The sequence below is a fragment of the Thermobia domestica genome, chromosome 18 (genome assembly GCF_964235325.1).
Source record: "Thermobia domestica chromosome 18, izTheDome1.hap1.1, whole genome shotgun sequence".
Lineage (NCBI taxonomy): Eukaryota > Metazoa > Arthropoda > Insecta > Zygentoma > Lepismatidae > Thermobia > Thermobia domestica.
This window is the reverse complement of record NC_137471.1, coordinates 28,317,530-28,389,618: the sequence shown is the minus strand read 5'-3', so window position 1 is coordinate 28,389,618 and position 72,089 is coordinate 28,317,530.

Genomic DNA, 72,089 nt, shown 5'->3' with positions numbered 1-72,089 from the left:
ATTAAGGGGAGGAATGATTAAGGCAAGTGAATAAATGACAGAATAATTGGTGGAATGAGAAGGTGTAAGGAAATGGGGCTGTATCCTGAGAAAACTCACAGACACGCTGTTGTCCACCACAAACTTACATAGAAGGGGATCGAACCAAGGACTCCCGCGCACAAGAGGTAAGCGATGTACCACTGAGCAATCGTGCATGAGAGAAGATACTAATGGTGTCTCTAAAAATGAGAGAGTTTTCATCATCTATACCAGCGTTTCCCAACCGTTTTCAACTTGCGGCACTCTATGGGTGTTACTTGGATTCTCGCGGCACACTTATAGATATTAATATTTGTAAATATAAAACACAGTGGTATTTCTTCTGTGATTATCGATCTACTTCTCACAAAGAAGAAAGTTCAATCATTGGGTTTTCCTCGTCGTAATTTATTATGCTTATTTTTTCTGCTAATTTAAAAATAGAAAACAATTGCAATGTAATATTGGACTCAGGTTTTTAAAAATACGCTTTCTTTTTTAAAAACTGTATCCAACCTTTTACTAAGAAGGAAGATCACTAAATAACGAACGAACAAACAAATCTCTTTTAGTTTTGAAACACAAATGTAGGTAATTTGTCGAAAGGATTGAATGATATTTTAAATTTTCAAATTACGAAATAGTCTGCAACAATAAAGAAGCAATAATGCTCATAACAATGATAACAAATACTTTTTTTCAACATTAGAAATGTACAGAACAGTAACCCCGTATGAAACTTAAAATTGTAGATTCATAGTAGAGGTTCATAGTAACGTGAAATACAAATATCCATTTTTCCCTGCGTTTTGCAATTTGATTGCTATAAAATTAATAATTTTGTTTCGAGTCCTTGCGGCACACCATCGGCCCATTCACGGCACACCGATTGGGAAACGCTGATCTATACAATGGTTCCCAACCTGGAAGCCGAGCATAAAGAAAGAGCAAGGGACGCGCAAAACTAATCACAAAAATAAACTATGAAATTATTAATTAAAAAAGCACCACTTGTAATGAATATTTTAACACATTTCACGCTGCATGTGTGGCATATTGTATTTGCGTTTCTCTTTGTTATGGATAGAAGAGGGGTGTAAAGTATGCAGTGTTTAGAAAGGGGAGCGAAAGGTAAGTAAGGTTGGGAACCAATGAGTTGGGAACCAACCTATTCAAACCAGAGTTGCCAACTTTTCTTAAGAAAAAACCGGGACGGGACAATCAGCGTTAGATCCCCCCCTTCCCCCGGAGACGACTACAAGTACGGTGAGTCGTTGAAAACAATGTAAATAATCAGTTGAATAACACGAACCTGAATGAATGCGGCACCTTATTTTATTTTTTAAAAAAAATCCTACTCAGTGCTCATTACTAGGTATAAGCAATATATGCAACAAATTCAAACCAAAACAACTGCAATTTATTTAATATAAAGCAGGTTTAGAGAGAAAACTATATAGAATTTGTGTACTTGATTCTATGCATAAAACTGTGAAAAAGAATAAGTTATCCCTTTGTAAAAATGGCCCAGTAAAATATTAATTAACTTTGAAAATCGATAAATCGGGACAATATGTGTCCCGATGAGCGTCCAGTTGGGACGCGGGACAAATAAGTCAGAAATCGGTACAGTCCCGACAGAATCGGGACGGTTGGCAACCCTGATGCAAACAGAAATGACTAATATGACAGATATAGCATTTAACTTCTTGACAGCTCCAGTGATTTTGATGATTTTTACTACATGAGTGGACCATGTTCTACCTCAGGATTCTACTGAATTTTCAGTGACAGTGGAGGAGTGAGAAGGTGACATGTAAAAGCATGTTTGAAGGCTAAATCCTCTTAGACTGCTGCACCAATTTTGTTTATTTTTGGTAAATATATAGATCTTGGCCTAACTTTTTTTTACCACATTTTCGGCAAGAAGAAAGGAGAATGGGTGAGAAGGTGATATGTAGAATTAATCTAAGTAAATCGTTATTAGTGCTCAATCCATGCTTTTCGTTGGTCGCTGAGATGAATAGTGATACTCTTGACCTAACGGCATAAGAGGTGAGAGATGGATGTGAGAAGAGGGAAAGTGTAAAAATAATCGAATGCGACCAATATTATAATTCAATTGATACAACTTGTCCCTTGTGACAGCTACTTTCTTCTGTTTTTTCCTTCGTGCACGGGGTAAACATTCCACCCTCTCCGCACGTTGCCAGTTTGAATATAATCAAATACACATTGTTTTAGTCGAATGTTAACTTGAGTAGTGGACCTGCTGGTTATTGAGAGCATTCTTTTTAGTTCTCTTTTATGTCATTTAATTTTATAAAACTGTGATTTATTTGAAGTGAATAATTTCGTGTTTCGTGTAGTTTCAATACCCGACGCAAAAGCTGGCAACGCAGCATTGAGCACCACGTGCGCGCAGCGAGCTGTCACAAGGGACAAGTAGTATCAATTGCAGTGTAGTGTCTATAATCCATAGTTTCGAGGTCAGTGGATGAGTCTGGCTTAATGGCGCTCAAGGTGGACTGCAATTTTGCCGCCTGCAAAATTCATGAGCTACCTCCACCCCTCTCCGCTCACGATCTTAATCCAGGGGCGTCATTTAGGGGGGGCAGGAGGGGGCAATTCCCCCCCCAAGAGTTTGAGGAATACATATACTTTAATAGATTGCCTACTAATATACTAGTACAAAACGTGCAAGTCTTATGTCGGTGGTGCTCTTGCCCCCCCCCAAGCGAAGTCTGAAATGACGCCCCTGTCTTAATCCTACGGCAGCGGTTCTCAATCTAATTCCTATCACGACCCCAATTTTATCACGTCCTTTTACCAGCGATCCCCTTATAATTTCTGTTTTGTAATAAGCTTGTGTGGAACTTATTACAAAAGGTTTAATATACCAATCCGGATGTCTCACGGGACATTGCCACACTAGTGAAATCACATCATGCTCTGGTATCTTATTAGCTTTCAATTTTAATTGTTCCGGTATTTCAATATGCAGGTTTTGTTGCATTTGTATTTTTCTGGTATTTCAATATGAAGTTCTCATTAGTTTCACATCGTACCTCTTACATTTAAATTGATTTTTAAACAACTCTGCATCTTTTGAAAATGTTTAGTAAGACTTATCTTTGTTGTTCTTAACAGTATGTATAAAAATAAGCCTATCAGAACAAAATTGAAAATAACCTTTAAAAATACTTTCCGGTTTTAGATTTTAATTACAGTAGAGGGTCGATTATCCGAACGTCGGTCAACCGAACGACCGCTTACCGAACTGTGTACTCGCTCGCACCTGTTACTCTCCCACCCTACCGTCCATCATCCCCCTCACTCCCAAACCAAGTTTCCCACAGTAGTCGCCGCACTGAGCCACCGCTGGTGCAACATTGCTTCTAATGGGGCCTTCATAAGGCGCTGCTGACCGGCCAAGCCGCCAGTCGCTGTATTTCAACAATCAGCACACTTCTGTCGGTTTGGCACTGGCTGTAGAAGTACATTACAGTACAGTTCGATTATCCGAACAAACCAGTTTTCCGAACACCCATGTCCCCCAATTACTTCGGATAATCGACGCTCTACTGTATATTTTCTCTCCCGCTTATCTTCGCGACCCTCAATTCCAGAAACCCTGTTCTACGCAAAATCGTTTATCAGTTAAGGCAAAAGTGCGTTTATCGATGTAATTAAATGCATTTATGCAATTGCTCTTTGGCACCCCAAAGTTCTTTAACGCTGTACTTACAAACAAGGAATTTAAGGCACTTACAAACGAATTTTACGCGCTTTCGAGCAGCATGCTTTCCAAATTTCACCCCATTTTTTGGCGCCCCTTTTCAGATTTCCGTCCCCGTCTTCAACGCCACTGTTTGGAGTCGCTGGGGATGAATAGTGACACTATGAATGCAGTTTAAATCAAAGATCACCCTCATTATGTATCCTAAGTGGAAAGGAGTTAACATGCTTTCTATGAACCTATTCTACGTAGTGCGACCAACGAGCTTTTCAGTAGGGATGGCCATTTCCGGAAAAAAGAGTTTTCCGGTTTTCGGAAATCACATTTTCCGTCTTTCGCTTTTCCGGAAAATTTTCCGTTTCCGTTTTTCCAGAAAATTTTCCGTCTTCCGTTTTTCCAGAAAATTTTCCGTCTTCCGCTTTTTTGGAAAATTTTCCGTTTCCGTTTTTTGGAAAATTTTCCGTCTTCCGTTTTCAATTTTCCGGTTTCCGGAAAAAATATTTTCCGTTTTCCGTTTTTCCAGAAAATGTGGCCATCCCTACTTTCCAGCTGTATTATAAACAAATGTTTCGCTAATAATACTACAATCCGGCGTACTTTTTTCTCGTAACACATCAAGAATGGTTAGCTTAATCTTACAGATGAGTTTGATAATTTTCTCAAAAACAGCACAAATGATAATGTTCAGATATTTTTTAATACGAGTCTTAAGCCACATATATTTGTGTACTTTATAATAATATAGCGAAACAAAATGTTTGGAAACATTAGTTCTAAACAGGTGAAATTATAAATAACTTTATAGGCTACTTAAGATTACTTCACTGGCATCAAAGAACGACCATCGCATACCATTTCGTTACCTGTTACGTGTTAGATTTTTCCAGAAAGCTTGTCGTTAATTTTTAACGAACGTTGAAAGTAAGGCTTTTAAGTTTGCAGCGCAAATGCTGCCGCCCACTCCGCTAATGGAACTAATAGCAACTTTAATAATCATCGCTCCCTCCTCAATATTGATTTCCCGCTACAAACTCTGATTGTCGGCCGTCTGCACGTTGATTAATCTTAATAAAAACACTAGATCCATACTTAACCTAATTCAAAGAGTTATCCAAAATTTCAGGAAAGGATTGGAAATATTTTTTCTTCTTCTGTTCTTTAAGGATGGAAGTTTAGTTTATTTTTTAGTTTATTCGAAGGAGGAATCGTAAGTCTTGCAATATTCTAATACACAACATACTAGTGCAATGAAAGGAATTTGTTACAGTGCAATGAAAGGAAGTTAATATTTATTACAGTGCAATGAAAGGAACTATAGCCCTTTCCGGCACCTGGTTTTTTGGGCTATTTTTTAGGCTTTCAGTCAAGCAACTACTGCATCGTCACTATTTATCCTAGGATCATGGTTCACACCTCATTCTCTTCAGAATGGAGCTGGCTTTCAAATGATACCACTTGCATGCTCATACCATATACCAGGAGAGGGAAAAGTGATGTCAAAGGGAAAATTTCGAGGGAATTTTTTTCACACTTTGGGCCCCTCTGGAACGCCCCTGTGTGAACGTAGAGATTTCAAAAAAATCTGATAAATAGTACTAGGTATACTGAATGTGTGTGCCAAATTTCAAGTATCTATCTTGAATACTAAGGGCGGGAGAAATTTTATCAAGAATCCCCACAATGCCCCAAATTACCGTAAAACATCATGATCTCAGGTAAAAAATTTCCTGAGACATCCCTAATTACCCTAGGGTCATGTTTCGCCCATCATTCTCTTCGGCTTAGAACTGCCTTTCAGGCGGTATGACTCACGTGTCTCCATCATGTATCTAAGGCGGGAAAATGAGGAAAAATGGGATTTTTTTGGGTCTAAATATCCTTTTCTCAAATTTTAGCCCCCCTGCACCCCCTGTTTTAACGCAGAGATCTGAAAAAATCTGGTAAATACTACTCGGTGGGCTGAATGTTTATGCACAATTCCAATTTTACAGGTGCAAAAGTAAGCCCGCCAAAAAAAAAATATACCGACAATGACCCATATTCCCGTATACAGAGGGAAATTTTTAAACATTCCCTGAGACATCCCTAATTACCCTAGGGTCATGTTTCGCCCATCATTCTCTTCAGAATAGAACTGCCTTTCAGGCAATACCATTCACTTGTCCCCATCATGTATCTAAGGCGGAAAAATCCCGTGAAAGGGATTTTTTGGTAAAAATTTCCCTTTTCAAGGTTTAGCCCCTCTGTAACCTCCTGTTTTAACGCAGAAATCTGAAAAAAATCTGGTAGATACTACTTGGTGGACTGAATGTTTGTGCACAATTTCAATCTTCTACGTGCAAAAATAAGCCCGCAAAAAATAATACCGAAAATGTCCAAAATTCCCCTATACAGAAGTATATTTTGGTAAAAATTCCCTGACACTTCCCTAATTACCTTAGGGCCATGTGTCGCATATCATTCCCTTCAGAATAGAACTGCCTTTCAGGCGGTACCATTCACTTGTCTCCATCATGTATCTAAGGCGGGAAAATGAGGAAAAACGGGATTTTTGGGTAAAAATATCCCTTTTGTCAAATTTTTGACCCTCTGGATCCCCCCTGTTTTAACGCAGAAATCTGAAAAAAAAAATCTGGTAAATACTACTCGGTGGACTGCATGTTTGTGCAAAATTTCATTCTTCTACGTGAAAAAATAAGCCCGCCAAAAATACTTTACATACCCCCCCCCCCAAAAAAAAGTATTACACGAAAATATAAATTTTAGACTTATGACGTCATCACCTTCTATGTCTCGACGCAGGAAGGTGTGAAACCATACGTAATGTCTTCTACAACAAAAAAAAAAAAAAAAACCGGACGAAAAAGCTCAAATAGGAGAGTTATAACGCAATGTACCACGAAACACCCCGTATGGTACAAATTGTACCATAAGATCCCCAAAGGGATAGTTATTACAGTGCAATGAAAGGAAGTTAATATTTATATTACAGTGCAATGAAAAGAAGTTAATATTTATGTTACAGTGCAATGAAAGGAAGTATAGTTATTACAGTGCAATGAAAGGAAGTTAATATTTATATTACAGTGCAATGAAAAGAAGTTAATATTTATGTTACAGTGCAATGAAAGGAAGTATAGTTATTACAGTGCAATGAAAGGAAGTTAATATTTATCACAGTGCAATGAAAGGAAGTTAATATTACAGTGCAATGCAAGGAATTTATTACAGTGCAATGAAAGGAAGTTAATATTCAAAGAATAGCCTGTCGTATTAGGCTGTCTGTAGCTACTTTTCTGCTAGTTTCTCAATTTCACGTCGATAACTATGTCTCTTCCTTTGAGACCAAGAAGTCAGTTACTGCTGTTTCTACCTCATGCTGTTTGGTGAAGCATCGTGATTACAGAAAGTGCACTACGGACAGAAACAGGTAGTATTCCGAAGGAGCAAGTTCAGGACTATATGCAGGGTGCAGCATCAGTTCCATGGCATCGAAGTTCCTGAACTCTTGTTGCCTTTTGTCGATCCGAGTGCGACGGGACACGGTGGCTCAGTGGTACAGCGCTTACGGTACCTCTGATGCTTGAGATTCCAGGGTTCGATCTGCGGCAAAATAAGCTTGTAGTAGACAAAATTGTATCCGTGGGTTTTTTCCACGATGTTCCTCCCATGTTCTAATTCCAGCAATTTTTCTACCAACGTTTACTTGCCTTAATCATCTGTTTCCCTTAACCGTAATCGAGGGACGTTAAACTGAAAGATTTAACCTTTTCAAACTGAGTGTAGTTGTGCGTTATCCTGCTGCAGCAGAGCGTGTTATCGGTTCAGCAATGCAGTATATTTTATTATTATTATTATTATTATTATTATTAGTAGTAGTAGTAGTAGTAGTAGTAGTAGTAGTAGTAGTAGTAGTAGTAGAAGTAGTAGTAGTAGTAGTAGTAGTAGTAGTAGTAGTAGTAGTAGTAGTAGTAGTAGTAGTAGTAGTAGTTCATATCTCGGAATCTCTGAAAGGCATTAAACTTGCTTTTTAGATTTTTCGTTTAAAATACTCACTTATGTGTTTCAGTGTTATTAGACGTTTGAACTAGAAAGAAAGGAAAAAGACAAGGATGAGATAATTAACTAACATATCCATAGAAGGCGTTCGAGTTTCTTGATAGATTTCATGTTGAAACCAGGAGTAAAAGTGCGGGGTAACGGGGGGATGCCGCTCCCTCACCTTCAATATACTGTATAAGCACGGCGTCCCTCCAGTTCCTAAAAAGTTGCAATGGGTAAAGATAGGCAGGGGGACGGCGGGACGTCATGTCGCTACTAGGGATGGCCACAAAGTTTCGGTTTCGCGAGGAACCGATTCCTGGATATCCGGTTTTCAGAACCGGTTCCGGAACCGGATCGAGACCTGGATCAGAAAACCCGGTTCCGGAACCGGTTCCAGACCTGGATCTGAAAACCCGGTTCCAGAAGCAGATCTTAAAAACTGGTTGCAGACCTGGATCCGAAAACCTGGTTCGAGAACCAGATCTTAGGAACCGGTTTCAGACCTGGATCCGAAAGCCCCAAAGACTCGTAAAGGAGGCAAAAAGTTCACCTTCAAAACAATGGAAAGAGGACCACGCGCTTGTGCTCTCCCCGGCCAAACCCGCTTGTGTCCCGGAAAATAATTTTCGTTCACCAGTGGGTGTTTAGCCAATGAGTTTGCCAGTTTGCCTATTTAGGCAATGAGTTTGAAAGTTACCCAGTTTGTTTAGCCAAATGAGACAAGTGGCCGCCGCCTGCCTGTCGCTTTCACCACTTCATCTAGCACACGGTTCACAGCCTGGCAGCAGCTTGGGTGGCTAGAAAGTTCCGATTTTCAGAACCGGTCTTGGCGAGCCGGTTTTCAGAACCGGTTTCAGACCTGGTTCCGGAACCGGATGTTCTAGCACTGGATCCATTCATATCCGGTAAACCGGTTCTGGCCATCCCTAGCCGCTACCTACCGTCCCTGTACTTTTACAGATCCAGTTTTAGTGTATACATGATAAGAATTTGTAGTTATTAATCTACAAATACATTTTCGTTATAAATGAAATATAACCTTTCAGTTTTACGTCCCACGATTATGCCGAATACACTAAAGGAGACGATGATGATGAGAAATGGATGTAATGTGGAATGAATAAAGTGGAAGAAAACAATAGAATCCCGGGAAAACCCACGAATACAGTGTTTGTCCAGCACAAAGCCCACTTGGCACGCGCTGGGATCGAACCAGTGACCCCACGCACCAGAGATAAACACCCCACCACTGAGCCAATACATCCCCACATTTTCGTTAAGTTGCAGTGAATGACATAAAACGTTTTATGTTTTGTAACTTTTTTCGATCATCCCTCGTACAAAAACCACACCTGTCCTGACAGGGACGTACGCAGGAATTTATTTCGGGAGGGGACTAAAGCGTTTCGGGGGGTTCAAATACAATTTGAGGCTAAATTGTATGAAAATTTCTAAAATTGCTCCTAAATTTAGACTACATTTACAAAAAAAAGTCGGGATTTCGGGGGGTCCGGACCCCCAGGACCCACCCACTGCGTACGCCCCTGTGTCCTGAGAGAATTTGAAATGGAGTACTTGAACCCTCCCTTGATGAAATTCTATACACGCCACTGAATTTAAGAAATAGGTGTGAGTATCTTTCATTTTATTTTTCGATTATGAAGTGTTCGTTATTTCTTCTAGAGTTGGTTGTAAATGAAACGTATGTTATATACTGTTGTTTAGGTTTTATGATACTAACCACCCTACGGATAAGACCAGGAACACACGAGAGAGAAAGAGAGAGAGAGAGATTTGTTTTTCCTGCATAGAAGGCAAAACTAGAAAGCATTCCTTTTTCCCCAGTTTACCGAGTGTTGTAGAAAACGAGTAGCAAAAGAGACTCGGCTCTGGTTAACTGGGGGAACATGAAGATGCATGGGAGAATATTTGCAAGTTCACACACGTTCATTCTGACGGTTTCTCTGCTGCTTCAGAGAGAGAGAGAGAGAGAGAGAGAGAGAGGAGTGCTTAGGGATAATGTAAACATGAAATACTGCTGCTTCGTGGTCAGGGTTTGTTGTGCTGTACAGTTTCTCCTTGGCAAGTTCTTGTGTTATTGCAGGACGTATAACATCAGTCGAAATAACCAGAAACTTTGCTACATTTTCTCTCTGTATGTGCTATGTAGAGTATTCAACTAATATTCGTATCGCTTCAAATACGAGGTGTGTTTAAGAAAAAGATGGGACATTTGCTGTTCTTACTTTATTGGTCATTATACAAACATTCAACTACTATCCGTTCCAAAGTACTACCCTTTACGTAGTGTTATACACGGTTATAATCGTTTCTTCAAATTTTGGAACGTCTGCTGATTTTTTTTTTTTTTTTTTTTTTTTTTTTTTTTTTTTTTTACATGGCCCGCAGTACTCTCGTAGTATTTCCCTGAATTTCTTGTATAGGCTGAAACGATGTCCTTTCAAAGTGATTTTAAGTTTGGGATAAAGCAAAGAGTCTTCCGGGGCAGTGGCGTAGCAATAGGGTAGGCAGGGTAGGCATTGCCTACAGGCGCAGGACATTTCGGTATATTAGGGGATGCCCCAAGTTTTTAATAAAATAGATGCAAATTATATATAAATGGAGCCCCAAGTTTTCGCGGTCTTCATTTCCGAACCTGGCAAGAATAAAAATTCCTGCTCACTTCGCTGGCATTTTATTACATTTGCGTATTGAATTATTGGCATTACTCTTCTTTATTTACTTGAGCTCCTCCGTGGCTAAGCGGTTAGCGTACGCGCCTTTGGCGTGGGAGACCCGGGTTCGATTCCCGGCGGGAGCTCATGTGGTTCGGATTCCACGTTAATCAGTAGGTCCACGTCTCATATAGCCTCGCTGCTGAACGGGACGTAAAACTCAAAATCAATCAATCAATCAATATTCTTTATTTACACTACCACTGCAAAAATGTCAGAATTTTACATGAGTATTTTTAATGAACAGGCCACTATAATCCAGTTTACTTTTAAAAGATACCACAACGATATGAAAAGAAAAACGGTCCATACCTCCCACTGATATTTTGATCGTTTTTGCGAGTACGCATAACTTACAGATGTTCATGTATGGGCCCTATTCGATGGGTGAGGGGGCGCCACTAGGGATTTTGCCTAGGTTCGCCAAAGGACATTGTTACGCCACTGCTTCCGGGCCCAAAGTTTGGATAATAGACTGCATGAGGGACAGCAAATTTCCGATGTTTTGGTAGGTAATTTGTAACAACAAGAGATGCAGATTTGATGGCAAGATCCTACGGTTATACAAATGTCTTTAGCAAATTCACGGACAGTTAAATGACAATTTTCACGAATTACAATGCGCAATACTCTTAACATGTTGGTTCCCTAGCAGCAGAGACAATTCGCTAACAGCTTGCTGCAAACTTTCATTGGAAGTCGGCAAGCTTGCATCCGATTCTGATTGGAAAGCGTACAACCATGCCGCAAGTTGGATTCCAGTAACGAAGTTAGGAGAGAGAGGGGTAGCACCAGTCAGGGCGATATAGCGTGAAAAACTTGTCGTAAATAGAAGCAGATGATGGTGCCTTACTGGCAGCTTTCAGATAAACTAATTTTGAGCGCGATGACATTGTAGGAGTGATAGGTATTAAATGAAGACGTGTTTCTTTTTTTCGCTGCGTTTGATGTAATATTAGGCAAAATATTCGACATTGTAAATACTATTTCCTTTGATAATTTTATTAAGTGACTTTGAGGTAGACACTATGCTTATATAGTTCTAAGACAATCTATAAATTAATGCATTCATTTGTTCGTATGTTGGTGTTGACCGTGTTTTACTCAAAACATGCGTTTTGGGTAGCCTCGGTCAAACGGATGGGGTAATGGCAGTCAGTGACCGGGGCTCCCCGATATTAAAATAAACGATAATAAATAAGTCTTGACAGTCAACCCCCAAACAAAATTATTCAAGTGTAATCTAACTCAGAGACCAGAGATGATGAAGTTAAACAAGGAACTTCCACTGGATCCAGGCGTATATATTTATTTGATTTTTTTTTTTTTTGGCAATACCAATAGATTTATATTTCAAATTTATTAAGGTGTTGATTAAAAAATATATGTAACTTGAATGAGTAAGTAGTCTTTCAAATCTTAATGGTGTTGAAGTTTTTTTTTTTTCATATGTAAAGCATGGGGAAATCCCTGACTGCCATTACCCAACCGTGTGGGAAATAACGGTCAATTGAGTATGTTCATATTTCAGTTTTTAGCTTGGCAATGAAATAAAGAGATGTATTTTGAAATTGGTCACAATAAACTAGACAGAATTACCTATAGGATCGACTTATCGCGGAAACTTTTCGTGCTTTAGGGGCTAGATTATAACGATTTTTTTGCTTAGGTGACCGTCATTCCCCCATTCTCCCCTACATGGGGGCAACCTTGTATTCAGTGTTCCATTCAAGCTTGACGCAATCGTTTTACGTTGGCGACAAGTCAATCGCCAATGATCGGCCAGTGATGCAAATGCTCTGCGAAGGATCCAAAGTATCGCTTGCAAATACAACAAAAGGCAGATTGTATGGAAGCACGCGTTGAAAGGGCGTGCGTAGAAAGCCAAAAGCCAAGCAAGCACCAACTGGCCGTAAGCTTTGTTGCTACTTGAATTGTCTGTTGACGTGGAAGGCCATCCGATAATTGGACCTACAGCAACAAAACTCCTGCCCTTCTTAGTTCATTTAAACCAATCATAGCAATCATTTCAGCTCATTAGGTGATCCTTGCGTGCTTGGTTAAGCGTTCAGAATGCTTCCGTGAAAGTTTCCCCCAGATTTCTCACAGACGCTTTGTCTCTCGAAATCCTTCATTGTTGCTTTTTCATTAATCCTAAAGCAGCCTATGTAAAACCTCACTGAATCGACAATTACTCGACAACTAACGCGTAGATTCGGACCCAGTAAAAGGCAATCTTTTACCAAGGTATGCCGTTAGCTGAGAACGGTAAGTGGAGTACACCATCTGCAGTTGGTGGACAGCTATTTAAAGAGTCCAGGCTTTTTTTGAACACACCTCGTACTTTAGAACAAAAGCACACGCAGTGTTGGTTCTTCAGGGAAGCCACATCGGTAAATTTTTAAGGTTTATTTCTATAAGTTACATTAGCTAAGGGAAGAAATGTACAGGGTGACACATTTCGAAGTTAAATATTGCGCAAACTTGATACCTTGGAGAAGGTTACGGGTGGGAGATTGAAAGAGAGTAGAACGCCATTTCATAGGAATACCATAGTAGTTACCAAGGGTGCCCATCCGGGGGGAAAGGTAGGGCGCTCGCCCCCCTAGAGGAAATTGTACTTCATAATATCGAAAATCCAATAGAATTTTTACATTAGTTACAGCAAAATTTGAAACTATTTTTGAAACGTCGCTTATACTTGCCCCCCTTGGAAACCACAACATGGGCGCCCTTAGTAGTTATCATCGCCATTTTTGGGTTGTTGAACAATTTGTTTTCTGTTTTCGTAGTTATTAAACTGTAGTGGTTGCTCAGACATTTGATTGTTACCTGACATTACGCTAAAGATCCATTGTAACTGTTGCAGTGTTCTTATGAAATCGCATCCTATCGACCTTCCATCCCCCAGCCGCAACCCAATCAAAGCAATCGTGCATGTGTCATATTCAACTTTAAAATGTGTTAGTCTGCTCCATACCACCCTGTATTAATTCCAGCACACAGATTTCCGAAGATATGTGAAGCTGTCTTCGGTCAGTTTCAAGCGATAAAGTAGGGGGCAGACTACTAAATACGAGGGCTGGAAAGAAAAAAGTGGCAACGAACCCTTTATTGGACAAACATGAAACTTCTACAGGCCTTCAATGTAATCCCCTGCAGCATGTTGCACCCGTTGCCAGATGTGGGGAAGTCGCAGGATACCAGCAGTGGTGCCCTCTTTGTTGATGTCTGCAAGAGAGCGCCCTATAGCTCGAAGTATGGCATCTCTGCTGCGGAAACGCATCCCTCGCAGTAGTTCTTTCAGCAAAAAGAACAGATGAAAGTCACATGGACTCATGTCCGGTGAATAGGGTGGGTGCTCTAGAACCTCTCACTTCCATCGTGCAAACAGGTCCCTCCCAACGCCTGCGTTGTGACAACGGGTGTTGTTATTGCAAAACCATGGGTGAATCCTTGATGAAGTTAGGTCGTTTCCTGCGGAATACAGGACGAGATGTTCCTCCAGAAAAATGCGATAGTACACTGCATTGACGGTCTGGTTCGGAGGAACTGCATGCCGTAAAATGACACCCTGTACATCGTATGCCATTATCAGCATTACCTTCACATTCCCAGGTTCCTGACGCAGCTTCTTGGGTCGGTGGGACGATGGGTGGCGCCATTCATTTGATTGGCGCTTCAGTTCTGGCTCATACGAGCGCGCGCCCATGTTTCGTCAAGTGCGATAATCCTGTCCAGGAACGTGCGACTTTCCCGTCTGTACTGTGCCAAAAGATCACCTGCGAGGACGTATCTCAGCCATTTCTGAACGTCTATAAGGTGGTGCGGTACCCACCGCGATGCAATGTTTCGGTACCCAAGGACATTATGCAACACATTCAACACTGTGGCATGGGATGTTCCTACCTCGTTCGCCAATTCCCTCGCAGTCCATATCCTGCCCATATGCAGCAACGATTCGATCAAATTAATGACTCGGTTATCGACCGCATGGCGTCTTCCACCTGGTTCCTGTTCCACACTGCCACGTCCTGCACGAAACGCTGCTACCCAACTGACACAGTCCGATACGGCAATGCGTCATTCCCGCATGCTTCACTTAGTCCGGAGTGACATTCCGTGGCGTGTTTACCACGCGCCACTTCGATCTTTATCCATGAACGATGTTCTAACTTGGAAAACATCACCTTTAGAGCGGTGTGCTTTGCCAACTTGCATTCAACACACTTCACAACGATCACTACCGCCACCACCCGCGTTGTATAGCTCCACCCACCCGCTACAAGTGTTGCCAACTGTAGCTGGCTCAAAATTGTGCGGGGATGGGACAGTGTTGCCACTTTTTTTCTTTCCAGCCCTCGTATTTTGCAAAAGTTAACAATTTTTCTTTTGCCCATTTTTTGTAAGTGAAAAGAAATAATGAAATGTAACTTACCCCAATAATAGATAGTGTTATTCTACACCTGAAAATACAAATCGGAATGGTTTTCAGTGTTGCCATCCATAGAAATTACGGTGTGACCAGACTTTGAATTACCCAAAAATCTAGGGTAAGGCAGCAACTAGAAAAAAAGAACTCAACGGTAATTAATAACTTATCAAGCTGTCTTTGTTCCTTGTCATCTAGTTTTTAAATAATGTGTGTATTTATTTTGTAATAACTTATTTATTTTGTAATAATTTGTGTAAGTTATTACAAAATAAATACAAATATTATTTAAATAGTAGATAACAAGGAACAAAGATAGCATTAGAAGTCATCAATTACCGTTGAGTTAATTTTTCTAGTTCCTGCCTTAACCTAGAGTTTTTGGGTAATTCAAATTCTGGTCACACTGTAATTTCTATGGATGGCAACACTGAAAATTGTTCCGATTCGAATTTTCGGCTGTAGAGTAATATTATCTATTATTGTGGTAAATTACATTTCATTATCTCTTTTCACTTACGAGAAATGGTCAAAAGAAAAATTGTTAGCTTTTGAAAAATATTTAGTAGCCTGCCCCCTTAACGATATTACTTTCCTCAGGAGCCGTCACGAAATTTCAGGCTTTCACAAGGCAATGTGTTGTGCAGCTCCCGTAGAGTTTGTCGCGAAATCTTTAGAGTTCAAAAAGAAATTTTATGGTACTCAGAAAGCTTATATAAGTCTAGAATTTACACAGCATATGAGAAAAAGATGATATGAAATCTTAAATTAAATGGACCAGTGTTATTACTTTTAAGATGAATGAAACGAATATGCTGAGAAAAATCAGTTCTACGGACAGTGGAATATTGTAGAAATATACGGAATCCATATGTTTACTACGGAAATCTGTACGGAGTATATGTTATCCATATGCTACATACTTTTTCCGCTTCCATGTTACATCATTCGGGATAGCTGACATCTAACAGTTTTCCATATATTACATACGTATACATATGTTACATGCGTCAGCTATGTGTTATAATATATGTCCATCTCTATACGGAAACCTGTACGGAACATATGTTAACCATATGCTACATACTTTTTCCGCTTAGATGTTACATCATGCGGGATAGCTGACATCTAACAGTTTTCCATATATTACATACGTATACATATGTTACATACAGAAGACTCATAAGAAACTTATACATGAACCAACAAGTAAGTGTTAGGATAGGGAAGAAATGACGGAAGAGAGTGCAATTGGAGGGGAGTTCGACAAGGATGCTGCCTCTCGCCAACACTATTTAATGTATATCTAGAAGATATAGTGAAAAAGAGCCTACATGATAATGATGATGATATTTCGGTAGGAGGTAGAATGATTAGATGCATAAGATTTGCAGACGATATGGCGCTTGTTGCAGAATCTGAAAAGAAAATCAATAAAATGTTAGAAAAAATGAGAAAGGGCTTTGAAGAATATGGGATGAAAATAAATGTTAGAAAGACAAAAGCCATAGTAATTGGAACGAAGGGGTCTGTGTCAAATATAAAAGTAGGAGGGGAGCAAATAGAACAAGTGAATAGTTTCGATATCTGGGTAGTAATAACATGAAGTGCGAATGTGAAATAAAAGCAAGGATAGGAATGGCGAAAGAAGCCTTTAGGAGCAAGAAAATACTATTTTGTGGGACCTTGAATAAAGAGTTGAGAAAAAGACTCATAAAATGCTTCGTGTGGAATGTTGTACTGTATGGGTCGGAAACGTGGACACTACGTAAATGTGACGAAAATCGACTGGAAGCCTTCGAAATGTGGGTGTGGAGAAGAATGGAAAGAATTAGTTGGGTCGAGCGGAAAACGAACGAGAGAGTGTTAGAAATGGTGGGTGAGAAAAGAACACTTTTAGATAGTATTAGGAAGAGGAAGAGGAAGAGGAAGAGAAACTGGTTGGGACATTTTCTAAGAAGAGATTGTGTCATGAGGGACGTCCTAGAAGGTATGGTGGCGGGAAAGAGAGGGAGGGGCGAAGGAGACTACAAGTAATGGATGATATTAAAACAGAAAGATCATACGCGAAGACAAAGAGGTTAGCGGAGGACCGTGGAGCATGGAAGCTTCTCAGCTGCGGCAAGTGACCTGCCAATAAAGGCAGAATACCTATGATGATGATTATGACATATGTTACATGCGTCAGCTATATGTTATAATATATATCCATCTGTATACAGAAACCTGTACGGATTATATGTTATCCATATGCTACATACTTTTTCCGCTTCCATGTTACATCATTCGGGATAGCTGACATCTAACAGTTTTCCATATATTACATGCGTATATATATATGTTACATACGTCAGCTATATGTTATAATATATCTACATGTGTATGTGAGAACTTTACCGCCTGTACACAAATCTTTCTTTCATACCGAAAGTACGTATAGATGAAACAATTATACGAAAAGTACATATAAAACATACGTTTTCCGTTATAGGTTTGCCGTAGAATGTTAGATAGGGTGATACTTTAAGTCCAAAAAAGTGCAGGATTTACGTATGTAACATACGTTTTTAAGTACGCCAAAAACGTTTCTTTTTCTCTCTGTGGATAGTGAACGTGAATGATTATGAAAAAGAAAGCAAATAAATGAAATGATAATGTTGGAGGAAACGGGAGAAACAACAATAATAATGTTACTCACAAAACGAGACAATAAATAAGGTTATCTGACCTCGTTTGATAAATTTGCAAAAAAAAATCTCGTCTCGATATTCGAAGTATTATTCTCATTCCGTATCGATTCTCAAAAAAAGCTTTGTTCGTTTCATCTCGTAAATATCTCGTCTCGTTTGATAAATCTATTTTCAGAATTATGCTCTGATTTTATTTCTTTATTTCATCTAGACACGTCACAAGTGATTCACGAAGGGTGTGATATAGCAACATTTAAATCATACTTATTATTAGAGTTTATTGTGTAATGACTTGTTAATATTTAAGCGTTGATAAATGCTCCTTATTCTGATCGTAAAATAATTTTATCAAGTACATTTTAGCGTTATGAATAATGTGACATTAAAGCAGTGTCACTAAGACTTTTGTGAAATTTCTCATTTTATCTCGAATCTTGTCTCGAAAACGGATCATTCTCGTCTTGTATAGAGTTTTTTAAAAAGTAATTCTCCTCTCGAAAACGGATTATTCTCGCCTCGTCTAGAGTTTAAGAAAATTCTCGTCTCGAAAGCGGAACATTCTGACCTCGTCTCGAGTTTAAAAATAATTTTCGTCTCGAAAACGGGTCAAACGAGTAATTCTCATCTCGTCTCAAGTTTAAGAGATATTTCTCGTCTCAAAAAGGTGTTAAAACGAGTCATTCTCATGTCCTGTCGACTTTTAAGAGATAATTCTCGTCTCGAAAACGGGTAATTCTCGTCTCGTTTCGAGTTTAAAAATAATTCTCGTCTCGAAAATGGGTCATTCTCCTCTCATCTTGAGCTTAAAAAATAATTCTCGTCTTGAAAATGGGCCATTCTCGTCTCGTTTCGAGTTTAAAAATAATTCTCGTCTCGGAAAAGGGCCATTCTCGTCTCATTTCGTGTTTAACAAATAATTCTCGTCTCAAAAACCAGCCATTCTCGTCTCTTCTTGAGTTTAACAAATAATTATCGTCTCGAAAACGGGTCATTCTCGTCTCTTCTTAAGTTTAACAAATAATTCTCGTCTCGAAAACGAGTCATTCTCGTCTCTTCTTGAGTTTAACAAATAATTCTCGTCTCGAAAACGAGTCATTCTCGTCTCTTCTTAAGTTTAACAAATAATTCTCGTCTCGAAAACGAGTCATTCTCGTCTCACCTTGAGTTTAACAAATAATTCTCGTCTCGAAAACGGGCCATTCTCGTCTCGTCTCGAGTTTAAGAAATAGTTCTTGTCTTGCAAACGAGACTGGACTCTAGGTGAGACGACAAATTTCTCGTCTCCTGGGCTGCACCATCTGAGAAAATCCACGGGCACAATGCTGTCCACCATAAACTCACGTATCCCAGGATCGGAGACGGGACCACTGGCATTAGGGGCGAGAACTCTACTACTGAACCGCCACACCTCTCGAAACATTTCATTTCTATGCTGAAATGAAATTAAATTTCAGTTTAACATCCCACTTTTATGATTTTTTGGCTAGATGAGACGGATGATTAATGAAGTGAATGACTATTTATTTATTTATTTATGCCTTCAACAGAGTAAATAACTCTAGTTAAAGAAGTCTTACAAATACTGCTTACATAAATTAGATATATCAAGTATTCTAAAATGGCGCCCATGGGCCATGGAGCATTATTGTACAAGTGAAAATAAAGCAAATACAGTATATATTTGTATACCTTTCGAGTCCTTGTCTGAAGACACAAATTGTACTATGTGGCAACGTTGCAGATAAAGAACCATAGATTAGATCAACCAACCAATCAAATAGTTACATCGATTCTTTCCAGATGGCAGCTAAAGTCGATATTGGTTGACACTAGCCTCAGTTATTAGTGTAACCACTGGCGTCGTTAGCTTTTTAAACCTGAGGGGGTCGGATGAATCAAAATCAAAATCATCTTTCCGAGAAAAGTTACATATACAATGTTGTCTTAGTTTCTTTAGATACTAAAATCTGGGGGGGCGCGTTCTCCCCGACCCTCTACCCCCGCTAATGACCCCCATGGTGTAGTAATCGATTCAACTGTTTATTGTATTCGTAATGTTAGTGGCTCCAAGGTAATCTGAGACGTTGCTATATCGTGAAATTTTGATTCCCCATAACGGCTGAAGGAGGCCACGGACGGAATATCATCATATAATATTTTAGCTTTATTTTGGCCTGTAGAATGGTACTCTGTGGTCCATGAGCACCATTTTTAGAAGACCTGATATATCAATAATTAATACAATAAAATAATGTAGACTTCTACTTGTTAAATAAAACACAAATACTACAAGAATTAGTAGAATAAAATGTGGGAGGAAACAAGAGAACCGCAAGAGAACTTATACGTCCTGCCCGCCGCAAAATTGCTGGCCTGGGGTCGAATCAGGGACCCACGCATCAGCAGTGAGCGGAATAATAATAATAATAATAATAATAATAATAATAATAATAATAATAATAATAATAATAAAATAATGCCCTTGGTTATTATTGAATAAATCTACTTTCCTTTCCTGTTTTTTCTTCTTTTTTATATAACAAGGCTAGCAGTACTTCAACTATTCAAACGCTATTAAGTTGTCAACCTGTAATCCCTTTTGGCTTCTCTTCACGTAATCTGACTCGACTTTTTACCTCCCAGTGCTTTCAGGTAACTTAGAACTCTTCCGCGCGAGAAAACACCTTTTGCCGGAAATTTGAACCCACCTTGATAAATGTAAGGTATCAAAGTATCACGTGCTCTGTGACATATTAAAGTGATAATTCAGAAGGGTTTTCCTAACGTCCTATATTTGATTGATGATGACTTATATTGGAAATAATAACAGAAACTGTTGTCGTAATTTTTTTATCTATGAAGAGTAGTCGGATCAAAATAAAAATAGTATCATAGGTATTTTTTTCGTTAATTACTATGCTGTACATTAAAACGGAAAGTCTTACAGAAGTTTGTTGAAGTTTCAGCCATATCCAGGGCCGGATTTAGGGGGGATGCAAAGGTCCATGTGCACCCGCTTTCGTTGTAAATATACACTACCTAAAGTGAGAAGCTAGCAGTGAGTTTTGCAAAATCAATAGTTTAAGTCAATTAAGAGCCGCGGTGGCTCAGTGGTAGAGCGTTCACCTCCGGTGCTTGAGGTCCTTGGTTCGATCCCAGCTCGCGCCGTGTGGACTTTGTGGTGGACAAACACCGTGCTCGTGGGTTTTTTCGGGGTTCTCCCGTTTGCTCCTACTTTCTTCATTCCACCATTTTCATTCATTTCTCATCATCACCGTCTCCTTTAGCTTAACCGGCATAACCATGGGACGTAAAACTCAAAGATTTCATTTCATTTTTCTATGGCTGCTTCCGTACGATTACGTACAATGCCAAGGCAACGATATGCATTTGTGTGCGGGACAAAGGAACAAACATACGGCTTTATATTGTAATATCCCTCACATGGTTCTGTTTACAAACAACCAATACGTGCTTGTATTTACAAATAACAACACACGTGTGTTCCTACTACGAACTATTACACAGGGAGACGACAGGAACAGCCTATTCATCACGTGATGAACGAACACCAATGCTACAGCCATACAAGAGCAGCTATAAAACCAGGATGATCACAGCAACTTGCTATCAGTTCCTGGCAGGTCAATGAGTAGAGTTGCTTTTGAGTTTAACGTCCTGTTCAGCAGCGAGGCTATATGAGACGTGAACCTACTGATTAACGTGGAATCCGAACCACATGAGCTCCAGCCGGGAATCGAACCTAAGTCTCCCACGCCAAAGGCGTGTATGCTAATTGCTTATTCACGAAAGAGCTCTCTGGCAGGTCAAATCCCTTTCATTAGCTTGCAGTGGAGTTCTGGAAGAACCTTATCTAACTCAAGCATTTTAGCTTGCAGTGGAGTTCTGGAAGAACCTTATCTAACTCAAGCAGTTTAGCTTGCAGTGGACCTTTAAGGCCTCCTTTTTTCTTTCTCTTGGGAGACTATTTGTCAAATAACCACCCAGCTTGCAGTGAAGCTTCGTGGTTATTCCTACCCGCTTAGCTTGCAAGGAGCTCTGTTCGCTCCTACCATCCCTCACTTAGGTTCATTTGTGAAGAATCCTTATCGAGGCCATTAGGTCCTTGGGGCATCTACTTTTAATCTAAACATTAGAGAACTTGTACTTATTTTGTAACATATTGCTTATATCTGGAAGTGTTGTAATAAACTAGTCATAGGAGAAAATGACTTCTCGAGTATAATTGCTCCACTTTACACTAGAAGTAGGAGAAAATGATTTCCCGAGTTTAATTGCTCCACCTATCTGCATAAGCAGAACTTGACAATACTATACAGGGTGTTTCAAAACAACACCGACAAAGTTTGGGAGGTGATTCCTGACACAAAGATAAGACAAAAAGTGTAGACCAACCTGGGTGGACAAATGCTTCCTTTCGGAGTTATAGGCTGCCAAAAACGTGAAAAAATGAAGTTTAAAGGTCCATAGCTCCAAAACTATGGGACCTACCGTAGTCGGGTCAAGACTTTATTAAGGAACTAATATGTGCCCTATCCAAAAATACATGCTTCGGAATCCTGCAGTACTTCTGCAACAATTTTTATAGAGGTAGTTAGTGAGTACTTCAAATTATATGCCTGTAACCAAACTGCCTGTACAAAAATTGTTGCGTGAGTATCTTAGGATTCTGCAACATGTATTTTTGGATAGTGCACATATTGGTTCCTAAGTGAAGTCTTGACCAGATTACGGAAGGTCCCATAGTTTTGGAGCTATGGATCTTTAAAGTTCATTTTTTCACTCTTTCGGCAGCCTATAACTCCGAAAGGAAGCATTTGTGCACCCAGGTTGGTCTATACTTTTCGTCTTATTTTGGTGTCAGGAATCACCCCAAACGTTGTCGGTGTTGTTTTAAAACACCCTGTATATACGTAAGATGTATGAAGCAAACTGTGAAATGGCACATTTAAAAATTCATTAAATGTTAGTGAATTGTATTATATGATCGTATAATTCTGTGAGGAAAGAATAAAGAAGGATAAAATGATAAATAAGGAAAGAATTATTAGATGTAAAAATAGTGACAAGCATCTGTATATTATAAAAGTGAAGCAAAAGGAAGTTATTCCAAGTAGTTTCATGATACCTTTTTACCCTGTATTTATAAGGAAATACAATATTATAGTAGCGCTATAACTCTACTTCTGTGTGAGAGAGACCTTAAGTAGTACGTTCCTCTTGGTTATGCATTCAGTAAGTACTTCAGGAATATAATTTCAAACCATGAACTATCTAGCAAGTACGTGTGCGTTCCTGAAGTCCCGCTACAAATGGCAATTGACCGGGATAGCAGTTTCAGTTCGGAAGTAGCTCTCCTCGTCCGGTTGTATCTTGGCGAAGAGTCTTGTCTTTTAAATGATGACTCTATGGAGTGGAAAACATTAAAGAGAGGAGACCTTGTTGAATTGTCAGTGGAGCGTTTGCGTCTTTGTGTGTCGGCAGATAAAATTTTGTGAAAGGTCTTAAGTGAAACGGAGAGGAAAACGATGCATTTCTTAGTTAGTAGTATATACACGAGTGGAATTGTTACATCGTGCAGAGAATAAGTGATATTTCGGAAAGTTTGTTTGTCAAGCATTTACAAGAAACTTTCCAAGTACTTTAAACTTAAAATATCCCCTTAAAGTAGATCACTATTCTTAATGATATTTATGGGGGTAATAGTTGCGTTTCTAATACACATCTAAACTCCATTTCAGTTTTAGAAAGCAGCAAGACGGAAGTGACGTCCAAAGTGACGTTGTGTAGCGCGACGTTGCCGTTGTTAATTGTTTCAGTAGTGATAATAGTGCTGTTGAAGAAAGAAAGAAAAAGAAAACATAAAAGCAAAAGAAAAAAACAGTGGCTAATAATAATGAAATGAAATGAAATCTTTACGTCCCACGGTTATGCCGGTTAGGCTAAAGGGGACGGTGATGATGAGAAATGAGTGAAATGGTGGAATGAAGAAAGTGGGAGGAAACGGGAGAACCCGGAGAAAACCCACGAGCACGGTGTTTATCCGCCACAAGGTCCACACGGTGCAAGCTGGGATCGAACCAGGGACCCCAAGCACCGGAGGTGAACGCTCTACCACTGAGCTACTGCACCCCCTTGGTTAATAATAATAATAATAATAATAATAATAATAATAATAATAATAATAATAATAATAATAATAATAATAATAATAATAATAATAATAATAATAAGGTAGCCTTCACACTAGGATTCTGTGAGCCTCTCGCGTAAGCTGCAACTGCTAGCTTTACATTGTCTTAAATGTACACTTTCACACATGCGCTTCGGTGCAAGTGGGTTGCGGCTCTGAGCTGCTACAAAGATCACCCTGCCAGTAGCTGGCTCGAGCGGCCTGCTGGCGGGGTTAGAAAATAACACGTAGTCTTATGAGAACCCTTCACACACTTGAGCGTGAATTCAATTGGAATGAAGGAACGTGTACATATATTTGATATTGAAATTTTTTCTCATTTTGGTATTACTCTGATGAAATGCACACTTTATACTATTATACAGTTCGTCAAACGAAGGTATACACATTCGGAAGTAACTGAAAAATTTTCTTTCATCTTCTGTCAGTTTAGCAAACAGACTGTATAAAAGAACATTCTTCCACTCAAGGGTGCAGATTTCTCTGTAAATTTGGGGGACCCATTCAGATGCAGACGGCATATATATGAGGATTTAAGACAAATTGCATTCAAATTATACCAAATATTGTATATTCACAAATACAATGAGGGGCCCACATGAGCTTTGGAGGGCCCGGGCTCTCTGGCCTCCCCAGGACCGGCGCCCTTGCTTCCAGTCTTGGTCGATTTATAGGATGAATCCACATTATTCTATATCTCCTTTTCCTTTTTTCTTGCAATTTATCGCCAATATTAAAGCTGGAGCTTATGGCTGTCATTTTGATATCACGACCGTTTGAACAGCTTAGAAGTATTCAATGCCTTCACACTACAGGTTCACATAAGAGGCTCATGCGAGCGGTTCACAAGATCCTAGTGAGAAGTCAGCCTAATAATAATAATGTCAATTTTATTATCCATTTTTAACATTGTATTAAGTAATGTCAAGGATTGCTTTATTTCTTCTCTTCTTCTTTCTTTCTTTATGTTGTCAAGCAATAAAATTGGATCATAACTTAATAAATTAAATCGACTGATAAAATCGAATTCCTCACACAGTTCTGATGTCACTGACTAAAAATATACCACATTGACTTGACACCTATAGTCTTCCGTTCCAGGTGCTGCTATCCACTCCGATTTCCTAAAGCTCTCTCGTTTAGCATCAGCTGATCTCTTATTGGCTCAACGCATGGGTGTGTCGAGGGTGTGAGCTTTAGTTCGCATTTTTGCCACGGCTCAAGACATTTTGGCAGCACTATGGCAATTATATCATAATTCCGCCGAACGATACAGGCAACATCTGGTTTGTGTTCATGTTGCCAAACTTACCCTATGAACAAGAAAGGAAAAGGGCGCCCAAGAAAGAATCCCATTATTGTTTTTCTAACAGTGAATCTTTATCTACTGTAAAAATAACCATATTATTTAAAGTTCTTCGATACGCTTCAATAATTTAATCTCGGATAAATCTTACAATCTTATATGTATCATGCTTCTCTTCTTGTTTGCTGCAGTTACGGTTACAAGTACACGTAATATTAACAGTAGTTTGGAGTACAAAAACCATAAAGTTATATACGTAAAAAAATAGTACTTTAATAAGTAACTACACAAGTGACTTTAATAAATGACTACACTCGTTCTGCAAATAGAAGCAATGGTCACATTTTAAACATATACTGTATTATATACGTATGTGTAAATGCATTAAATGACTCTTCATCTTTTCTGACAGAAAATAGCACAGTTTGCTACTGGCTACACTGCTATGATGTATTTTAATTACTTCCGATTTCAGTATCTTCTAAAATTGGGACAGAATTTAGTCCTGTTATACAGACGCTGAAAAAAGTTCAGTGGCGTAGAATGGTTTTCTGTTTACGGAATTCTGTTATTTTTAGTTCATTATTCATACTGTTACAATAATTTTGGGTTATATTTCATTACACACATATTTTTTTGACCGTAATTAGTTTGGCAGAAGCTCTTCATAAGATTTTTCTCTCTTGGCGAAAGGAAAACACACATAATTCAACTTCGAATTAAATTAGAAAGCCACTTCATGCCTAATTTATTTTACAATTAAGCAATCTTTCCTTTCTTTTTAAAGTTTGTTTGAATAATATCACAAACAAGGAAGTAAGAGAGGGAAGTTTTGAAAATCCCCCAAAAATATTAGTTTCTTTAATTTATTAGATTATAACTTATTTACACTGCCTAAGACACAAACAAAAAAGAATTAAACCGTTTCTCATTGCGTTTCAAAGATATTATGTGAATGTTGTTCTCATTGCTACAATAATACCTGAGAAAAAATAGAGTATGATCTCACTTCTAATTTACAAAAGTACGAAGTGTAGCGCACAGTGGTATAAAATCCACAACTTACTTCTTTGCTACTTCCGAGCTTCTTAGTGGCTAAGCGGTTACCGTACGCACCTTTGGCATTGAAGACCCAGGTTCGATTCCCTGCTGGAGGCCATGTGCTTCGGATTCCACGTTAATCAGTAGGTCCCGTCTCATATAGCCTCGCTGCTGAAAGGGACGTTAAACTCACAATCAATTCAACTTCTTGCTACTTCCGAATCCTGGTTATACTGTACGGTTAAGGAAAGCTGGCGTCTGGCAGTTGGACAAAACAGGCCGTGCGTTGGAAGCGCTGTTGTCAAATGTTTTGCAACAATAAAGACAGCAGCTTTGCCGACAAACTTAAGAAAACCAACAAAATCATAATTCTATAATTGTAATAACGTGATAATAATAGTTTGTAGCGAAAGCTTTGTAAATAAAAAATAATGATTGTAGGGGAAGTTATGGAATGTTCCATTAACGAATGGAAATGGTGAAAGCATTGAGCCAGAAAAAAAGAAAAGTTTTGAGTTTAACATTCCCTTCAGAAGCTAGGCCATTATGTAATTTGGAGCTAGAGCTTAACGTAGGATCTGAACCACATGAGCTCCCGCCGAAACTCAACTCGAGTCTCGAGTCTCCCAAGGCGCGTACGCTAACCGCTTAGGCACAAGGGAACTCCATGCTTGCCTAGAAAACAGCGTTGGTGAATAACCTTCCATTTCGTTTTTATTTTCTACTAACTTAGACCAGTGGTTCTAAATCTAATTCCTATCCCGACCCCCATTTTACCACATCCTCTTTCCAGCAACCGCTTTATAATTTTTGGTTTCTAATAAGCTTGTGTGGGGGGTCGCGGTGGCTCAGTGGTAGATCGTTCACCTCTGGTGCTTGGGGTCCCAGGTTCGATCCCAGCCCCGTCAAGTGAACTTTGTGGTGGCCAAACACCGTGTGCGTGCGTTTCGTCGGGGTTCTCCCGTTTCCTCCCACTTTCTTCATTCCACCCTTTCATTCATCTCTCATCATCACCGTCTCCCTTAGCTTAACCAGCATAATCGTGGGACGTAAAACTCAAAGATTTCATTTCATTTTTTTTTAAATATGCCTATTGCGGAGATCTCATGATATCCATCTGTTTCTATAATAGTACAATCCATTTCTCGTATATAGTTTACACAGTAATTTCCGTAAAAGCGAATGGATTAAAACCAAATTTGGTCACTTCATTCATATTACAAATGTCGAATCCGATCCGTCATACTGTTTCAAAATGGAGGCCGTTTGAAAATTTCAAAACTTTATAATCCCTTAATTTTGGGCTGTATAAAAAAAAAAGTTATTTCTAATTTCTAAGTTATTTTTAAATTTGGTTTTAAAATAGCTTGGTCAGTTGTTAGAAAAGTTACTGAGTATTTTAATTTTCTACCGCTCAACTCTTTGAGCTATGTCATATTATTGTGAATTTGATACATTGTTGTGTATATTCAGTAACACCAAAAACTGTTAAAATTGATTTTTGAACAACTCTGCACCTGCTGAAAATGTTTAATAGCCCTAGTTCTTTTTGTTGTTAACAGTATAAATAAAAATAAAAATATGCCTATCAGAAGAAAATTCAAAATAATATTTAAAAATATTTTCCGGTATTAGATTATAATTGTATGGCTTGGATCTAAAACGGCCAATGTCACGTATTGGCTAAGATGAGCTGTTCGTCAATTTTAACGCCGATAAATGGATATTTTCTTGTGCAAGAAGGGCAAATGTTAATATGAATGGTATATATTCCAAACTATTTCGTATTGCGATTTGCTTTTCTTGCAAAAGAAAGCATCCATTTATAGATTTTAAGATTGAAAAGTATCTCATTTTCGCCTGAAAGTGATAATGGGTCTTTTAGATCCAAGCCACAGAATTATATTTATTTCTTCCACTTATCTTCGTGACTCCCATGAAACGCTCTCCTAGGGGGTCGCGACTCCAGGTTGAGAAGCCCTGGCTTAGACGATACTTTTTCTTAACCGCCCAATAGTGTTTTTGTTGTTGTTGTTGTTTTGTTTTGTTGTGTTTGTTTATCAAACCGAACCACTACGTTGGATCAATTGTGACTTCAGAAGATTTCCCGCGGGTATGAACTTCCAGCGCACGAGGGGTGCAAAGTAGTGCTGTGCAAACACTAGTAACCGACGTTTATCATGAACAGAGAAATGGTTCTTGGTGGAAGAGTACTTCGTACTTGCGGGGAATGGGGAGCGGAATCCCTCCGAACCACCCCCTTGAAATCATCAAAGAGCTAGGGAATCCCGTTTGGCATGTACTCAAATCAACTATACAGCGTGCTTCTTTTTTTCAGTTGATGTAAAAACTCAACCAATAGGTGGCAGCACTTTTTCTTTTTCTTTTTCCAATATGTGTTGTAAGGAGCGAAAATATCCAATAACGATTCAGTCAATTTCAAGAGATATTTTTCAAAACAAATTGAATCAACAATTAGAGAATAATTCGTGAAATTTTTAGACTTACAGCCTATGTTATGCATAAGCAGTCTCGCAACCAAAGAGGGCTAGGGGGCCTGCCCCCTAAACTTTTCATGGCCCCTCCAGACCTCAATACAAAATGCACAATTTAGGTATTTGTAAGATAATTTTTAATGACTTGCCCCCCTAACATATTAATGGCCCCCCTAACTTCTGTGGCTGGTTTCGGGCCTGTGCATAAGTATGGGAACTCTTAAAGAACAGCTATATTTGTCTGTTTATCTATCTGTCTGCCCACAGATATCGGAGCAAAAACAGTAGAAATATCAAAGAAGTTTTTTTTTTTTTTTTTTTTTTAAGAATCGATTCCAAGAAAAGGTTCCATTTCACTCTCTCTATTCAAACCAAAGAGTAGAACATCTTCGTCGCTAAGCTGTTAGCGTACGCGACTTTCGCCTGGAAATCCAATTTCGATCCCTGGTGAGAGCTCAAGTGATTCGGATCCCACTGCTGCTATGAGGACGTTATGCTGTAGACGCACGTCTAAATCAAATCAAACCGGAAGTAGAAGAAATTAACTCATTCCCATTTCTACATTTGAAAACATAGAGCAAATATAGTCAGAGACAGCGGATAAGTGATTTGGAATCGATTCAATGTCCCAGGAATAGATTCCATCTCTCTCCTGTTATTGAAACCGGAAGTTGTAGAAATTAGCCATTTCTGGTTTCAAATCGCCAGAGACCCAGAGGGAAACTTGGATTCGATTCCTGGTGGAACATCATATGATTCAGATCTCTCCTTAAGTTGTAGATCCACGTCTCATATAGCCTTGATGCTAAATGGGATACTAAAGCCTAAATTAACCAATTAATTAACCCATCCGGTACTAAGTAAATATTTGTGTGTACGAAAGCACTCAACAGTACTGATTGGTCTGTTTGATACTGTATTACTAAATTTCACCGCATGCTATGCTTGCGTAGGTAAGTCCGAACGAAGCAGCGAGGAAGATTATGTATTATTATTATCAAGTATTCTGCCTTTTGCAGGTCCTGAAACAAATGAGGCTTTATTTATTTATTTATTTATTTAGATTTGGGCTTGGAAATGTATGTCCCATGTTTCTCGATCTTCAGCTTCATCTTGTAATACCTAATATTTTCTTCTAATTATCAAATCATCAATCATTTCTCTTCTTCTTCTTCTTCCTATTCTTCGCTTTCCTTCCATCATTTCTTTTTATGGCGGTATGAAGAAGATTCCTTTGCAAGATTTGCAACATCCAATTGGCCTTCCTACGAAAGATGTCCTCTTCTCTCCTATCCGTTTTAAAACATCTTTTGCTACTCTCTTTATGCACTTTATCTTCTCCATCTTCCCTCCAACACCACATTTCAAGGGTCTCTAAATATTTCTTCTCTAACTTCCGTAATGTTCAAGTCTCTGTACCATACAGTCCAATGCTCCATATATAGCACTTTACCATCTTTTTCCTTACTCCAATATTAAGCCTGTTGGTTGAGAGTGATCTTTTCTTGTTGAATTCTTCTTTGCTTGTTGCAATTCTTGAACTGCTCACTTTGGTGCAGCAAAAGTATCTTGTCAAAATACTTCCCAGATACTTGAAATTATCGACCTCTTCAAGTTCTCTTTGTTATCGACCTATAAGGGCGCATTTCCACGGAATATTCTCATAACTATGCTTGAAAATATTATGAATATAGAACATTAAATTTTCTTCCCGACTTAATGGATACTCATGACTTCATTTCCCGATATTTTGCTGGGCTTGAAAAATAAAGGGACACTTGATATGATGAAATATTAATACCAATAAATATCTTAAAAAGTATTTCTCAAAGCAACTCAAGCCTTTGGCGTGGGAGATCCGGATTCCATTCCCGGTGGGAGATCATGTGGTTCGGATCCCACGTTAAGTTGTGTTTAATGTTTTTTTTTTTTCTTTTCGCCAGATAAGTTAATGAACATTTTAATAGCAATAAAACATGAAGGTGCAGCACCTGAAATTCCTAGATCAATTTCCTAAACAATTTTCCATACGCACTTATTTTTGACCAACCCTGTATAATATTCTGTAAGCATGCTAATTAGTCTGCAGTGCTGTTTATGCATGACAAAACATGAATCAAACAGTGAGTATCAGCACCAAAATAAACAAAACAAAATAATACTTACTGTTGTTCGTGTTTATTTTATGCTGTCGCTATTTTATGGTCTAGTATTTTTTTCCTCTTTCTTTCTTTCTTTTATTCTTACAGATGCATTGACATCTAGAATGCATACAAACACCATCTGTGTCAATCCAAACACCAGCATTGGAAGACAGTTTAACATGTTTCTTTTTTGTTTCGAGGGAAATCGACTTCGTTAAAAAATTTGGAAAAAAAGTTTCTGAGAAAAACAACAAACGAAAATACAAGAAAACAGTATTATTTTACTTGTGTACAGTGGCGTACTTAGGGGGACTATTGGGCTCAGTTCCCTTCTCGAAATAAATTTGTTAGTTTTTCTCATTCCACGTACAACAATTCCATTTCTGCTTACAATTTCTAAGAATTTTATTGATTTTCCATTTCCTTATGCTCTTTGTTCTGAAATAATAGTGTATTTGTCAAATGTCATTCCAAGTAAGAACTGCGTTCTTTTTTTCTTTCTTTCATCCGTTTTACTCTTCTGTTTCTTTTTCTTAGTTGTTACTTTCTTTCGTTTCTCCTATCATACTTTCAACTGTTGTTAGATGTGATTCAAGTCAGCCGTCGTCAGTAACATCAAAACTAAGAGAAGCTAATAAGCAAAACTGGTGTTCCACATCAACTTGCACGGATATCAACAGAACGGCACTTTAGTTATTATAACAAAGGAATATTTACATCGTTTAGTTATAAAGAAAGGTAAATGTTTGAATTAAAGAAAATCAAGAAGAGGGAATAAGTATAGCCCGAGAAATTAGATAGGCCCAAAAGGATGCTTCCTTTTTTTCTTCTAGAATAGAATAAAAGGTTAGATTCACTGCTAAATTTTTTTGTGTCAGTCATATCACATAAGATTCACCAGTCTACAATTCTTGCCATTAAAACTGCAATTAGTAGATACATTTCAACTTCAACTTGTCTCAACATTTTCTTTAAGGCAAAAACGTATACAGATAAAACTGAATATTTCCATTTATATATATATACACTGAGAAAAATCCTCCTACACTGAGAAAAATCCGTTCTCCGGACAGCGGTATATTGTACATATATACGGTATCCTTATGTTTACCACAGAAATCAGTACGGTATATACTTTATCCGTATCCTACATATGCACTGCGTTTAGATGTTACATCATGCCATTGCAGGATGCCTGACATCTAACAGTCTTCCGTATATTGTATACATATGTTACGTACGTCAGCTATATGTTATATACGTCCATCTGTATGTGAGATCCTGACCACCTATATACAGTTCTTTCGTTCGTACGGAAAATATGTTAATTCGGAATACTTGTACGGAAGGTAGTATAAAATATACGTTTTCAGTTATATGTTTACTGCAGCATGTTACCAATACTCGTACATTAGATCCAAAAATTACAGGATTTACGTATGTAACATACGTTTTACGTACTCCATATAATGATAAAAATATACGTACATTTAGTAGGAAGCTATCAGTTATTCATTTCCCAGGCTTATTTTAGTTCATAAAACAATTAGCTGACCACCTTCAGAATCTTCTGGAGGACGTGCTGCCATCTGTTGTGTCATGTTTCGCCTTTTGAAGAACTATATAGCGAAAGTGTTTGCACGAAGTTGGTAAATGCTGGAGACAAATGAAGATGTATCAACCTTCCATTTCCTTCTAACTGACCTTTCCAGTCATCGGTTAGAGAGATTGTTTACTTTAAGCAAATTGAGTAGAATATATACTGTATTCCCTATTCTTTTCTTTCTTTGGAAATAAATGGAACAAGGAAGAAATGGAAATGGGGGAGCTATGCACAACACGGAGAAGCAGTGTGGCAATTGCCCACATGAGCTTGACAATTAAAATATATTTTAATCGATGGCCTACTAATACACTACACTGAGACAAAAAATCTTATGTGGAGTACGTAAAAAGTATGTTACATGCGTAAATCCTGTAATTTTTGGACCTAATGTACGAGTATAGGTACATCCTCCAGAAAATGTATAACTGAAAACGTTTGTTTTATATTTTTCGTATCAATGTTCCATCTATACGTACTTTCCGTATGAAGGAAAGAACGATATAAGGATATCAATATACAAATGGACCTGACGTATGTAATAAACGGAAGACTTTTAGATACCAGACATCCTGCAGTGACATGATATATAAAGGAAACCAAGAAAGTTCTCTCGCTTTTTGTGGAGGTTTGTGTACAATTGGCCCTTACACCGTGAGTTGAACGTAAATCGAGATAAGACGAAGGTCAGTTGTTGGTGTGGGTATATCCAACATACTACCTGGTTGTGGCAGTTCAGTTATCATACATCGTGAACTTGCGTAAGGACAGAGTGAACATGGGACCTCCACAGAGCGTCATAAGGCGTGTATGATGTACGAGTTCAAACAGGGTTCAAACGCCGTTACAGGGGGGCAGAAAATATGCCACGGTTTTGGTGCGGTTGTCGTGACTACGTGGACAGTGCAGCGGCGGTTTAACAACTTTAAGGACGATGACAAAACACTCAAAGACGCACCACCTGTCAGAAGACGAACACATGTCCAAAATGAAGATCTTCAGCAGCAATTGAGGTGAACAGTGGCCAAACGTGTCAGGAACTGCGACTACAATTCAGTGAGAGTGAAGAAGCCTTTCGGCAGCACCTTCATCAATTTGAGAATCGAGTCGATGGACAAGTTGGGTCGATGAATCCCGCATGATTTGACCCCGGGCCAAAAGGCAACACGAGCTAACACCTGTATTTCTTTGCTGTCTCGTCTGAGGAAGGAGCCATTTCTGGACTTGGTGTTGACATATGATGAGAAGTGGGTCCTGTACGAATCTCTACGGTGTGGTCATCATTGATTAGCATCCCAAGAACCGGTTTCAAAACAGCCGAAACCAGCACTGCACCAAAAGAAGATCCTCCTGTGTGTTTGGTGGACTGCTCGCGGCATCGTGTATCATGAACTGCTACCAGCTGGTCAGAACATCAATGTAACTGTGTACTGTCAGCAATTGAACCGTGTTCAAGAAAAACTCAAAACTCTGGAGCCAGCACTTCTGAATCGCAAAGGGGTCCTCCTGTTACAGGACAACGCTATGCCCCACGTGGCTAGGATGACCCGGGACCATTCTACGCCTTGGATGGAAAACACCATTGCATCCTCCATACTGCCCGGACATTGTACCGTCCAATTATCATCTGTTCCATTCCTTGGGAACGCTAGTTCAAGTCCCTAGTAGAGATGCAAAATGCACTTGATACCTTCTTCCCTTCACGGCTCACCAAGTTCTACCGCAGTGAGATCCATGGCCTTCCAGAGCGTTGGCAGAAAGTCGTCGATGCTGATGGGGATTATTTTTGATCTTCCAGGTACGTCTTAGGTGACATATCAATGTTTGAAAGTAATGGGTGAAAAAAGCGACAGAACTTTCTTTGTTACCTTTGTAACATCTAAGCGGGGAAAAGGCAGTGCATTTGAACCATATGACTAATATATGCTCCGTACAGATTTTCGTAGTAAACATAAGGATTTCGTATATTTTTACAATATACCGCTGTTTGGATAATGGATTTTTCTCAGTATACGATCGTAAGACGGAACATAAATTTCCCATGGCGGCTATGGACAGAGGTGTTTATGCAATACAAATAATATACTGCAAAAATAAAGAACAAAGCTTACTTTTTTTACACATGCGAACCAAGGACGTTGACTCATTTTTTATACAGCTTGAAAAGGCTTGAATAGGGTCTTGCAAAAATGCATATTCTGCATACTGTAAAACATCTTCACTACAGTATTCACTTCTTAATAAAAATCCAAACAGCTTTCCGATAGGAGCATACTTCAAGACCGGAAAGAAATCTAAGTCGCTGGATACGAGATCTGAACTGTACGGTGGATTAGCAAGGCGCTTCCAACCAAAGTACCAAGTTAGTTTTGCGTTGCCTTTTTTGAGTCTGATCTCGAGTTGTCGTCTAAAAGAAAAAAGTCAGTTGTCAGAAGGTAAATTTGCTTCCTGCGATTAGCCAAACTTCATTCAGTGTTGTTAGTGTTTGAGAATACCGGTGAGCATTGGCACTTCCAATCTTCATAGCTGCCGGCACAGAATGAATCCCTGGAGCCGCTCATCCGAAATTTTTGCTTGCACTGTGATAGCACTATTTGCAGAATCTTCGTCGTACGTCATCAAATGACATATGGATGACTTTCGTATTAAACCGGTGTCTTGTTTGTCCCGTTGCTTTACTATTTCTCGGAGGGGGGGAGGATGGTAACTTATTTTCGACTTCTCCTCGTATTTAAATATATAGCTAAAGCAAATAAAGGTGAGCACCCTCATGAGGTTGTACATCAACCTCACCTCAATCTTTGAAATTGAGGATAGGTGAAGTTGAGAAGAGGCAAGGGCCTCTGAGGTTGAGGGGTACTGAGGACCCGGGAGGGTGAGTGAGTTTGAGGGAAATGAGGGACCACAAGGTTGAGGTTGAGTGAGATTGGGAGAAAATGTTCAATACGAAACAGAGTATTGAACCTACTCCTACCTTATGAACGATTCAGCTCACTTCTGTAATATTCATTGTAACAAGTATCTTTACACTGAATTGTGACAAAATCCGATAAAAAGGAAGTATCTTAGGAACCCATTAATGGTGCCTAGCAGTTGACACGTTGATACAACAAAAGCAGAATCTCGTTAGCTCGATGTTGTTTCTTGGTAACAAAATTATTATGCACAAAGCATGTTAGGAAGTTGTTAAAACTTCAGCTGGAATTTGAAAAGCCATTTAACGGTGATTGATGAAGGGGAACAAAGATTCTTAATATGAAATTTATACTCTCCCGTTACACAGCAGCGTTTGACGGGAGGCCGCGAACACAGGATAAGCAAACTAATGGCCTGAAGACGTGAATTAATTGGATGGAAAGAACATTCTTTTCCTTTTTATCTTGTACGACAAGGAAATAAATTAACGCCAACAACAAAACTACTATTTCTTCGATACTTTTGTGTATAGAAGTGTTCTTAAAGTAGATAAACGTCATAGTGGACCACATTCCTTTAATTTGTATTAATAATTTCCAATCTAAGTTCGTGGACTCCTTCTTGGTTGGTTAGAGATTAGCATCCTTTTTTAGCAGAGAGTAAGGATTACCACCTTTTGGTACGGCTAAATCGGGGCACACTTATCGAATATGTGAGATCGCCGGTTTCCTCATACTCAAATTTGAGTTTAATTGAGTTGATTTTCAGTTTAACGTCCCTTTCGGCAGCGAGGCTGTATGAGACGGGACCTACTGATTAACGTGGAATCTGAACCACATGAGCTCCCGCAATGAATCGAACCCAAGTCTCCCACGCCAAAGGCGCGTACGCTAACCGCTTAGCCACGAAGGAGCTCTATACTCAAATTTGAGCATGAAACAATTTTTTAAGAGTAAAAAAAAAACATGCATACAATGTATTCATGAATGAAAATTGTAAAACTAAAAAACTAAAAACACACGAAACAGAAAACTTATAGCGTTAATTTGTTAGAGGTAAGTTGAACAGAAGTTATGAACCATTGAACCGATTCAAACACAGTATAACATAGGTGGTGGTTTCACTGCACGAAAATTTTTAACGATGGTACCATATTGATATCTCACTCAACATAGGTACACATCATGGGTTGAAATTTATACGTCAGTCGCATATTTTGGGTTTTTGATAATTTGGCGACTCACCAAAAAAAGCGTCCTTGTCTATCCCATATTTTGTAAGTGTTTTTGATAATTTCGCGTTCCGCCATATAATGGATCCCAATCTGCGCCATCTTTTGTACGTGTTTTGAATAATTTGGCATCCCGCCATATAATGTATCCTTATCTATCCCATATGTTGTAAGTATTTTGGATCATTTGGTGTCCAATGATGCGTCCCTATCTGTCTCATATTTTGTAAGTGTTTTGGATAATTTAGCATTCTGCCATGTAACGAGTCCCTATCTGTACCATATTTTTCGTAAGGTATTGGATAATTTGGCGTCCCGACATATAATGTGTCCCTATTTGTCCCATATTTTGTAATTGTTTTGGACAATTTGGGCCCAACCATAAAATCCGTCTCATCTTAGGTATAATTTAGGACACTGAAAATTTTCTTAAAATTCGGAATGCCCCGCCTAATTCGGAACAGGTGGCAACTCTAGCATTAAAGCTAACATAACATGTGGATCTACAAGTCAAGGTGGAATTACCGTAATACGTTCAAATATCTGAGGAATTTAACCCGGGACCCTGTACATTAAAACCCTGCTAGCTTAGCCGCTGGAGAAGCGGGAAGGGTTGGACTTGATGATGTTCCCCCTTTTCTTAGACTTCCAACGGTCACTCTCACCCGTCAAACTGATATGACATTCCCTACCTTCTGAAAGAAGTCGTTGAGGTCACCTAAAAGTCATGGAGGCACAGCAGAACCGCTTTCCACACTGTGAGAGGGATCTAACCCGATTAGTCAATATGATCTGCGAGCCAAAGCCATTAGGTTAGGTAGATGCTCATAACATTTGGTCGGTGAGTGTATGTTGTGCATAGGGCAACTATAAGCGCTCGCCCGTCTGTCTGTCAATAGATACACAGAAATAGATAATGACAGATCTTTTATGAGTTCAGGGTTCCTAAAATTGGTTTTATCTTCTTCCTTTGACTATCAACTACACTTCCGGTTTCAACATTGATTACCACAGAGGAGAAACGGTGATAGGTCTACTAAAAAGGATTGAGCGTCCTAAGAATAGATCAGATTTTATCACTACATCTCTTTAGCATTACGTCCTAAGAATAGATCAGATTTTATCACCTACATCTCTTTACTAAAGCCGGAAGTGACTACTACTTCCGGTTTTAATATTCATCTCCACAAAGCAAAATGGTAATAGATAGTGAGAAGTAGTTTTGAAATCGACTCAGTGTCCCAAGAATAGGTTTCAGTTCCGTTGTTTTTTTTTTTATTAAATCCGGAAGTAGTACAAAACTGATACAACTTCTATATTGATCTCCGTAGAGCAAAACACAGATGAACTCAGCGTCTCAAGAGCAGGGTCCATCTCTGACCCTATACTTATATTGAAACCGAAAGCAAAACATCTATGAATCTAGCGTCTCAAGAATTTACTACATATACATTCTTAGCCATCTATTAAAGCCAGAAGTAACAAAAATCTAGAACCACTTTGGTTTCAATATTGATCTCATAGTGAAAAACAGTTTTTCATGTGGATTCAACGTTTCAAGCATAGATTCCATATCTACCTCGTCCTCTATTGATATACGAACAACAGATGGCATGACGTCTATTAGTGCAAATACTGACAGACAATTAATGCATCACAAAACTACTTTTAAGAAGGATAACAGAAAGTAAAACCTATTGTTCATTACTTGATATAAATCTCGACTATACAGCGTAAAATTTTGCTCATAGAAAAATACTACAAATTTTTACTGTTAGTTATTAGTAGGTATGTATTATCCCCTATGAAGGCGATGGTCTTGTTGTTGGAATAACACGCTAACTTTGGTAGACAAATTGAGTTCCTTTAGCAGCATTCTTATTTTGTTGTGTGTTGTAAAAAATCCCCCTGTATAAGTATCCACTTACAAGTAACAATAAACAATGACAATTTTTTTTAGATATTTTGCGATCCGACGGTTGTTACTTCCTTTATTTGGATAACGCTAGTTGATCTTATATCAAGTGAGTTCATTAATAAAGTAAATCCATTAGTATCATCAAAGGTAACGGCGAATTTAAAGATGTCTATCCATATCCTATTCAGTCACACAAAAGTGCATTTCATATGCAACCCTCAAAACAGATAAGAGTTTTGGGTTGCATATATGTCCAGGCAAAACCATTTCTATGCATAGTCGTTCAAAAAAGCTCATTCATATCTAAGTATACGTTTCCGTGATCTTCGTTACTGTATTTAGCAGAATTTATTTACTTTTCTTTTCTCTTCTTAAATTCAGGAAGTCGCCTTTTCATTGCTTTCTCTCTCTCTCTCTCATATTTTCTCTTTGTCTAGTTGATTCGAAACGAAAGGAGATAGAATATAATTTGTTTGGCCTTTTTATCCAAATGTTGGTCTAACGGCCCGCACATAATTACTGTCATCAGAAAACTCTTGCTCCCAGATGACATTAATTAGGAGTTTTCGGTCCGAGATTGCACGCGATCGCGTCATCTGGTCTCCAGAAAAGTGACGGCAACTTTTGCTTCCTGCATCTCCAGCTCCAGCTCCAGCAAAAGGAAAGTTTTCATTCTTTTCTTTCTACCCCCGGACCCTTTTACCCACCCCCTACCTCGCTTTATGTGGGAGGAAAAAAATACACACAAAAAATAACAATGTGTCGCTAGGAAAATGCTATATAGTATTCTAACGCATGCGCGCGCACACACAAACTTATCGCTTTTTGTGCGCCAAAATTTGAAAGATAAATAATATCTAATGACTTCTTGGATCTTTGTTTTTCTTTCTCTAGAAAAACTATTTTTTTAAAGGGGGGACAACATTTTGGAGCTTAGATTGGGAAGACTTCTTTATTTTCTTCGACTCCGCTGACTTCCGATGATGAAATATAAATCAAAGAGTAAAAAGGGGGTTGTTGACGCCATAGAAAGGGTTGAAGGCGAGTATTAATGTTTGTTGTTAGATCAACCTAAGAGGAAAAAAGTAGGAAAAGAAAACAAAAGAATTACAGCATGCGAAAATCATAGTTGCCAGCTTACTTTGTTTTTTGCATATGAAAGTTCTCGGAGAATACTGAAATATTTCCTTACCTAAAGTAGAGCTTGATTGGTTACCTTTCCTGTGTTCTCGACTATCAAGAACATAATATCTCACGAGTTCTTCAAGTTAGCCAGATGGAACACGAAATGCAAAGTCATTATTAAAAATAAAATGAAATATAAAATATTATTTAAAAGCATGGTTTCTGTTGTTTTTTTTTAAAAAAATCAAAAGCTAAAAAGTCGTACTGAAAAGTAAAAACATAATTCTGTTTTCTAAAATAAAAATCTCTTTAAAAAATTCTACTTATGCATGACTAAAAAGAAAATCTATCTGTGCATGATTAAACGGAAAACCATGGGGAGCACCCTTATGAATGAGTAGAAAGAAAAGCATGGGGTGCGTTTTTATCAATGACTACAAGAAACGCATGAGGGGCACTCTTATGCATGACTAACAAGAAAAGCATGAGGAGCATTTTTATCAACAACTGGAAATAAAAGTATGGGGAGCGCTCTTATCTATATTATCAAATTTAAAGTGACTATGTTTGTGACTCTTAATCTCTTGAACGACCCGACCGATCTCGATCAAATTTTCAACATTCATGAGGTTCGTGCGTCGGAGTGTTTTTGTCATTCCACTTTGAGGCAGAACTTAGCGGAGGGCAAGGAGGGGATTATAAAAAAATAAATAAAACATAACTGTTGAACCAAACAACCAATCTTGATCAAATTTTCAACATAAATGAGGTTTGTGTCTGGGACGTTTTTTTTAACATTTCAGTTTAACGAAGTAACGTAGGAGAGGGGGAGGAGAGGGAGATATACAATATATATATATATATATATATATATATATATATATATATATATATATATATATATATATATATATATATATATATATATATATATATATATATATATATATATATATATATATATAAGTGACCGTGAGTTAATAACTCTTGAATCAACTTAGATAAGGTTCGGGCCTGGGATGTTTTCATCATTTCATTTTTAGGTGCAACGGAGAGGAGGGGGAAAGGAAAGATATACATGTCAAAAAAAAGAAAAAGAAAACTGACTGTCTTTGTGACTTCATCACACTTAAACCACTATACCGATCTTATTGTCAATATAGATGAGATTCGGAAATGGGGTGGTTTCTATGATATCACTTTGAGGATAGAAGTTAGGGGTGGAGGAATGATGGGGAAAGACATAAAAATAAAAAAAAACTTCATAACACATGGGCCACCTGACCGATCTCGATTAAATTTTCAACATAGATGAGGATCGGGACTGGAAAGTTTTTAATATTTTCACTTTGACGGTAGTATCTAGGGGAGGGGGAGAAAGGAGGATATTTATGTATAAAAATAAATAAAACAACTCTTGAACCACCTAACCGATCTCGATGAAATTTTCAAAATGGATGACGTTCGGGCCTGAGATGATTTTTATCGTTTCACTTTGACGGTAAAACTTGGGGGAGGGAGTGTTGCAAAATAAGTGTTACAACTCTTGGGAGCTGAATCCTGCCACTGAGACAAGAAAAAAAGTTCTCTTGAACTTTCGGCTATCGGACATAGTTTCAGATCTACAAGGTGCCGAAAGCGTGGGAAAATGACTTTCGGACGCCAATAGTTCGGAAACTATCCAACGTAAAGAGGGCGGGTAAAAAATTCACTGAAGAAGTCATACCTGCTGTAATGAATTTTGCATGTTTCACAATCCTACCATGCACGCGCAAGGGATTCCCCAAAGGAACGTAGAGAGTCCCGGATAATGTGCTAAATGAAAGTTGGTCTAAATGGATATGAATTGATGGGGTTTCTACCAGGTAACAATAATTCGTTTGTATTAAGTCGATATCGGAACAAATACAAAATGGCGGACACTTTCATGTTCGTTGTGTGTGGTTGCATAATCGCCAGGTATGGATGCTGGCCAACAGTGAAGTTCTGGGTATTAAGTGTTGCGAATTTGTACTCAAATGCTCTAGAAAGACATCTGGAGTGTCGGTAGAGCACAACAGATGGAGCAGGGTGATTCACATGTGTGGAACACGTAACGAAAAATACCCAGAAATGCACTCATACTCAGTAAGCGTGAGTTCAAAGCGTCGGAAATGTAAGGATTAGCGTCAAGAACATGAAAACCAATTCGCCAATAATATTCCCTCAAACCGACGCAATATGATGTGCACGGTTGCATACCAATAAGGATGCAACAACTGAGACCAAGTTGAAATTGTGCAAAGAGACTCACTAAGAAAGTGGGTAAACTAAATGAATGTCTCTAGTGGTATCGCATGATCGATATTGAAATGTGGCCAATATGTGTGTTGATATCAACATGTAGCTAATGGACAAATATCAACATGTGCCACTACTGCTGGGACACCGTCTCACATGCGAAAACTAGGAAAATAACGTTGTACATTCTGCTATTACATATGGTGCACTTTTTCGTAGAACGTAACTAGAACAAGATTGTATCAATGTCCCCCTTTGTTTGAGACATTGTCCCACAGTCGACACATATGGAAAGAAATCTCTTAATCCATGGTTCAAATTGTGATAGAGCGTGAAAATAACAAACTTGTATCATGTCTCACGTCTTCTGGGACATATGACGTACTCGATATCAAAATACCTCCAGAAATATGTATCTTACACACAGTACACATGCCAAGAGAAAGACGAAAATGAACCAATTTGGCACATGTAACACTACAGCTGGAACACCATGCACATGGAAAATAAAACGACATGAGAAATAGGAAGAAACGTCTTAAAGCTCTGATTGTTTACAACTGTGCAGTAGGAGTAACAAAATGTAACACACAAGCATGTCAGGAGACTGTACAAGAGCGCTTGCCAAACAAAGTGGGCACTCCTCAAAGAAATGTATACAGAGAAAGTCAGGCTCCCTCTAGCCTCAGAGCTAGAGCGCTCGCGTGGTCGCAGTTTCCAATCCTACTGGGAGCCCACGGCATCATATTCAAGACCCGAGCAGTTATTTTCCTATTTTTCCCACATGGGACGGTGTCCCATCAGTAGTGGCACATGTTAACATTTCTCCACTAGCTACATATCGATATCAACACACAAATTGTCCGCATTTCAATATCGATTATGTGATCCCACTAGAGACATTCATTTAGTTTACCCACTTTCTTAATAAGTCCCCTTGCACAATTTTAACCTGGCCTCAGTTGTTGCATCCTTATTGGTATACAACCGTGCACATCATATTGCGTCGGTTTGAGGAAATATTATTGGTGAATTGATTTTCATGTTCTAAACGCTAATTCTTACATTTCCGACGCTTTGAACTCACGTTTACTGAGTATGAGTGCATTTCTGGGTATTTTTCGTTACGTGTTTCCACACATGTGAATCACCCTGCTCCATCTGTTGTGCTCTACCGACACTCCAGATGTCTTTCTAGAGCATTTGAGTACAAATTCGCAACACTTAATACCCAGAACTTCACTGTTGGCCAGCATCCGTACCTGGCGATTATGCAACCACATACAACGAACATGAAAGTGTCCGCCATTTTGTATTTGTTCCAGATATCGACTTAATACAAACGAATTATTGTTACCTGGTAGAAACCCCATCAATTCATATCCATTTAGACCAACTTTCATTTAGCACATTATCCGGGACTCTCTACGTTCCTTTGGGGAATCCCTTGCGCGTGCATGGTAGGATTGTGAAACATGCAAAATTCATTACAGCAGGTATGACTTCTTCAGTGAATTTTTTACCCGCCCTCTTTACGTTGGATAGTTTCCGAACTATTGGCGTCCGAAAGTCATTTTCCCACGCTTTCGGCACCTTGTAGATCTGAAACTATGTCCGATAGCCGAAAGTTCAAGAGAACTTTTTTTCTTGTCTCAGTGGCAGGATTCAGCTCCCAAGAGTTGTAACACTTATTTTGCAACACCCGATATATATATATATATATATATATATATATATATATATATATATATATATATATATATATATATATATATATGTATGTATGTATGTATATATATCAACAAAAAACTTGATAATTCTTGAACCAGCGGACCGATCTTGATCAAATTTTCAACCTAGATAAAGTTCACACCTGAGATGTTGTTTGTCATATCACTTTGACGGTGTAACTTAAGGGAGGGGAGGGGAAACTTTTACAACTGGTCGATATGTGTCGAATCCATAGTTTTTGAGATCGCTGAGAGAAACAGTGACATTTCCGATGTTCTTTAAATCCAAATTCAGCCCCGGAGCTTGGGAAATGGATATATATATATATATATATATATATATATATATATATATATATATATATATATATATATATATATGATAGAAAATTACCGATATTAATCCCGAATCTATATATTTTCAGGTCGCCGAGATTATCAGTAATACTTTTGATGCCGCTTAAATCCAAATTCAGCCCCGCAACTTGGGGAGGGAAGAGACATATAAAAATGAATATCAGTGTCGAATTCATAGTTTTCCGGGTTGGTGAGATGAACAGTGACACTTCCGATGCCGTGCCTCGCAACATGGGGAGGGAAGGGGATATATAAAAATCATCGAAAATAATCTATATCAAAGAGCGGTTTAGTAATAGTAAAAAGAGTCTGACTAACGGAACATATTACTATTTTTTTCTCAATTTAACACTGAAGCGGGTAATTGATGCTAGTGCATGACTAAAAAGAAAAGCATGGGGAGCATTCTTATGAATGACTAAAAAGAAAAGCATGGGGAGCATTCTTATGAATGACTAAAAAGAAAAGCATGGGGAGCATTCTTATGAATGACTAAAAAGAAAAGCATGGGGAGCATTCTTATGAATGACTAAAAAGAAAAGCATGGGGAGCATTCTTATGAATGACTAAAAAGAAAAGCATGGGGAGCATTCTTATGAATGACTAAAAAGAAAGGCATGGGAAGCATTCTTATGAATGACTAAAAAGAAAAGCATGGGGAGCATTCTTATGAATGACTAAAAAGAAAAGCATGGGGAGCATTCTTATGAATGACTAAAAAGAAAAGCGTGGGGAGCATTCTTATGAATGACTAAAAAGAAAAGCATGGGGAGCATTCTTATGAATGACTAAAAAGGAAAGCATGAGGAGCATTCTTATGAATGACTAAAAAGGAAAGCATGGGGAGCATTCTTATGAATGACTAAAAAGAAAAGCATGGGGAGCATTCTTATGAATGACTAAAAAGAAAAGCATGGGGAGCATTCTTATGAATGACTAAAAAGAAAAGCATGGGGAGCATTCTTATGAATGACTAAAAAGCAAATCATGGGGAATGTTATTTTGAATGACTAAAAAGGAAAGCATTGGGAGCGATCTTATGCATAACTTGAAATAAAAGAATGGGGGGGCGCTGTCATGAACGACTAAAATAAAAGCATGATGAACGCTCTTATGCATGTCTAAAGGTAGAAGCATGGAGAGCGCTCTCATGTGTGACTAAAAAGATTTGGTTTGAAGCAACGAGGCTATATGAGACAGCCTACAGTTTAACGTGCGACCCGAACCACATGATCTCTCTCAAGTCCTGGGCAAGTTAGGTAAGGAAACCTATTTGAAATACAAAATACAAAATAATCAGAAAGTATATTTAAAATACAAAATAGTTTTCAGAAGTGCATTTAAAGTATAAAATACACAATACATATTTGAAATACATTTGCAAAATACAAAATAGGTATCACTAATTTTATACATAGTCTGCAAAATACGATATTTGTATTGATTATGGTTCATATAATAGTTTAGACATTAAACACATAAATTTTCTTTTTACTAACCAACATCAAACATTTCCATTATGTCTACATCAAACACGATTCTTTCATTTAAGGAAATGGTTATTCGCTTTCAGCAACAATTGTTTCTCGAACATTTTCTCACTCATATTCATTCTTTGGGGTCTCATAATGAGGCCCCCAAATGAGAAAAGTCACTCAACAGCTGCTGAACTTGGTACACAGGTATTGAAGTTTTTAGTAATTTGAGAACAAGTAGGTACTTCTCCAGCACGCTCAGTAAAGTATCTGAGTCCTCAAGGTACTGGAGAAACTGTAACTAAGAAGCATTGGTGAACCCACAGATATGCTCCTCATGATTCTGCAGTGCAATTGGAACAAATACTATTGTTCATCATTAAGATTATCTGCTTTCTCATTTGATGGTACAATCTTGTCAGTTGAGAGTTCATGACAATCTCTTCCATTAATGCATCTTTTACAGATGATCTGTTTCCTTTGGGAACCTATCTAGCATCATTTACTGATGACTGCAAGATTAAATATTCATGGAATCTTTTGTCCATGACCTTTAACAATGCCTTCACTAGTAGATTACAGTACTTTAATGAAAAGAGTTCCAGTTTTTTTCCAGAAATTTCTTCATGTGAATAAGTTCTGGAATGAGCTCGTCATAAAAGAAAGAGCCAGACGATTGGAGTCGATCTAGTCCATGTGTGATAGATTCCATGGGATACGAAGAAATCTCGTGGCAAAAAGTACAGCCGCTCAAAGTCTCGTGGGTCAAAACCTCGCGTGGAGAAAACCTCGCCGCCCAAAAACATCGCGTGTACACAACCTAGTCTCCCGAAATTTCGGGTGGACAAAACCTCACCACCCAAAACCTCGCGTGCCCAAAACCTCGTCGCCCAAAACCCCGCGGGTCAAAATCTCACCTAGCGAGAGTCTCGAGCGGTCTAAACCTCGTGGGTGAAAATCCCGCCTGGTCAAAACCTTGCTGTCCAAAACATCGCGAACTAAAATCTCGCTTGGGCAAAACCTTGCGGGTTGAAACCTCTTCATAAAATTTACCCAATAAATTTCTTAATATACGATTCCATATTATTACATAGGGTATACATATGCATATGGTACAAAGAATTTGTATCAGATTTTAAGATTTGCGTCTAACGTTTCCGGAGATATGGCGAATGAGAAAAATTCATTCAAGCCCCTTTCTCAACCTCCCTTTGAACACACATTTAGTAAAACATATTCCTATCGTACGATGTAAGAAGAACATTTCGGCAAACATGATATCATTCTATGATGCAAGAAAAACATTTATACAAAATTTCAAAGTTCTATGCCTAATAATATCGAAGATCTGGCGAACGCCTAAAAAAAATAACACAAAACACCGTCTTACCTACACTCACGACTGCGGGAGGAATATTTATACAAAATTCCAAGAGTCTATGGCTAATATTTTCATAGATCTGTTTATAAGTGAGTCAGTTGAGTTATTCTTTCATTATATATAAATTTCCAAAGCACGCGTTAGAAATATTTTTCTCGCCATTCTTTTAATGCAAATATTTATTATTATTATTAAATACATACATATAGCAATATATAGAGCATTCTACATCGAAGAAATAGTTGTGACGAGGTTTTATACTGACGACACTTTTTCCTGGGCGAGATTACGTCCCGTGTAGTTTAGGCCAGGCGAGATTATGTGTCGCGAGATTTATGACCGTGAGCTTTTGGTCAGGCGAGATTTTGGGACGCGAGGTTTTCGGCGGCGATGTTTTGGTCAGGCGAGATATTGGCCCGCGAGGTTTGTGCGGCGAAGTTCTGGGCGAGATTTTGTATCCAAACCGGGCTCCTTAAGTATTCGTCGAGAAATTCCAACTCGTTATCCCAGGGAAATTCCCAGTGCAAGGCATGCATCATTTAACTTACCTTTTACGTTTTGAAGCTTCATTAAACTATCAAAATAAGCATCAACCTGGTACGAAAAGGTATTGTGGAAAACACACCAACAATATATTTGAAAACTTCGCATGATTTCGGGGATTTCGACTGTAACAGCAGGCAATATACAATGGTGAAGCCATTTAATGTTTGTAACTGTTAGCCTAAATTCTAGTATAGTGTACAGGCTGTAAACTGCGTAATGTTTTATTGCCAAGATCAAACTATTTTGTATTTTGCATATTATTAAAAATAACAAAATACACTATAAAACCTACATTTCAAATATACAATTAAAATAGTTTTTGAAAAAAATGTTTAAAATATAAAATACCAAATCTTATTTTGTATTCTAAATAGGTATCTGAAATACATTTACTTGAAATAGGTCGAAGCACTTGCTCCCAACGAGAATCGAATCTGGATCTTCCAACGCCAAAGACGTGTACGCTAACCGCTTAGCCACGAAGGAGCTTCGCGTGACTAAAAGGAAAATCATGGGAAGTGTTCTTATGAATGACTAAAATGGACCGTATAGGAAACACTCTTACATATGACTAAAAAGAAACGTATGGGGAGCATTTTTATTAATGACTCAAAATAACAGTATGGGAAGCGTTCTTATGCATGACTAAAAAAAATAAAAGCATGGGGAGCATTCTTATGAATGACTAAAAAGAAAATCATGGGGAATGTTCTTATGCGTGACTAAAAATAAAAGCATGGAGAGCGCTCTTATGCATGACTTAAAATGAAGGCATGGGGAGCGCTCTTATGCATGACTAAAATAAAAGCATTGGGAGCGCCCTTATGTATGGCTAAAAATAAAAGCATGGGGAGCGCTTTTATCCATGACTGAGAAGAAAAAATGGGAAGCTCTGTAATATAAAATTATCACTTGACTTACATTAGAATTGAAGAAATTATAAATTGATCGTATAAGATAAATTTCCTCTTTAGACACGCATTGAAAGATTTCTTTAAAAAATAATGTTCTTGAACTACGATTCATTTTTTTTATTTTTTTTTTTTAGAAAAAACAAAGCGTGTGTTGAAAACAAATATATTTTTGTTTTATTTTTAGTACAATTTCTCTTATATTGTTTAAGAATCTTTTAAAGAAAGTGTTTTTTTTAAGTATCTTTTATTTTATTTTGTTTTATTTTCAACTGTATTGTGAAAAAAATCGTGAAAATTTGTTCGAATTTGTAAATTTTAACGCCTATGTAATAGATAATCCAGCATTACTCAAGAGGTTGCATATGAAAAGATTGATATCGATCTTTACAATCAAATAAAGGACGTAACTTTCAAAATATATATAGGAATATACAAAAGTAATAATGGAATATTGTGTTGTTACTCAACTTACGTAGCTGTGCAAAATTACATTACTGTATGACGTCCGAAAATAAGGTTGAAAAATTTGAGGATTGATATCACTGCGATCACAGATTACTGACATAATAACGGACAGAGTTCATGGTTGCGTACTTACACTTGGCTGAAGTCCATGATCAGGCACAGTCAATTGACAGCTGAGTCTGCATACCACTAACGCTAAGATTGTAAAACGCCACTGTAAACGATGTTGTGCGAATGCGTTGAGGTTGAGTTGTGATTGCGACAAAGACACATTCCACCACCGCGACAGATACCACAGCGCAGGCTATTTCCAAACTAACAAATCAAATATCTCAACTCCGTCTCCAACTTTCAAATTCCCAATCCGTATCTGTCCATTTTGCGCCTTCCCGTTCCCGTTCTCCAAGTCCTCATCTACTGCTCCAAACCATCCCGACCTTCTTCCCCGAACCAAACTCATTGACCTTCCTCTTCCTTCCTCCCACATTCCCATCCCACCAATTCTCTCACAACCTCCTATCAACACTGCTCTTCACCGACTCCTCCACATTTTCATTCCACTGCTTCCACCTCTACCTCATGTGCACCTTGCACTATGCACTCCACTTTCCTCCCACATTCCCATCCCACCAATTCTCTCACAACCTTCTATCAACACTGCTCTTCACCGACTCCTCCACATTTTCATTCCACTGCTTCCACCTCTACCTCATGTGCACCTTGCACTATGCACTCCACTTTCCTCCCACATTCCCATCCCACCAATTCTCTCACAACCTTCTATCAACACTGCTCTTCACCGACTCCTCCACATTTTCATTCCACTGCTTCCACCTCTACCTCATGTGCACCTTGCACTATGCACTCCACTTTCCTCCCACATTCCCATCCCACCAATTCTCTCACAACCTTCTATCAACACTGCTCTTCACCGACTTCTCCACATTTCCATTCCACTGCTTCCACCTCTACCTCATGTGCACCTTGCGCTATGCACTCCACTTTCCTCCCATATTCCCATCCCACCAGTACACATTCTGTCTTTTACCTAATTTTGGCCCCCATCCGACATAGCCCTATAATAGAAACATCATAAGCAATTTTTTAAAAAATACACACACAATGCATGATCAAATAAATCGACTTGCTTCTACATATTACATATATTAGTAAAACTTTAAAGAAAAAAATCAGGAAAAATATCCTCACACTTTTAAGTTAAAAGAGATGGCAATCCTGAAATTTCAACGATTCAACCAACTCTTGAGGGAAATGAAACAGACAAGAGCAAAGTAATATTGGAAAACCGTTTTCTGAGAAGACGTGAAAACAAAAGATCATCATTGTCACTTGTAAACAAAAGACAAAAAAAATGGTGAATTATTTAGTATCTCAAACTGAGATACAACAGTTTCTATCTCGTTTTTCCGTTTTGTCATAAACTCTTTTTTTTTTAATTTCAACATGAAACACAACAACAACAAAAAATAGTATTAATTTGGAAGTGAGTTATAAAATGCTTTTATTTCAAATTAGCACGATATTCGTGTTACATTCCAGGATTTTAATTGTTCTGGCATATAAAATAAAAGTTAGCAATCATTCCCTATTGGTTAGCATATAAAAATTAAAATTTGCAAATTTCAAGGAATTATTTGTAATACGGAATTAATTTGTTGTATATTATGAGTTTGAATAGTTAATGGTAAATGCGTGCAGATTAAGTTTAAAGATACCATCAGTAATAATTGTCTAGAAATTAAAATTATTTCATTAATTACCTCTTTATCCTTTTGGCAATGGTTTGCCATTGTTGGACGATATGGCTTTATCGTCAATTCGTAAAGGTAAAGTTCAAAGAGGTCAGCTCATCAACTTTCTGTGTGCAAAAATTGTCACCAAACGATTTAAAAATGTATAGAACACTATTAGCAACATTAATATTAAGCTAGGTATACATGAAGATGAAGTGAGTCAGCACAAACACCACGATAAATATTTTCTTTTTAAATACAGTCATTTAATCCAATGGTTCTCAACCTTTACGAGACTAAGAACCCCACATGGGTAAATGTGATTGTCCTGAGCACCTTCATCTTAATCCAATCCACCCATGCCTACGGCTGAATGCAGGAGTTGGGCGGAGCAGTCTAAGAACCAGAAAAAGGATTCAGTTCTTAAAATCAACCTTCCAAAACACACACACACACACACACACACACACACACATATATATATATATATATATATATATATATATATATATATATATATATATATATATATATATATATATATATATATATATTGCTATTACCAGTTCTAGTGCACTTTCACTTTTTAAGTTTTTTTTATATACAAAACAACATACGAGGTGTTGCAATTAAATAACGAGACGTGTCATAAATATGATGTATTGCCATGAAAGTTACAATTGACTGTTATCCCCTTCAATATACTTCTCTCCGATATCTATACACCGCTGGATACGTGCCTTCCATTGTTCAAAACAATGCTGTAGGTCACCCGATGTCACACTGTTCAACAACTCTGCCATTTTTCGTTTCACTTCTTCCACAGACAGAAATTTTGTTTCCCTTAATTCACTTTTCACTTTTGGGAACAGATAAAAGTCACGGGGAGCCAGGTCTGGGAAATATGGAGGATGGTTGAGCATAGGAATGCGCTTGGCTGCTAAAAACTGTTTCACAGAAAGGGAATTATGGGCAGGTGCATTGTCTTGGTGGAGGATCCATGCATCATTTTTCCACAAATCCGGTCTCTTCTTCCTGATTATTTCCCTCAGCTTGATTAAGACTTGTTTGTAATAGGTCTGATTCACCGTTTGACCCTGAGGCACCCATTCAGTCATGATGATACCCCTGATATCGAAAAAAAAAACTATGAGCATTGCCTTCACTTTCGACTTGCTCATTCGTGCTTTTTTCATTCTTGGCGATGGGGGAATCTTCCAGTGCAATGATTGACGCTTAGTGTCGGGGTCATACTGGAAAATCCATGTTTCATCACATGTGATGACACGTGTTAGCAAGTCTCGTTCCGCTTTGAGTCGTTCCATGACGTCACAGCAAATAGTCTTTCGAATGTCTTTTTGATCTTGAGAGAGGTTTTTTCGGGACAATTTTTGCACAAACTTTTGTCATGTTTAAATTGTCATGCAAAATTTGTCTTACTATCTCTCTGTTAATGTTCATCATGTCTGCGATCATCCGAATGCTCAAACGTCTGACTTTCCGCACAAGTTAATTAATTTTTTGAACATTTTTGTCCGTTCTTGAACTCAAAAAGCGGCCGGGTCGTTCATCTTCAACCTCCTCCCTACCTTCTGAAAATCGTTTGTGCCATTCGAAAACTCGCGCACGTGACATAGCATTATCACCATACACTTCTTTTAACATTGCACAACATTCGGTCGGTGCTTTGTTTAATTTCACCAGAAATTTGATGTTAATGTGCTGCTCAACTTTACTATTCACCATGATTCCAGCATTATTATAGAACACTGTTCTCTTCATGGAAGCCTGCAAAGAAAAGAAAAGCTTTTAGAATCATGAAACAAGCATTGGCTGCTCATGAAGGTTCAAGATCAACAACACATCATTAGCTACCTCCCCTCCCCCCCTCCCACGATCCTGTGCGACAGGAAGTGGGCAGTCTCGTTATTTAATTGCCACACCAATCCTTTCGACAATGAAATCTCGAAAACCACAAGTTCTAGAAACGTGCCATTTTCGCTGGTCGATTCCGAATTTTATGTAGATTGTCCAGTTCTAATTGAATATTTAAAAAAAAACGTGGTTGTTATTTCTTTATTACATTTTCAGATGTACACTAGAAGTGTTGAAATTTTTAAAAAAGTAAAGCATCATATCGTGCATGTTATACATTCCAACACCACATAGTCGTATATGGGGGTAGTATATATCTTCGGCGTTTGTTTCATGGCTAAATGATAATGAAAAACGAAGAATAACTATAAGTGTAAGATGAATCTTTATTGTTTGGAGTGTTTTGCTCAATGAACACCATATATATCACTGACATTATAATTAATTGTGTATGTAATATATTTGCTTATTACATACTGCATGCAAGAAGAAAGAAAACACTGGTCGAACATGAATTAGAAACTCCAACCGGAAGTAGGTTCAATTTTGCAAGCGGTACGAGATATTTAAAAAAAATAATCGAAAAAATCTCCCTTTTATGGTGCCCTTTGCCGATTTTTATCAAGACGTCTTTCATTGTATATGTAAACAGATGTGTACAGATGTGAGGAATGGCAAGGAGATTCATGCTCCTACGTGAATGATGCGCTGTGCAGATAGCGTAGGTTCAGCTGGTATTTTATGAAAAGTCTATGTTAAGTTACCACAGTACGATTTCGCTTTGAACAAATTCTTTACGCATATATCTTTGCACGATCTTATTTTGACAGGTGAATTTATATATAATCACTTAATCATAAAAATGATTTTTAAAAAATCATTTTATATACAATAAATGAAAAAGTATAACATTTGTGGTTAATTAAAACAACAGACCCATATCCAAGGGGGTCTAGGGGCGGCCGAGCTCCCCTAACTTTTTACTACCCCTCCCTAAAATCCTCATGGTAGGCTTGCAAAAGAACTATGATATGGTGGTGAACTACAATATTGTTGGATCGCCCTCCCCTAAATTCTACCGGGCCCCTTACAGTTTTGAGCTGGCTACCGGCCTGTAAAACAATACCAGGAATTTTAATTAAACACAAAAAAAAACTATTTGGCGAGCAAAATAGACCTATATTCACATTAAAATCTACATATGTATTTCATATTAATAATTTTACTTTATAGGTGTAAACTGATTAACATAGAAGTTTGGCGAACAGATTGCCACCGTGTTTAGTAAATATAGAAAAAAATACCTATGAATTTCTTTACAGGGTATATGTACTATAATAGATCTTGAACAACTATCCGAGAAAGAATTTACAGACTTACAAAATGAGCTTAATTGCATCGAACTGTTGTTTGGGAGCTTAATTGCATCGAACTGTTGTTTGGGAAATATTATAAGATGATTATAAGAATGATTTTCGGGGATTTTGAAAAGTACTTTTTCCTCCATACATGTTTGTATCCTCGTGGTCTTCAGTGCATACATATTTTCAATATTGAACTTTTCAGGCCAAAGTCAGACTCTGAAACCAATATGTTACCTTGTTGCCCCCTGTCGATGCTCTAATAACTCAATACGCTTGAGTCCTCTAGTGTGGTGAGGATCCCCAAAATTTCAATCTCACCAACCATGGTATATACATATAACAGAGATGAATATTTTTGCGCTAATCCTCACTCACACTCACACTCACCCTCAATCGACTTCCTTACACTCATCTACCAAAATGAGTAAGAGTGCTCATCTCTCTCTCTCTCTCTCTCTCTCTCTATATATATATATATATATATATATATATATATATATATATATATATATATATATATATATATATATGCGTGTGTGTGTGTTGGTCAGATCTAAATTAAATTTCATGGACAACTAGCCCATCATTTAAGGTTAGATTAGATTAGGTTTTTTTTAGGGACTGAGTCCAAGAAACAAAGAGTGTTATATTTGATGGCCAAGTTATTATTATTATTATTATTATTATTATTATTATTATTATTATTATTATTATTATTATTATTATTATTATTATTATTATTATTATTATTATTATTATATCTAATTGATAACATAAGAAATTTCGTATATCTCTGTAATATACTCGTAGTATATATATATATTATCTACACGAAAAGTAGACTCAATGACAACGCCAGAAGAGGGCAAGAGGATGATTGCTTGTCCTCCGGTGAATGAATTTCCTTCCTACTTCCTCACTATATCTGTTCATTCCCTTCACAGATACGGGCGGAAAGACTCTCAAAGGGAGTGAATTGCTATCTACAAACAAATAAACGAAGCATATTAATATATAGATGTTGGGATGAGTTTGTGGCAAAGCTAGACTAGAGATAAATGGTGTTAAATGGATTTTTCTTATAAATCTATATCCAAGGACGACCCATGCGGTTCTACAGGTCTTTGAAGTTGCCAGCATACAATAGGTTTTTTGCCATTCAAACTAAACCAAAGCTCCTGCAACGTCCGTTAACCCGCAATACATATCTCTTTTGCTGGTTGCCTAACAGAAGGATATCACCCTTAGAAACTCCCTAGCGACAATGTTAATCTTCTGAACTCAAAACGATCACTAAAACATTGAATAGATGAAAACTTTTTTTAAAAAAATTAACCGACTTCAACAAAAGCACTGGAAAGTTAAAAATAAAAAAAAAGTTATATTTCTAAAGCAGAAGATAATAGTAATAAGCGCTTAAATACTGAAAATACGAGGGGCAATCAAAAAATTCTCGGAGTTCTTTTGTAACTCTATATTACAACCTTATCAATTCAAAGTTGACACCTTCGGAACACACACGTTCCACTGCACCTGCGATTGGTGGAAACACCGACGAAAGGCCTCTTTTAGTATCTCCCGAAATTCAGCCCTCACATTGGTTTTGATCTCTTCTACGTTGAAGAAACAAAAAAAAAAAAAAAAACATTTTTAGCTTTGAAAAGAGCCAAAACATCCGATGATGTTGAACTGGTTTTAAGACTATCAAACTTTCAGAAACAGCTTTTTCCCAATTTGCGCATTAACTTGATGTCTGAGCGTTTCTCGATCTGTGAAATTACACCAACTGATCGCTACACACTCCTATGTTGAGCTACATTATTCGTACACTGCCTGTTAAGCCTATGGTCACAGTGCATCCGATTTTTCACTCTGGCGATTACGATCGACTGGTCGGCCGACCACGTCTGCCGACTGCTTGGTCACACTGCAACCGACCCGTCGTCAGTCTGTCTCCTTATGGGACACAGTATGGACGAGGAATTGCTGCTATTAGAAAATCTTGTGTTAAAAATATTATTTTTAGAGGAAGATAGGACCGAATATGTAAATACTAATTTTCAAGAAAGATAGAAATATGGCGAGTTTCACACGCTATTTCCAAAGTTAGTGGAGCAGCCACAGAAGTTTTTTCAGTACTTCAGAATGGAACAGGATTCATTTTAGCATCCGAGGACTGATAGAGAAGCAAAGTAATTTTCGAAAATGTATATCAACAGAAGAACGGCTTGCTGTAACACGTAAATGGAAGTCTCAATACTTGCGATGAGTTGTAAACCACTCGCTAGTCTGGCGTAGTGGCGTAGTCTGACGACAAAAACAAAATAATTTGTTTCTGATCGGTGGTCGGTAGAAGTCGGCCGTAGTCGCCAGACCATGTCGGCGCCAGTCTGACCACGTACACTTCTCTTAATGCATTCGTTTATTTCACCGATGTCGTCAGAGTATGTCACACTAAAAACTCAGTGAAAGTCGGATCCACTGTGACCATAGGCTAAGACATGTTCACACTTGTTAAATTCAGAATTAGGCAACCTAAAGACTGTATTGCACAACATTCATTGTGATTGCTTAAAAAATGCCAGAACTGCAACATTCCGGGAGCTTTCTGACTGCCCTTCGTAATTTATTACCATTATCTATTAAAAAATAAAATGGAAGTCTGTGCTAAGCTAAACAAATTAATGTCTCGTAAAAATCAGAATTCAAGCGAAATTATTTCAGGTATTAATTTGTTTGGCTTGATAAAGACTTCAATTTTTTTATAAATAATGATGATGTACTATTTAAAACCATTAAGTGCTGACTCATCTCTCACAATATGCCCAGGATGGAAATTAATTCCTTCATCTCATTATATCGGGTGATGAAACCGTAATAACCCTATGTATACCTGAATCAAAACGCCAGAGCATGATATGGAAACATTCGTCGTCAGTGCCCGACCAAGAAATTCAAGAGCACAACATTGCCAAGAAAACAATGGCTACCTTGTTTTGGGACCGTCAGAGTTTTATTCATGTTGAATTTCTGACAAAGGGCACAAGCATTACTGCGGACACACACTGCCAAACCATGGACAGGCTGGAAAGAGCCATACGTCAGAAACGTAAAGAGGCACTACGAGAAGGAGTGTTGTTACTGCATGATACCACACGACCACATGCAGCCCAACTAATCCGTACACACATCATCAGTTTCAACTGGATTTTTCTTGACCATCCTGTGTATAGCTCTGATTTAGTCCCTTCCGATTATCATTTGTTTGTGACCATTTGTTTGGGCAGCGTTTCGATACACTATAAGAGTCATAACAGGCTATGGTTACCTGGTTCGGACATGCACAATTTGGTATTATGTTGGAGTGTCTATTTGGACCGCAATGGTTCCTATGCTACACGTGTGGCAAAAATTCACTTGAAGTAGGAAGTTGTACTTATTGTTGATACAAACACTGTTTATGCATATATTGCTGGATTCCCAGCTGTTAATGCTGTTTATATGCAATTAGAGATATTACGTAGAAAACAAAAGTACAGGGGTATTGTTACAAGTAAGATGAATCATCGACAAAACAGATTTGAATTGGAACTAAAATAATTTTATTTGTATTTCGTAGGAGGAAGCAACCTGAAGGCCGACCACTCCACCATCAACAGAGGAGTGAAGCCATCCCATCTCTCTTCCTGAGACCTCGCAGTTATAGCGTGAGACGATGGTGAAATAAGTTTTTGTGGAGGAGATCGAGGAGGTAAGCTGATTTATTATTTATTTATTCCAATGATACTAATAACTGCAGATCATTAAGTTGTATCATAGATGGTATGTTATTCGTAAAGTGGGATATGGAACAAACCGCCGAAACTATATTGCCTGATAATTCCTTAAATGGGTACGAGGATAAATTTATCTTATCATTTCCCATGTTTATGGGTAGTTAAATTTGTGTCTGCTTTTATAATTTGTTTTCTGAAAAGAAAATTATGCGATAAAAGTTATACGAATGGGAGACATAAAATATATCAAAGTCACGCTTTTGGGTGATTTACGAATTCGCAAAACAGAAACAAGACAAAACACGATTGTGTTATTTTTATTTTATTTTATTTATTTATTTATTTATTTATTTTTTGAAATGAAGTTTTCCTGGTCAAACATGGATTATACTAATGTAATTTCATTGCTGTCTCATCACATTGAAAATAATATTTTCTATTTACGTAGGCCCTATCCAGACGGGGGCTAGGGACAACCTGGCCCTCCGCAAACTTTTCGTGGCGACTTCATACCTCAATACAAAATGCTGTTATTAATACAAAAAAAGAGATATTTGTAAGAGAATTTTTAATGACTTGGCCTCCCTAACAAATCCAGCCCCCCCCCCCAAACCTCCGTGGCTGGTTTCGGGCCTGCGTACCTATTGAGATGCAAAATATGAAATCATTTTGAACCAGTGGTTTTACATCTTTTTTTTTTTTTTTTTTTTTGGTCACGGCACATTTTTCCTTATTGAGTGTACCTATTGCGCACTAACATACGTCTTTGCAACATTACGAGAAACTCTCATTAAATAAGTTGTGTCCATTTTTGAGAATTTATGTAAAATAAATATTTTTAGGTCTTTGAAAATAAATACTTACAGGGCGTTATGCATCTGACGGAAACAAATGGAGTTGGAAATACGTCAGATGTCTGGGTTCTCAACGGTCAGATGACGATTGCAGCGCCGGGTTCTTGGTGGAGTTTACGGTAAACTCCATACTACGTGAGGAGGAGTAGAACGGCAGTGAGCAGCCTAATGCGAAATCCTGGGAATGTGAGGGTAATTATTTTTCTTAGAAATAATCAAAACATCTTTATTGTATAGCTCTGTGTACTGAAGTAAGAAATAAAATGAAAATCTTAATTCTCTAGTTGCAAAAAAAAGAAAAGAAAAAAGAAAATAAAAAAGAAACAAAAGAAAAAAGAAACATAACTGCAAAATTATGCATAACATGGGTCACATTTCACAGCAGTAGTGACGATCCAATGCCTTATTCATTCATTTAAGAAGGAAAACACTAATTTATTATTTTACTAGCATCAGCGTTTCTTCCAGACATGTTTTTGGGGGCCATTGCCCTCCGAAAGCTCAGAGTTTTCCCCCGGAGGAGAGTAACATAATACGTCTAAAATATAATAATTAAAAAAATATAATAGTACCATGTAAAAATAATATGTTCTCCTCCGAATACTAACTGTGCCATTCGAACATTTTTTTTTTTTTCTAAAAGAAACACTGCACATGTGCACAGCGTCAGGGTGAGAAACAAATTTCCTATTTCTGTTCCAAAGTTGTGCAGAACTGCAGCAGCCTCAATAACATTTCCACACTTGTTTTGTTTACATCGCATTGTTTAGTGAGAATTTGGAAACGTTTCTTCCAAACACTGAATGTACGTTCTATTACACATCTTGTAGCAATATGGGCTCTATTATAGCGCCCTACGGCTCCTGAGTGGGGTCGAAACACAGGAGTCATAAGATGTTTGAAGAGAGCATATCCACTATCTCCAACAAGCAACCTATTATATTGTTCGTTTTCCAATTCTGTAGCAATTCTACTATTGTCCCAAATGCGGGCATCATGAATGGAACTCAGGCAACAGCTTACCACGTTCAAAATCTTCATATTGGATCACAAATGATTTGTGTATTGCTAGAAAAGAAATTCTTGCTATTTCTGTATAGTGCTACATGTGCTCCTAAAGGACAAAGTATGGACATATGTACACAATCTATGGCCTCTATGACATTCGGAAATCAACCAATTCGATCGAATTATCTTTTTCTTCTTGATATATTTTCTTGGTTCTGTGGCATGGACACACACAATGGCTTTAAGACAATTGAACTGACTATCATACTGTTAAAAGCTCTTAGAGCAGTATTACGATGGATGTTAATCAGAGCTGGATTATCTCATCTGGAGGCCTGGGACTAGAAAAATATGTGGGCCCTGCTGACTTAACCTAATACATTTCTGTGAAAGTACAATATAAAAGTTAAGGGAATATGTTTTATATTTTTGGTCATATTTTATTTTATATTGATGATTGTATCTTCATGATTCCTTTTAGTTAGCCGGTTGAGATTTTGATCAGAGTGAAGGCTCCTGTCCACCTGGAGGCACGGGGCTATAGCCCCCTAAGCCCCTCTCTTTATTAATGATATTAATGAGATCCCCTGCTACGATTTGATAAGTACCAGTGCAAAAGACTCGCAATCCGCAAAGGTAATGCAGCGTAGGAAACAAAGCTGGAGTAACGGCTCCAACATACCAAGCAGCGACTCAAAACATTCCTTACGCAACTCAAACCGCTCTTTGAAATCATTGTCGCTATACATTGTAAATGGATCTCTTTTCTCTACTAAAGCCCTCATTCTTGTTATGACTACCTCTTCCTCCATCTCCATATATTCTTCGTAGTCCAGGTAATCCATAGAATTCGATATTTAACAAGCAGGAACCAAACAACACACATTACTCTCTTACTTTACTCCTGCTACTACTTCGGAGTAAATTTTGGTCTTATTTACTCCTTAAGTTACTAATGTGGTAGCGTACTCTTTGATGGTGCTCTCCACCAGTTTTGGAGGAAATAAATTTACTGCAGTAGTAAAAGAAAATTTTACTCCTGTAGTAATTTACTCCTTTAGTTCAGTACTCTCGACTGAAGTCGCCAATTTCCTTCTCTCTTAGTAACTTACTACTTTAGTTTCACTTACTCTCGGTTGGTGCTCGCCACCCTTAAAGTCGAAAAAAAAAAATCACTCTTTTACCAGTAGATGCGGCTGAATGCTGGATCCCTATCGACGAAAATTTGATTGTTGAAATTTATACCACTGCGTCTGTTTGTTGGTGTTCAATTTTTTCGAAAGGCGGCTCTGGAAGTATAGCTGCAGTGTGTTATCCGGCCCTGATTCTATATAAGACGTAGACTTCCCGCTTAACATGGAATCCAAACCACATGACCTCGCACCGGGAATGAAATTCAGTGTCTCGCACCCAATGAGCATATACTCATAAGGAAGCTCTTTTTAACTCACGGGACAACGCTCTTGATAGTAATAATGACAAGACGAGCTTTGTCATAAAGACTTTTGTGAGTAAATACAAAATCCCCGTCAGAGTTTTGACAATTAGTTGACATGCTATGTCATAAATCACTCACTCACTAAAACATAGTTCTACCGTCGACAAGGGGAAAGGGAACTTCTTGTTGTTGGGGACGAATTGTATAACGTGTTTCAGCAGACAATATAAATTCCTGAGGATGATTATGATTGCCTTATATATCTGTCTTACTTGTAACATTTTGTGGGACGCCATGTTTCTTCGGTGCTAAGAATACTCAAATGTTTTTGTTGCGTGTCTTTCAGGAATGACAGAAGCACGCTGAGCTCGAGGAGGGAAGGGAAAACTCGAGTTGCCATAAGACGGAAAACTTAAAATTTCTTTTTACACGTATCTGAATCTTTTTTTATTATTATTATTATTTCTTTTCTTACTGTTGAGCAACATTAAATTTCAACGGCGAATTCAAGATTTTAAAGGACTGTTTCCAGACAACACAATATACAGGGTGGCCCAAAAGTAGATCCACACCCCTGCATTGATCAAATATAACATTTTAATTTATGGGTTTATTTGCTTCGGCTCTTCCGAGCTTAAGATGTAAGTAAAAAGACATTAAGAACAAATCATAAAGAAACTAAGTCTACCTGATGGATAACAATAAGAAATGAAATAAAAAGCAATGAACTGATCAGTACGGTACTGTATAGTACCTACCTTTGGGCCACCCTATATTATGAATGTCCAGGTGGATGGCTGGTGGTACAGTACCGAGTGTATATATGAGACGTAGTTAAAGTGGAATCCGAACCATATGAGCTACCGGGAATCGAATACGGGTCTCCTGCGCGTAAGATGAATACGCTAACAGGCACAAGGGAGCTCATTTCCAGGTGATGTTCTATTTCAGAAGAATTGGTACTGTATAAGATAGTAACGGTCAACACCGGAAAAATCGGAGCAAGTATTTACAGGGTGAAAACACAAGAGAATAAAACCGTAACTCAACTGTGTGTTTCTGTAGTGTTCAGTTCTGAGCATGCGCGCCGCCTACGTGAGTGCTCTGGGGCTCCAACACCCACACAAATAATATTGTGGGTTCCGCGCACTCACAAGATTTTTAGTTTGATAGAAACAAAATGAAACAGATATTTCTCACTTCTAAAAAATAACTAATAACCAATTAGAACATTGAGATGAAGTTAAAATTTCTAACCTCTAGAATGTAATTGTTTGTCTCAAATGTTTTGTGCAAAGGCAACCAAGCAAAACACTTAAGTTAGTCACTTGTAGTTTATGTTCACAACAAAATCCCTGCAAGTTCTTTCTGCACTACCATTAAAATTACTTTCTTTTATGAAGATTTTTATTTTCATTTTAATTTTTATAAATGTAGTATTTTCTTTTAGTAACGTGTTGATAATATTATTGCCTCTTGTAATCATTGTGCATGAAATAAGTTGTTTAAAGTATATACTTAATATTACGATTACATATGTTGAGAATATTCATTACAATAACTATCCTTAACCTTGGATCAGGGTTTGAACCCATTTCTCATGCGTTTAAGTAAGCAGTATTACCGATTGAGCTAGAGCAGCCCTAACTAGCCTAATACTACTGTTATATATTACTTTAGCAAAGCACAGTTCTTTGTGACAGTGTTCATAAAAAAATTTTAAACTAAAAAAAATCAATCAAAGATATCGAGACTCCTCTAAAAACATATCAATTCCCGCCATTGATATGCACCCACACAAATTTTGAGAAGTCGGCGCCGTTGGTTCTGAGCACCGGCCTCACTCTATCTTCCGGGTTCCTATACAGTTGCACTACAAAGAATACATACAACTTTGTCAGATATGCCGTTCCCGGACCCTATCACTCTTGGGAAGTAATTTACCAGAGACTTAAAACAAAAGATGAAGAAATGACTACTATCATGATTCAGGAATGTAAACAGATAAAAACCCAGCAAACTAGGAAAATCATCCCACATCTAAATTCTAGCAATTGGTAAAATTGTGGAGTGGAGATGAGTTAAGGTTCACGATCGTCAGTTTAACACTTCAGTCCACTCGACTACACCCCACAGCAATTTGACCATAGAAATGCTATGAATAGATTGATTGATTGATCGGAGAGCCCGAGATAGGCTGCGGCTCTCGATTGATCATCAGTGTAATGCCCGAGTCCGCTCATATACACCACACACCAGCAATTTGACCTCGAAAGAGTTATAGGTTGATTGATTGAAATCCCGGAAATAAATTTGGGCTTACGGCCGTCAGTCTAACGCCTTTAGATAGCTCGACTACAGCACACACCAGCAATTTGATCAGAAAGAGGTATAGATTGATTAATTGAAGAAACTAAAATGAGATTGATCTCATGATCGTCAATGTAATGCCTGAGTCCGCTCGTTTACACCACACTCCAGCAATTTGACCACGAAAGAGCTAGAGGTTGTTTGCTTGGTGTACCGGAAATAAATTTGGGCTCATGGTCGTCATTCTAACGCTTCAGTACGCTCGACTACATCACGTACCACCAATTTGGCCACGGAAAGGCTATTGATTGATTGATTGCATCTCCCAAGATAAAATTTGCCTCACGATCGTCAACGTAATGTCTAAGATCGACCTACTTTCCCCTTGAACTTTTTACGCAAGCAGTAAATCTTGACTTTCACAGCAAGAAGTTGGTTTTGTTTATACGCAAACTATACTTGCATTTTGTGTGAAGCAATCACCACCTGGGAATCCAATCCGAGGCCACGCATACAGAAAGCAAGTCACTTGGTCACAACGAGGATACTGTCACTCTAAATAGACAAATAATCATATGGTTGCTGTCTGGCAGAGCAAACATAAAAAAGTATCTCTTTTTTGTGCGTTGGTGTGTGTGTGTGTGTCGGTAAAAAAAGGAAATACTTCCCGTTGTTGTTCTGAAGCCATCCAAACGTTTAATTACCTATCATCCAAGAGAGAACGAGCAGACACAAGTCTCAACGTGAATCCTTTTGAAATTTTCTCTCTCTCTTTCATCAAAATCTTCCACAGACAAACGATGATTGATGATAATATTATTTGCCCTCAACTGAGATTACGCATTCCCTTCCTCCATTTTCTACAGCCTTTAGATCTCCCATCGGCTCTTTTTCATGGAGATGTAGATGGTTACTCAGTTGGAAGAGAATTCCAAAAAAAAGGCAGAGGAGTTTTGTTTAGAATAAGGGCCTTTCTATCTCCTCTCTCTCTTCAAAGTTGTGTTGATGCTCTAGAAGCATAAAATGTGTGTTGGCAAAATGGAAGCTGAGAAACTATGCTATGTCAAGTCAGTGAAGCAAACGTAATAAGTATATAATTGGCAAGAAATTGATGTTGTTCAAAACTCATGTTGTGGGTATATAATACTAAAATGAATCAAGCTGAATACAAAAAATACTTTAGTCATATGTTGTATATAAAATTCTCTATTTCGTTTGTCTATGGTCAAAAGATTATCCAACCCGAAACAAAATTATGAATAGAAGGTTGTATAAAGTGTCTAGAATATATTCAAATTATACATATGGCATATAATATATATAATTCTCTATTTTGTTTGTCTGTGGTCCACAGCTTATGCAACCTGAAAGATAATTATGAATAGCAGGTTGCATACAGCATCATGCTGTATTCAATTAGCCATACCCATGTTTATATTTTAAACAAAAGCTTAAATATTTTTTACAACAAATTTAGGTTCAAACTAGGCAACCAAACTGTTTTTCAAGACCTATAGTCAGGGCTTCTGGGACACTTGCAAAGCATGGGCTCTCGAATAATTCATAAATATTTTACATATATTCATTTGTTTCATTTGTACATTTGTGCATTATTTCTTTAGTCCTTACGCGTAGTACCTTACATCACTACGAGTATTTTTTGTAGGAGTAGAATGCTTTGTGCTTGTGTATTAACACAATATGTTTCATGTTTGTGTTGAAATATCAAAATAATATCCTTTGTGTTTGTATTAACACAATATTTTTCATGTTTGTGTTGGAATATTAAAATGATGTCATTTTATGTTTGTATTAACACAATATTTGGAGCTTGTATTGGAGTATTAAAATTTTATCATCCCTTGTGTTGGTATTGATACAATATGTTTGTATTTGTATTGGAATATTAAAATTATAATATTCTTTGTTTGTGTTAGGATATTAAAATTATAATATCCTTTGTAATAATAAAATATTTTTCTGTTTGTATTAGGGTATTAAAATTTAATATCCTTTGTAATAATAGAACATTCTTTCTGTTTTATTAGAATATTAAAATTATAATATCCTTTGTTATAATAAAACATTCTTTCTGTTTGTATTAGGATATTAAAATTTAATATCCTTTGTAATAATAGAACATTCTTTCTGTTTTATTAGGATATTAAAATTTAATATCCTTTGTAATAATAGAACATTCTTTCTGTTTTATTAGGATATTAAAATTATAATATCATTTGCTCTTTGTGTTTGGGTTAGGATCTTAAAATTTTGATATCATCTGTATTAATAAAATATACTTTATGTTTATGTTGGAATATTAAAATTATAATATCCTTTGTGTTTGAATTAACAAGCTATTCTTTGTGTTTGTCGTAGGATGTTAAAATTATTAGGATTAGTATATCCTTTGTGATTGCATTAAAACATTCTTTGTTTTTCTGTTGGGATATGAAAATTATATTCTTTGTTTTTGTATTAACAAAATATTCTTTGTATTTGTGTTAGTATATCAAAATTATGATATACTTTATGTTTGTATTAACAAAATGTTCCTTATGTTTGTATTAAGATAGTAAAATAATAATCGTAACTAAAGACAATTAGGAATGCAAATTGAAAGTGACTTACTGACTTAAATATTCAATAAACATACAAGAGTAGTAACTTGAATGGTAACACTGCTGCTTTAACCCTTTCACTGTGGAAGGCGACGGAAAAAAATTTCCCTAACCTGCGAATGTCGATTATAGTCGACGTGTGAAAATTTGTCTGTATCTTGGTTTTGTCGATTGTAGTCGCCAAAGGTTTTCTGTGTGATTTCTATTGTTTATCGAAAACAATAGAACACAAACAAAAGTGAACGGTACAACTTTGGCGACTACTCTCGACAAAGCCAAGATACGGACAAACAAATTTTAACACGTCGACTATAGTCGACATTCGCATGTTAAGGAAATTTGGTTCTGTCGACAAAAGTCGACTTCCTCTGTGAAAGGCTTAATATAAATTGAAAAACATAGCATGTAGAAATTACTATGTATCATATCTAAGACAGATTTCCTGAAGAAAAACGTAGCAAAAACTGAGATAAAAATTAGTCTATGTGTTCGAAATTTCCCCATTTTTCAAGTTTGAAAACGTGGTGGCCAGAAGTATTGGCATATCACGACTGACACCGGCTTGATTATGTTAGATCTCATCTACTGTGATAATATTCCTTGACAAATATTACAGTCCGTTTTTGTCTTCTTACTTAAATGTAGGCAATATTACTAATTGCTTCAAATTTGTTGGAAAATTTCCACTTTCTGACATATTAACCAGACTAGCCTATGGATCTCTTTGATTAAGGTGATTCCTTCCACCGTATGTAGTTCTGTTGGAATCCAATCAACTAACGAAGATCTAGTTCTCTTACAGTTGATTCAGTGTTTAGGAAGAACTGTTCCTCTGTCAGATGTCTCATGGTGCACGTCGCTATCCTCTTCCTTCTTTTATAGAGTTCAGCCATCGTACGATTTCTTGAGACTATATAAAAAGATTTCCTATTTCCCTGACTCCAGTGAAAGTATTCCTTACAGTGGAATGAGAAAAAATCAATAACGTTTCCTTTCAAGCAAGGTTTCAATTTTGGAGAAAGAGCCAGAAGTTTCATGGTACTAAATGTGGTGAGTAAAGAGATAGGAACACCTTTTTCCGGCCAAAAACTCGCGGATCAAAAAAGTAAGGTGTGGGACGGTGCGTTTTCGTGATGAAGTAGGAATCCATTTGTCCATTTAATCGATGGTTTAAAATGCTTTACACGGACCCACACGAGGTGTGTAGTTCTTCAGAAAGATCTTGAATAGTCATTCGCCTGTTTAAACAAATCATTTATGCCGCTTTTTGCACGTTTTCATCTGTTTTCTACGTTGAAGGACGTCTGAACGTTGCTCATTTTCAACCGACTCCTTGGCCCCTTTTCAATCGCTCATACCACTTGTAAATAGTCTTCAATGCCATTGCTTCATCTCCATGCGCTTATTTTCACATTTTGTGAGCTTCTTTCGCACTTTATTTTTGCAGCTTAGAACAAAAGTTAATGTTGGCGCACGACAGACACTCTTAACACGTCCTCACTCTTCTGCCTCTGGAAGCCAACTAACATGTCATAACTCAGTGTTGCCAGATATGAAGATTAAAAAGTAGCGTGGTTGTGCTTCAAAAGTAGCGGATTTGAACTACTTGTAGCCCAAATATAAAAATAAATTATATTGCAGCTATTTAGTTTTACTAATTTATCTATACACATATATATATATATATATATATATATATATATATACAGTATATACGAAGGTCACTACGAAAGTTTTGAGATACGCATCCTTGTGGCACACTATTTGAATTCCAAGAAACCCAGATTATATTTGGGTTATCGTCTTTCATGCGTATGTAAGGAGAATTATTATTACCGCACAGGTTAGATGCACCATCAGTTGCAATATCAAAGCATTGTTGAATACTAATATCAATATCAGAAAAAAAATGTTCAACAGCATCATGCAGTCTGTAGTAGTAATGGGGCGTTTACACTTAGTCGATTTGCGTTCGATTCAGTTGAATTGACGTCACTTTCAACTTAATCGACCGTGTAAACGGTACTTCAACTTAATCGCTTGTTGATCAAAGGCGACTAATCGACTGGCAACTGAATTGAAAGACGTTCTATTTTCTGTGGTTGAAATAATTGAACACATCCATCGATCTGATTCGGCCTAGTTGCTTCGATTTAGTGGCAAATGCAGCGAGTCGATTTAGTCGTGCGACTAAATCGACCAAGTGTAAACGCCCCATAACTGTGACGAATTAATCCAAGGAGTTGAGATACTATTCGATTATCCTTTGACGTACAATATATAATACACAAAAATAAATGTTTCACAAGAAATATTGGTTTATTCATGAATGACAATTTTTTTTTTTAAAAAAAAGACATGATCCTTAATTTTATATATGAAAACAAAAAAGTAGCGTATTAGTTGTAGCGAGGGTACTTAAAAAAATCGTCCAATCCGCTACTTGTAGCCCAATTTGGCAACACTGTCATAACTCGTTCAAACTCGACACTGTGACTGTACCAAAGGTTTAGGCTACCGGGCTTACTAGTTGTAAATGGGCACAACATCGATAGATGGCACTGTGTAACTACATTCACTGTATTTTTTGATCATGCCTTGTGTTTCTTTTATTGGTTTTATCTTATTAAGAGTTCGTAAGTTACTGTTAAACATCAATTTACAGTTTACAAAAGAAAAGAGAATAGTTTTTCTCGATTTTCTCGACACTTACAAAATGAGCTTCTATACTCTCTCATATGTATATCATTTTGTTCAGCTGAACGAGATACATCAATTTGTATATGCGTGTCACCTTTGGACATCATTTCCCACTATGTTAATGATATTGCACAATTTTGTGCCTCATAACTGCTTTTGGTAACGTTTAACGTGCATTACAACGGTAAGTTTACGATTTTTCCACAATTGGCCGGAAAATATTTCATAATGGGTCATTTTTCTCCAGCAGAATCACCTACTTTCTCTCTCTCTCTCTCTCTCTCTCGATATGTATATATATAATCTCTTTTTGGTACCAGTCATCATGGCCGTGCATTTTCAGTTGTTATTTCAATGACCCAAAAATTTGCATCTAAATTAGAAATTCTCTTTACTTGTCCTGTTGTGTGTGTGTGTGTGTGTGTGTGTGTATGTTGCCTCGTTTCTATGTGTGTATGTATTAATTCTGATTCTGCCCGTTGCCTAAACGACCTAGCGTGTCATTCTCTTAATCCGTTCTGTAATTTCCGGTGTGCAGTACACACACACACACACACACACACACACACACATATATATATATATATATATATATATATATATCCGTATGAATGTATGGCGTGTGCTGACATTTTGATTCGGTTTTTTTTTTTTTTTTTTTTTGAACGTTGGAAATGGGTGAATTCAATCCGCTTTTAGAATTCAAGACTTTTTAAAAATACATGTAAAAAAAAAAGTTCCTTTTCTCATGACCATTTAACGTAGTGGATTTTAATTTTTGTTCGTTTTCTTTATAATACAATATATATATATATATATATATATATATATATATATATATATATATGAACGAATGTGATGTCTTTTTCGTATGGTCTTTCCATTTTATTGTTTAATGGCTGCTCATAAGAGAAAGAACCACGTCATATCACTAAAAATGACAATTTTGTTGTTACATCCTAAGGGAAGAGAAAGTTTTACTACAAAAATTAGTACTTGGGTAACTTTTCTTCCCATAGCTTACAGATATTTGTATACAGGGTGTAAAGAAAGGTTGTTTACAACGCTTGGGAGGTGATTCTACAGATGAAAACAAGTAAAAATGTCAATGTAACACAATGTCCATCTCGGCCTCGGCCTCCTAACCGAGTTACGGACGTCCAAAAGGGTGGAAAAATGAACTTTGAAGGCTAATTTTGGCAAAACGACAAGACATAGAAGAACGGTTCACACAGACTCTCAACATGGACTATCCAAAGATACTAAGATTTGATGCGTACAAGGCGAGTGCAAGGGACATACATCCTCTCACCTCATAACGTCCGCGGCATGCTTCGCATCCTTTGGGGAATTCCTTGTGCTCGTCTTGTACACATCTAATCTTAGTATCTTTGGATAGTCCATGTTGAGAGTCGGTGAGGGCCGCGTAACACCACCCTTCTATCTCTTGTCGTTTTGCCAGAATTAGCCATCAAAGTTCATTTTCCCACCCTTTTGGACGTCCGTAACTCGGTTAGGAGGCCGAGATGGACATTGTGTTACATAGACATTTTTACTTGTCTTCATCTGTAGAATCACCTCCCAAGCGTTGTAGACAACCTTTCTTTATACCCCATATATATATCGAGAGAGAGAGATACGTATACCAATGTGACTTCCATCAAGAAGGAGCCACTGTGATCATATCGTCAAATAAACATTTTCCGCTTTATGCAGAGTCGTTTTGACGTATGATTAGCGTCATACTAAACACTTGATTACTGCAGGAAACATATGTTAGTCAAGCTCTTTAGTATGACACTAATCACGCGTCAGAACATCTCTGCATAAGGCCCATCATCTCTAAAATTAAGGAAAAGCAGATATGTCTATATCTGTATTCATTTTATAAGCTCAGGTATGTTCAAATCTTGCTTTTTTCAATTGTAATAAAGCTAGATTCTAATCAGGGCCAGCAACTAGAAAATTCCTTGAAAGGCAACTTCGCATTCTTTCCAACTGATACTTTTTTAAGAACTAAAATGTAATAATCTGCTTACTTGTAGAACTAATCTGGAACTATTGCTTATTTAAGATTCTCAAATTCATAAGCAATTCTACGGTTACTCAAGCAGTGGGAAAAATCGCTGTCTAGACACATCCGAAGTGATACATACAGGCAGGCGGGTAGCCAGCTTAAAAATGTATGGGGGGGCGGTAGAAGTAAAGGGGGCCGATCCAACCATATTATATTTCATCATCATATTGTAGTTTATTTGCAAGCCTACCGTGAAAATGTTATGGGGCCTAGTGTTGTAAATAGAAAAAAAAAACCTTTCGTATTTTTTCAGAAATGTACGTTTTTTTTAGAAAAAAACATTGCCTCTCGTTTTTTTCTAAATTTCGTTTTTTTTCAAATAGTCATTTGTAATGTATCTTACGTCATTTAAGTCTGAAGTATTTTTATGTAGGTGTAATTACCATAAAATGCAACATAAATTAAATACTAGATACTGATACGGTACAAATATTTTACAATTTATATGAGTAGCGTACCTACTAATAATCCGGATTTCTGTAGTGTTTCACCAATATCAACCAAAAAATAAAAGTATAAATGAACATTTGTTTTTTTCGTGAAAATAGGCCTTTAATAAGTACGAAAATAATATCACTAACAGTATAAAATGCAAATAACTTGTCTAAAGGTAAAAACTAATACTAATTTGCCTACTAATATTTTTCTGAATATCATATATAAATAATTTGTCGACTAGGTATATGATATGCATTGCCGGCTCTACCATATGTGCAACATGCGCATTTGCACGGGGCTGCAATATCTATCATAAGTATTTTATTTAAAATAAATATTTCTTGTTGGAAATAGACTTCATGATCATAGTAGTTAAAGTTACTAAGCTGGCCTTCTATTTGAATACTACATTCATAAATTTTGTTTAGGTCGCATTAGTTTGTCACATGGTCAGTGCTGTTGTCAAATACAAGAACTCAATTCTCGAACGCCTCTCCCCTTTGGCTAGTTATCAGAGTTCTGATATGAAAGCTTCTCTTGTCTTTGTCGCAAATAAGATCGTTATCATTGAAGGTGCAAACACTTAAAAAAAACAGATGTAGAAGGAAAATCAAGAAATAAAGGTAAAAGAGCTAGTTGCACTATAATTGCAAACTGATATGTTGAGATTGAAACTCGATATTGAACTCTATAAAAAGGATTACCATCTTTCAAATGTGTTTGCTTTATCTTTCACTTACATAATAGATTAATATTTAAAGAAAGAAACAGACACAACAAAATTGTACTTGTAGTAAGTATTTAAGCCTTTCTGAGTGCGAGTGTAGTTTCCCTCCCTTTCGTTATTCATGCTGGAGTAGCATACTTAAAATCGTGACTTTTAAGATTTGTTCTTTCTGGAGAAAGAGGGATGCGGCAAATTACGTCATTGCACGGGCGACAAATTGCCTAGGGCCGGCCCTAATGATATGTACACTCATGTTCAAAATGATTGTCGCATATCTATAACTGTCTTCTTGTATGAATATAATTTGATAATGATTTTGCAGGGTACTTTTAATACTGATACCAT